This window comes from Nesoenas mayeri (genome assembly GCF_963082525.1).
Source record: "Nesoenas mayeri genome assembly, chromosome: Z".
NCBI lineage: Eukaryota > Metazoa > Chordata > Aves > Columbiformes > Columbidae > Nesoenas > Nesoenas mayeri.
In genome coordinates this window covers 14,090,172-14,162,260 of record NC_137542.1, presented here as the reverse complement: position 1 = coordinate 14,162,260, position 72,089 = coordinate 14,090,172, and the positions used below count along the sequence as shown (strand labels likewise).

At 42.0% G+C, this 72,089-nt stretch overlaps 2 protein-coding genes across 2 annotated transcripts; one reads left to right on the top strand and one right to left on the bottom strand.

Moving 5' to 3' along the window:
* Positions 1 to 19,559: 19,559 nt before the first annotated feature.
* MTAP (methylthioadenosine phosphorylase) lies at positions 19,560 to 48,151 on the top strand (the record flags this gene model as incomplete). The annotated part of the gene is made up of 8 exons (XM_080362495.1): positions 19,560 to 19,583; positions 22,222 to 22,308; positions 28,613 to 28,671; positions 31,018 to 31,185; positions 37,659 to 37,761; positions 40,405 to 40,644; positions 41,206 to 41,328; positions 47,678 to 48,151. 8 exons carry the CDS (start codon positions 19,560 to 19,562, stop codon positions 47,714 to 47,716), a joined length of 843 nt encoding a protein of 280 aa, XP_080218621.1. The 3' UTR covers positions 47,717 to 48,151.
* An 11,442-nt stretch (positions 48,152 to 59,593) lies between these two features.
* On the bottom strand, positions 59,594 to 62,248 carry LOC308052231 (cyclin-dependent kinase 4 inhibitor B-like; the record flags this gene model as incomplete). The annotated part of the gene is made up of 2 exons (XM_080363076.1): positions 59,594 to 59,902; positions 62,105 to 62,248. The coding sequence occupies 2 exons, from the start codon at positions 62,246 to 62,248 to the stop codon at positions 59,594 to 59,596; spliced, it is 453 nt and encodes a 150-aa protein (XP_080219202.1).
* Positions 62,249 to 72,089: the final 9,841 nt, after the last annotated feature.

The following is a 72,089-nucleotide window of genomic DNA, read 5'->3' as shown; positions in this document are numbered from 1 at the left end:
ATATGCTGGTATGTGTACACATGGCCATCAGGTAGTCTTAGGAGGACTATGGAGCAAACTTCCTAGCCAAGTAAAGGTGGGCTCTGTTGCTGTCATCCAGTCTACTTATCTGTAGTCATCATGCTATTAGTACAATTCACTGTAACGTAGTCTTAACACTTCCTCTCAACTGGAAACACACATATCTTCAGGATAAGTAGGATATAGCATTTAAGTCAGTTCCAATCAACAAATCTAATCCAGCTGATAAATACAACTACTGATGCTTTTAATTTATTAGATGCAATCGTCATGAACAGCTACATAAATAAAGATCACAGAAATTTAGACATACATGGAACAAGGCACTTGTCAAAGTGCAGTCATATATTGGGTTTTATGGGATGTACATCTTGTGAAGTAAGAGCAGACTGTCTAAAACTTTCAATATTCAAGAGAGAAACTCTATATCACCAGTTCGTAGACCCTCAGCCATTTCAATTTGAAACTAACCTTTCTACAAATCAAAAGCTCCTTACTGCTGCTTTTAAATACTTCGGCATACCTTCTCTTTACAGTATGCCCTAGCCATTTGTCCTACTCTGGCAGTGCCAAGCACCCCTGAAGTTGATGGTATTGCTGTGCCCTGGCAGTGCTTGCCTGGGTAACTGGGTCATCCCTTGGAAAGACAGACACAGAGAGGTGAAGCCACCCTCTGTTTTGCAGCTGCTGATTGTAATGCCAAGCCTCCTTTCCCTTATTATAGCAGATACAGCTTGGATATGGGTGAGGAGCTGGGCTTTTTCTTAAGGGTGCTGGGGTTCATGATAAAGACTAAATGAGTTCTGAGCATGCAAACATGTTTGCAAGATGGAACAGTAACTATACTTAAAATGTTTGTGGTTTGATTCACTTTATAAATTTGTCTTGCAGGAACAGACATAATATCCAGCTCCAGATGGCTCAGAATCTTCCTCTTTTTTTTTCTTTCTTTTTTTTTTTTTTCCCCCCCGCCTCTGTTGGCTGAGTACTGTTCTGTTGTATATTTTCTAAATTATTATGTATTAGTTTTCAGCTTCCTTTATCTCTGGGTGATAATTCTTCCAGCAGGAATCTGGTGCATTATTATTTTTATCTTAATTTTTGTACTGTTTACAAGAAGAGTAAAAGCCATAAGATGTGGGGAATCCTAAATTAAGCTTACCTGAGTCCTCCAGTGTTCTCAGAGGAAGTGTTAAAAGGACATCTTATGTATCCAGGAGAAGTGCAAATGAGCACTTGCTAAGTCAAGGGTTTTCCATGTTCGCCATGAGACAGACTTTTCTCAAGCACTCAAAACTATCAGGAAATTTTATTTCCTTCTTTTATCATTTAAGGGGAAAGAAGAGCATCCCCAAATGTCAAATCGTTTATTCCCTATGAAAGGCTGAGAACAAAAGGTTATTCATATTTTAAGCAACTCACTACTCTGTTATCATGTTGAAGATGGAGCCAAAATTTCAAGCCAAGTCTCAGAGATTTCATTGTGGAACAATTCAAATTTTTGCCTTACTCTATGAAACAACCTGTGGTTAGCTTTACTAATCCCTTCCTTTCTGATATTTGTCAGTACTGGAAGGGAAATGGTTTCATCCAGGTGTCCTTAGGTTTTAACGTCTCTCAGGCAAGTAGAAAACTCAGTAAAGAGAATTTTGTTGCTGGAGTCAGAACTGTACACTGGTATAAAAAAGTCTCAGTCTACTACACAGTGAGCCATGCTACAAGGCCAAAGTATTAGCCCTCCTAATAGCTATCACAGAAAACAGTTGTGTTAAGAGTCATTTAGTCAAGCCACTGAGATTGTTAAAATTTCTACCTGGCACAGAGAAAATTTTCCATATTATTGCAAATTTTTAAGCTATCTTTGTGCATCAAGAAGCTTTCTTCATAGATTAGAGAAAATGATACACTGGTTCAGAGAAGAGGCTTTTGAACATCACGTTCCTGTCAGTATTTGCAACTCCTCCATCAAAACAGGTTTCTCTAGTTACTCAGAATTAATCGGTATATTTAACATGCCATGAAACAAAACAGTAGATCCATCCCTGGTATATTCACAGAACACCTTATTCTCTTTTTTTTTTTTTTTTTCCTTCATAAATTTAGTTAGTTTTATGGCTTTCCATATCCCTTTTTAGACCTTTTGGGCCATTTTGGAAAGGAAGACCTTGCTAACAAACCCCTTGCCCACTCTGTCATGTTGGAATGTCACTGCGGATGCTGACACAGTAAAGGGGATATAACCTACAGGTGCGTCTAGGGGTGGGTGAAGGTGGCAGAGGAGGCAGAGGCAGATATTTTCAAGCAGCTTGTGCTGGAAATTAACTGTGTTGTAGGAGTAACAGGAGGAACTCTGGTGGCAGGAATGCAGGAGCATGCAGAGATACTACCTAGCAAGAAAAGAAACTGTGACTATGTCATATCTCTATAATGATGTGTGGTATCATACATAAAATAATAATGCAAGCATGAAAATAGCAGTTACAGTTATGATTTAGCAGTATTCAACTGTAAGACAACTATGAGATAACTGTGATAATGGCAGTGGACAGCTACAAGCTTAGCAGCGTGCAGTCATGGAAGAGTTAGCAGTACACTGCTGTGGTTATGATGGCTGCTCCCAAATCCTTGCATTCCTCAGGTGCCACAAGGTCTGCAAGACCCCTCTTTTGTCCCTGAGCATCCACATTGATGGCGTGGGGCCTTGGTGTGTCTCACTTGGTCAGGGTGATCTGGAAAAGAGGACAGCCACCATGGTAGCTGATGGTCATGAGCTGATGTCGTCAATGCTGGCCCCCTTCTGCTGCACTCACCCTTGTAATTCTTGGGTTGTCCATTTAGCTGTTTAGCACACCATGACCCATGGCCCTCTGGGCTTCATTTCCTCTGTTTTCTGGACAGATTCATCATTCTTGAGTTGCTGAGTTGATCAAAAAATGACCATTCACAGCACCCTCCTATAACTATGTCTTTGTCCTGCAGCTCTTCCCCAGGTGAATTCACTCTCTGAAACCGGCTTGGAGGTGACTGCTGCTTTCATTATTGCCTTGGCCATCTTAACCATGCCATTACTGCACTTTTTGTCCTATGTTCTACAAATCACGTTAAATTAGCAGTGTGCCAAATGTCTTCATTACAATGCATGTAAGCAATTTGATTGTGGTCTTATAAACATGCTAAGGCTTTATAGTTAGGCTGGGCCAGTGGTACATTAGGATATTAGTCTTCCACCACAAACAATACTAAACCTATTCGTTGTGTTTGCTTTGTGATAAAAGTGAAGTTATATTAAGGCCTCATGGTGGCTCAGTGGTCTCCTCTCCCTGGCTTTGGACTGAGACTGCTACTGTCATTTGGTTTCCTCTTACAAATTCATACAAGGATTGTTCATTTGCTTTGGTTCTTTGTCTGTATCATTTGCAATTTACAAAGTATGTATTGCCTTGTGTGCTATGTTGCATAGCATGGACCATTTAAAGCGGGCTGAGTTTCTTCTTTCCTGAGTAAGTATTGACAAGGAATCAGACACAGATCTGATTCTCCCTGTGTGATACCCACAGAATTTTGTCTGTACTAGATTCTTTATCACAATGTGGTTTTGCCCCATTACATCTCACAACAAATCCTGAGAATTATTTTTGAGGTGTAAAGAAAAAAGAGGCCCCATCTTGTGACTTTTGAGGAAAAAATATTTTGAATTAATTTTGTTACAGAGTGTTATCCCAGTGATCTGATTTATAAAACACTCAAAGCTTCAGGAGATTTTCAAAACAGCCATAATATTTGCATACATAAATTTACCAGCCAAGGTTGGAAGCATTAAGAGATGACTAAGCAAGTTGCTTCTTCCCTAATGCATGCACAGTGCAGAGTTGGGCACGTGTCCAAGCCACTTATTTGTTCCTGTTGCTCTTACGCAGGCTAACAGCATATTTGCTATAAATTGCCATCAGTTGGGATTTACTGAGTTTTGGCTAAGCAAGGCAAAACATCTACAACAGAGTCATGACTCATCAGCCTGGTTTTGTTATGAGAGTAGACAGATATTGAATGCTACAGGAAAGAGAGCTTGGGGTGAAGGACCTGCATCCCTGTCACCCCTTTAGGACACAGCCTGGTTGAATTCACTGGTGCTTATCTTCCCCCTCATCCTACCTGAACTCAGTTAGGTCCATGGGACTTCAAACTTGATTTCATCTACTTTTAGGTGGTGTTTTGTACACAGTTATTGATGTCCTCTAACAACAAAAAAGTAGCAGTTGACAAAGGAGAGGTGACTTTGTAGTGGGGTCCCTGTTTGTTTGACAATGAACTACCAGTTGCCAAAACATTTTACATGTGCATCACCATGTTTTTGCACTAACCCAGTGAGACTCAAACCACTGACATAAAGTGGTGAAAGGGTCTTTCTGACAGTCTCTCAAGTACTGTGTTTCAGTAAGGAATGTCATTACTTTTGTAAAGTGAGACAGAACTTTTCAAATGCCTTCATCCTTGGCCCACTTCTGCTGCTATGGGGATCAGTCCAATGTAAGAAGAAGCTGATTTCACAGCAAAGCAGCTAAATTAACTGACATATGAACCTTCCTGTCTCCTCAGGGAGACACAGTTGAAGTTTGACCATGGGTGGCCACCTGTGGTGCCTCCCACCTATTCATTTTGTTCAACGACAATTACACTTCAGTGTGGACACCAAATCCTTAACCTAATTAACTCATCATTGAATGCTTGATACACAAATAGCTGAATGGTATTCATCAAAGATACCAGGGTTTATTTTCATTTCAAGCATATTATACTGTTTAGAAGGGGTTTTTTTCCAATTTTGCATGAATATATATTGTTTGAATTATTTGATTCAGCACATAATTTTGAGTTATGCTTAAAGATCAATCTGGATTTAATACTTTTGCTGACTCAGTCACATAAAACAATCTCCTGAAAAAGTAAGTAAAAAATAATTTGATTTGTTCGTTACCAGCCTTATTTCAAAATCCTTCACAGGTGCCAAATATTTCAGAAAAAAAAATAGCCAGTCTAATCTGAATCTTATAGGTGTTCATTACTTCAAAGATTTCATTAAAAGTTTTGGTTTTGCAGTGACTAAGCTTAAAGAAAACTAATGTAAGGCATATGTGTGCAATTTAAACTGCACAAGAGGTCAACGAAGAAATTATTCAGCTTCTAATTTGAAGTAATAACATTCTCATCCACTGCTTATGATATCAAATCAAAGGAACACCCAAATAGTAACACGGCATTACAAAATCAATAATGATGAATGTTTAGCAGATGTAGTGAGTTGAGCTCAGTGCCAAACAGTTGGGAAAGTGAAATATCTGAAGACTTTTTTTTTTTTCCTTTTCTTTTTCTTTTTTTTTTTTTTTTTTTTGAATAAATAAGGCAATTCTTTGTTTTCTGCTTTGAACATGGCAGATTCTTTGGATCCAAGTACTTCCAACCGATGGAAATTGAGGTTTGGAGAAGCCGATCCTGAGTGATTTTTCTAATTGGTCCTCTTGTGACAAGCATTTCTTGAACGTTAGATATCTTCAGTTCAAAAGAGCATTATTCTTCTTTAAACTTTCCCTTCTACAAGCACTCGATGGACTGTGTTCAAAAGGCTTCACATAATGTTGCTGCTCTTTGCCCACAGGAATGTAGTCTATTATTAAGAATGGTCTCTATCTCCATTATACATGCATGACACCAAATTATGTACTAAAGAATCAGACAGTCTGAAGTCTCTTTACCACAAGTCTTTACCATGGCATTTATACTGTATTTATCTGGCCAAAAGCCTGTTTTAAGTTCTTCACACCACCTATTTCCCTTAATACATCATTTAATTCTTTGCCTACGTGCGTTGAACGGCTGATGTCAGTAGTCTAATCATGCTTTATAAATGAATGGTAGTTATGTGGCATGTTTGTCTGAATAGATGAGAAATTATTTGTATTTATTGGGAGGATTTGGGGTTTGTGTCTGTTTGATAAACTGTCATCCTAGCATAAGGAATACAGGCATGTTATCATTACTAAGCAATATTACAGTTAACTCTGAAATTCACTTAAGGTCTCTTAATACTGAACGGTTGTATGTTTAATTTTGCAAAGCCCCAAATATGTCTAACTTCCCTATAACTATCCACCATCTAGGTATGAGTGTTAGGCACCCACTTACCTTTAAATATCTTAGATTTAGCCAGTGGGTAAGTTGTGAGCCAATTAACTGCTGAGGTTTTGTTCTGTGTTATAACCAGGCATTTTTCCCAACAATTGCCTTCAAATTTGCCTGGAATTTTGTCATCTTTCATGTTTAAAGTGAGTCCTTCTCTAGAAGAGTTGCTCTAGTATAGCAAAATAAAAATGATTGAGTTTATTGGTCATATAATAAGAGAATCATTCAACATTTTTCCAACTACTCTATAACAAATATCCTGACTAGAAAAAGCCTCATTTTTAAATGTGAAGCAAAGACATTATTCCTTGGATTATTTTTTTTTTTAGCCTGACGATTGTCTTCCTAGGTCTTGAGTGAAAGAAAAAAAAAAACACTGCAACAACAAAATGCAATATATGAGTCAATTTCCTTTTAAGGAACAGTTTTCCTTAGAAGAGTTTTTCTGCTCATGCACAAAGTAACATGTTGTTATGCACATTTATGAATAATAATAATTTCTTACATTTTACAGACTTTTATCAACAAATACTAATGGATCAGCCACAGAAGCTGCACATTCTGCTTAACATAATATTGTGATATAGCAATACAGCTGGCAGCTGACTGGAGAGACAGACAGCATATTTAAATGGAACGCCAACTCCATTTCTTCAGCCTAGTCAGAAAAGCTGTTGTTTAATAACAAGAAGCATTTCCCAGATTAGAAAGCCAGTCAAATGATGCAAGATAAGTTGGCTGAAAGCTTGCCAGGCAGTCAGTTATTTATTTAGATTCAATATGACCAAATACCAACACAGTATTAACACAGAATGATGAAGTTATTGGTAATTGTTCCCGTGAACAATACAAGCTAAAACTTATTCCAGTATATAGTTTCTTGGTGAAAATTGCTGCACATATGTATTTACCACTGCAATAGAAGTAGAGCAAGGTACAGTGACATCAAACAGTTATAAGAAGACTTGGGTTTTCCTAAGTTTCTTGGGCTTTTACTTTTTGTTTTGGTTTGGTTTGTTTTCCCCAGAAACCTCTAAATAAAGATGGAAGAATTCATCATGCAAGTTGGGAAGACAGAATGAGATGGAAAAAGCAGAAGCCTAGAAACAAAGGAGAATGAGAATAATATAGGAATATATTATCTAAGCTTTGCAATGAAAGAGAAAGAAAAAAGTACAAAAAGGAATAAAACATGCTATTAAAAAAATTAAAAAGTAATGTCATAAATCTGCACGCCTGTGCCCAAGGATAATTTTTTTTCTTCACGTGTCTCTCAGCCTGTGGTTTAAATCAATAAGAAACGAGTTTTCCAGACTTTCCATTTCCTTTCATGTTGTCCAGTCATTACACCCTGCAGAGATGAAAAAGATTACCACTGTCAAGAAAGGGTAAAGAGAATTTGTATGGGAAGCATCTCTCTAAAATTGAACTTGACCGAACAGGTCCATCTGCTCAGAGCATTTATGCCAATTCTTAATGAGACCATGCACGTACTGCTGCTGACTTCAGCTTAACGTGTTTTATTTCAGTTGCACACTTATAAGTGAATTATAAAAATATGTCTTGGTACCCAGTTGCTTCTTTGACTGGAATGTAACTAACTAAAAAAATAAATATAGCCATCTGAGTAGCAGAAACACTGAAGCCTGGTTTCCAGTATATTTCAGAAGAATTTTCTCTTTGACAATAAAACGACAGGTTTTTAGCTTTTCATTTGAAAGAAGGGGTAGGAAGGAGACAATTATTTACTGGCTCTTTTCTGCCCAGACACATGTTTTCATGTATCTTAAAGGAACCAGGATCTTTGAGACTTCTCTCCCTCCTGGATTATACTGAGATTGGACAGTGATGTCAGAAGTTAACAGAAGAGGGTGAGAAAAGAGTGTGTAGGTACACACAAGACAGACTGGTCAAATATGTCAAATTCTCTCTAGGAAAATCCTCTAAAATAAGTATGTGAAGCTTAAGCATTATTTAAATTTTTTCTATCCTCATCTCCCTCCTTGTTCTTCTTTGTAGAGGAATGTCAAGGCTGAAAGCTATTAAATGGCTATATTTGTCTACAAGGATCACAAGCTTCTTTCTTTTCCTCCCCTGTGCGTGGTGCAAAGACCCTTTCATGGGGAACCAGGATGCACTCTGCTTCCACAGGCCTTGTCATCTTCTACTGTGGGCCAGGACATCAGAGTGCATACAATGCAGAAGATCAACTCATGTCAAGAATATTTTGTTTGCTTTCTTTACAGTTACCTACTGACTAATACAGACAACTAAATTGAAATTCCCCTGACAAGAATATCAGTTGAAAAATAAATCAGATAATCAAGACAAAGCATCTAGACAGAGTATCTGTGTATTCTAGTTTGTTGGTATTTTCTCTTCTATAGCCATTATTTTCTGTGTCTTAGATAAAAAGGTATCATCACAATGCTAACTTCACCCAGAAGTCCAAGACACAGCTGTTACTAATACTGAAGTTATAGGAACACTTACTGCTGCCTTTCAGATGGGCTTGAAGTTGTTCTGCTCCCACTGAGCCAGCAGCTCTTTGCCAAGACCTTTTGAAAGCCCCCACTTCTCTCCTGCCATTTTTTTGAACTAGCACCTTTTTCACAACAATAGTAGGCAGCACATTCAGACCACATGTATGTACACCCACAAAGGATAGCACTGTGCCCTTCCTGCTCACATATTGATTTATATTTATTTTGTTATTCTGCCAATCTTTCTTTATTTTCCCAGTCAGCTTTCTGCAGTTCAAATGAGTCATGGGATCATGCGATCTGTTGTAGTGTAAGCAGTTTTCCTATACACTTGTTGAAAATGGTTTTCTTAGAGCCCCACCAAAGGCAGTGACTTTAAGTACTTTCTAAATAGGGCATTAAGGATTACTTCTTTAGATGTTTCCTCATCTAGCAGCTGAAGTACCCCAGCTCTATAATGCGCCCTCCAGCAATATTTCGTCTTTTAGCTTCTACGTAAATCCATAAAATGTGGTATGTCCTGTTTCAGGACTGCCAAGAAATGCTCATCAACCGTGTGGTCCTTCCTTAATTTTGCACAAATCCCAATCACAGGCCCCTTAGAACATCCTTACAGGGGTCTACATAGTATCTGTGCAGTGCACTTTTTCCTCTAGCCCCCTGCTTTTTCCTTATGGCAGAACAACCAACACAGGAAGCTTCCTTATGGCTCCAAGGTTTTACACTGCTGACAGCTTTTGACAGTTTTCTAAAGCTTATTCAAACTGAAATTATTTTGATAATGCATGATAGTAACAAGACAAACCAGTTACCTCAGCATAACCCTTCCCACTACTTCATCCAAGGATTTATATTAATTGCTTAGAAAAATATGATCTTGTTAAATAAATATACTCTTCTTAAATCAGAAAACCGGAAAAAATACATTTTCAGAAGATATTCTTTTATTCACAGACAAAATTTCAGCTTCTGAAAACTCCTTCTGTCACCTGAGCATGTGATGGATATTCCCTGTCACAATCAATTATTTATTTTCCTTGTGTCTGAGTCTGGGTAAGAATTAGATGCCTGGGCAGTGATGTCTCAGGATGCACCTCTGTGTTCACTTAAGACCCAGAGAATTCTCCTGGAAAAGGCTTTTTTGGGAAATGCTTTCCCTTCTCTTTGCAGACGTGAACACGGCAGAACTCACGACTATTGCACTGCCCTCCTGCTCAGGTTTCCCAAATGACTCAGCCTGTAGCGGGGACAACACAGAAGTTACTCTGCAAGCTCTGGGTCATGTCTCTCTTGGCATCTGGAATACTCTGATGTCATTATGAGTTCTGCAGCTCTCCCCATCAATGGATCACCTACATAGAGACCTGAGCACCAGCTGAGGTCTTAAGTACTCCAACACCCTGACCTCTATCTTTACCAAGACTTTAGCCTATCATCTGTAAGTAATTTTCCCGTCTCATTTGTGTGTTTTTAGGAGAAATACTTTTAAAATATTGCATGTTTCTCTACTACAATAAGATTAATGCCATACACATAATGGATACCAGCAGACATGAAGTCTTTGTTCAAAGCATTGTCATTTTACTAAGCTGCATAGTAATATGTCCTTCAATTTAAGGATTTTATTTTACTCCTCTTACTACATTGTGTTAGTCACCCTATAATGAAACCAACTAAAGTATTAGGTATAAACTTTCAAATACCTCTTTAGCTTCACTCCAAATATTTTACAATAGTTACTGAATTAAACTTTTTAAAGTCACCATCTTCTTAGCTCAAGCTTCTTTCATTACTTTGGAAGACGGCAAGATGGCAACAAGACATATAAAACTTCTCTTTTACAGGTAACATACATGGACCTAATTTTAAATTTCTGTTTAAAACTGGATTATGAACTAGAAAGTGACATATACATCAAGGCTTAACTAGTGTTGTTGCACAGGCTCCATTAGCGAAGAAGCTGCTCATACAAGGAAAAGGAATTATTCCACTACTAAAATTAAATCACATTGTTGAAGCACGTAAGCTGTACCTGCAATGGACTCACAGTAAAGAGCAGTATGAGCTTGATTTGACACGTGTAGCCAGATGTAAGCCAGAAGGACCAGCTTAGAATGAAGCATTAAATGCCCACATGCCCATTCACCTCTGCCAGGGACCTGCCAGACCAGGGGTTTAACTGCAGAGAAATGGGACTGCAAGCCCACTTAATGGGAGCAGGCAGAGGCACGAAGGAGGTGAAGCTCTGGCCCCACTCCCATTACTCACCGTCCACAGCAGGACTGCGTGGGATGGGCATGTACCAACTGCAGGATGCGCCGGGCCAGCAGTGAGAACCGGCCCGCCTGCGGCCAGGAGGAAGCGGGGAGGCAATCTGCGTCAGAGCCTCTGAGTCACCCTGCTCCCGGGACAGGCCCCTGCGGAGCAGCTCACATTCACCCGGACATAACTCTTAGTCATCAAAGTCATACAGGAGTGATGCCTGAGCAGAGCCAAGGAAGGCACCTGAAGTGAAGAAGCAGTCAGAGTGAATTCCTGGCTAAACAAAATGCGGCTGGGGTTTGAAAAACTACACCTCAACATAAACCAGAGGAAAATTTAAGCCAGTCCTTTTCATTCTTCCTTTTTTAATATTTGTCTGATGGATGTAGAGGTAAGTTAATGTGCTTTGTTAAAAAAAATGCTGGAAGTAGAAGCATGTGGTAGGTAAGCAAGTTCCAGCAGAGCCGCAAGAAGAGGTACCTTGTACTATAGCTACCTAGATTAATTGTATAAGCACTTCTATGCACAGGTGATACAGATGCACTCATGTACTTCATACACAAAAACTAACTGGTATGGGGGCAGTATTAGGGAGACGCACACACTTCTAATTCTAGCAGACCAGTGCAGATGTTAATTCATATAATGTTCATCTTTTGTAATCATTTCCTACACAATCTGAGGTTGCCTTTCCTCTGTGGCCTCAGTGAAGATAATGGGGACTTTGAGGACATATAATGCTTAATTGCAGTATGGATTTTATTTCCTGAAGTAACTTGTGCCAGTAATATCAAATGTCAAGGTCCTGGACCTGACTATCTTACCTTCACAGTATCACAGTATCACAGTGTGTTAGGGATTGGAAGGGACCTCAAAAGATCATCTAGTCCAATCCCCCTGCTGGAGCAGGAACGCCCAGGTGAGGTCGCACAGGAACATGTCCAGGTGGGTCTTGAATGTCTCCAGAGAAGGAGACTCCACAACTTCCCTGGGCAGCCTGTTCCAGTGCTCTGTCACCCTTACTGAGAAGAAGTTTTTTCTCAAATTTAACTGGAACCTCTTGTGTTCCAGCTTGATTCCATTACCCCTTGTCCTATCATTGTTTGCCACCGAGAAGAGCCTGGCTCCATCCTCGTGGCACTCACCCTTTATATATTTATAAACATTAATAAGGTCACCTCTCAGTCTCCTCTTCTCCAAACTAAAGAGACCCAGCTCCCTCAGCTTTTCTTCATAAGGGGGGTGCTCCACTCCCTTAATCATCTTTGTTGCCCTACGCGGGACCCTCTCCAGCAGTTCCCTGTCCTTCTTGAAGTGAGGGGCCCAGAACTGGACACAATATTCCAGATGTGGTCTCACCAGGGCAGAGTGGAGGGGAAGGAGAACCTCTCTTGATCTACTAACCACCCCTCTTCTAATACACCCCAGGATGCCATTGGCCTTCCTGGCCACAAGGGCACAGTGCTGGCTCATGGTCATCCTGCTGTCCACCAGGACCCCCAGGTCCCTTTTCCCTACACTGCTCTCTAATATGTAATTTCCCAACCTATACTAGAACCTGGGGTTGTTCCTGCCCAGATGCAGGACTCTACACTTTCCCTTGTTAAATTTCATCAGGTTATTCCCCGCCCAACTCTCCAGCCTGTCCAGGTCTCGCTGGATGGCAGCACAGCCTTCTGGCGTGTCAGCCACTCCTCCCAGCTTAGTGTCATCAGCAAACTTGCTGATAGTACACTCTATTCCCTCGTCTAAATCGTTAATGAATATATTGAATAATACTGGCCCCAGTACTGACCCCTGAGGCATTCTGCTAGATACTGGCCTCCAACTAGACTCCGCACCATTGACTACCACTCTCTGGCTTCTCTCCTTAAGCCAGTTTGTAACCCACCTCACTACTCTATTGTCTAGACCACATCTCCTCAACTTAGCTGTGAGGATGCTGTGGGAGACTGTGTCAAAGGCTTTACTGAAGTCAAGGTAGACCACATCCACTGCTCTGCCACCATCCGTCCACCTTGTTACATTCTCATAAAAGGCTATGAGGTTGGTCAAGCATGACTTCCCCTTGGTGAAGCCATGCTGACTGCCCCTAATAACCCTCTTATCCTTGATATGCCTTGAGATGGCACCAAGGAGAAGCTGTTCCATTACTTTCCCAGGGACGGAGGTGAGGCTGACCGGTCTATAGTTACCCGGGTCCTCCTTCTTGCCCTTTTTGAAGACTGGAGTGACATTTGCTTTCCTCCAATCCTCGGGCACCTCTCCCATTTCGCAAGACTTGGCAAAGATGATGGAGAGCGGTCCAGCAATGACTTCAGCCAGCTCCATCAGCACCCGCGGATGCATCCCATCTGGATCCATGGATTTATGGATGTCCAGACTGTTTAATTGCTCCCTAACTCAGTCCTCATCAACTAAAGCTAACTCCTCCATTGACCTGGCTTCATCTGGGGTCTCAGGGGTACAGGGCTCCCCAGGACAGCCTCCGGCAGAGTAGACAGAGACAAAGAAGGCATTCAGTAATTCTGACTTCTCTGTATCTTCTGCCACCAGGGCACCCACCCCATTCATCAGTGGGCCTACATTGCCTCTGGTGTTAGTTTTATCCGCTATGTATTTGAAAAAGTTCTTTTTGCAGTCCTTGACCCCTCTCGCCAGCTGTAATTCTAATGACGTCTTGGCTATCCTAGCTGCCTTCCTACGTCCTCTAACAGCAGCCTTATATTCTTCCCAAGTGGCCAGCCCCTGCCTCCATGACCTGCAAACTCTCCTCTTCTGCTTGAGCATACCCAACAGATCCCTATTCAACCACGCAGGCCTTCTGGCTCCCTTCACTTGACTTCCTACGTGTGGGGATGCTCTGATCCTGAGCGTGGAAGAAGCAATCTCTGAATGCAATCCAGCTATCTTGGGCCCCTTTTCCTTCAAGCAGTCTTGCCCATGGGATTTCCCCCAGCAATTGCTTGAAAAGGCCAAAGTTAGCCCTGATAAAGTCCAGGGTTGCAATTCTACTCACTATTCTGTTCCTGCCACACAAGATGCTGAACCTTATCTTGTAGTAGTTTATATACCTGATCTCATACAGTGTGCGTTTCTTTGCATGAAAGCTTTCTAAAATACTGCATCGGTTAATTATCTGTAAGCTGAAAAATTCTCCTCTTCTCATCTGCATTTGGCAGAGTTCCTCTTTCTGTGTACTGTGCAATCTTTACCTCATTAAGGCTATTTAGTGCTCAAGGAACACATCACAGCTTTGAAACTGATGTGGTTGGCTTCTTGATGGTTCCTCCTCGAGAAAAAGGGAAGGGATTTTCTGGTGCTTTTGTGTTGCTAAAATGGTCCCTTGAAGATACTTCCACCTATTGCAAATGTTGGAAAAGCCAACTGTTCGTTTTGCAAATGAGTGGACCAATGTAAAGTGTTACAGTTCCGTAGCAGTGTTGATGTAAAGAGAGACATCTTCGCTTTAGCTGTTGATAAGGGTTGCTTGAACTTCACCAGTTAGCCTTTTTGCTGGCATGCTTTTGAGAGTTCACAGATCTTTCTGCTCCACAAGAGAGCTGTAGAAGCACTAAACTCTACGTGGTGGATTGTAATAAACAGTTGGAAACTTAGGCTTCCAAATATTCCCAAACATGACGTTTGGATGTTTCCATGAAGTAGTCTCGCAGTTTATACTTAAAATATATTTGTCTGCACACCAAACACAGATATTCATTTTTCTCTGAAGTCAGCTGAAACCTTAAATTACTACTTTGGAGACAGGATCCAACAAATTGTTTCCAGTTTACAGGAGAATACATAAAATTTACATGGAATGTGCAAGAGAAAGCTATTTTCATGGTATGATCATATGGTAAATATAGGCTTCCTCTTTGGGTCAAGTCTTGGCTGATACAGAAGGACACAGAGGACACTCTTCCTTGACCTCCATCACTATTGAAATTTATTTTGTGAATTTGTAGGACAGAAATAACAAAGTCTACAAGCAGTACAGTGTAATGGGAGCTCTGGACACCGAGTTCTGCACGAACAAATGCAGAAGGTAAATTTGACATGACTGAGCCTTTATTTTCCCCTCTTTTCAATCCCAATGTTGTTTCTTTGAAGTAACATTAGCTAAAGCAACTCAAAGCTCAGCTACGTGTACACAGCACTTTTATTTCTTTACAGTAACTTTTCTTGCAATAAAAAAATAATAAGACCTTTTACCTTGATACAGTGCTTTTCATCTTCAAAGCACTTTCACAAAAACAATGTAGCTAATCTGAGCACCCCTTTAAACATAGTTGAGGTTGATTATCATTAGGATCGTGACATTACAGGAGGGACAGAATTTAAATTACTTCAATACACAAAAGTAACTGATGTCAGAAAAGGGATTAAAACTCAAAGGTCACTATGTCCTAATTATCTGACCACATTAGACTGTCTTCTCCCAACCCTGATTTACACCGTGAAGAATTACCGTCTTACATGTAGACTGTTTTCTATATTTAACTAAATAATATACTCTTCGTGTAATTAAGGTGCTTCTTATACAAGCAAGAACATTTCAGTTCATTTGGCCAGAATTTCAGAACGCTGCCGGGCACATAATCAAAACTGTTAGATAGCTGTGGGGACCCTGAATTTTCTGACCTTCCCATCAGTACTTCTAAGGACAGGGTCTTCACCTATCGACTACATAAGGACTTTTCAGAAAGAGTGTCTTGACACATAAAAAAATTACACTTTACATTCAAGTTTGAAGAGCTTTAATCTGGTGCATAAGTTATTTATTTTCATTTTAAGGTTCTTCTGTATTTTTGAGTAGTGCAAGGTGTAAATGAAACTTAGTTCTTGTGCATTATTTAACTTACACCAAGGACACACTGCCCATGAGACACCTGAAATACTAAGAAATCAAAGCAGGAAAACTCCAAGTCACTGTGCATTTATTTTATTTTCAAAATAGTGAAATGAAACTCCACTAAATGACTCCTTTTTATTCAGGTAAATGGATCTACATTCCACTCTTTAGAATACGAAGTACAAAGTGACCGTCTGGGAAAACACAAAGGTACCATTTTATTTCAAGGTTTTCTATAATGTCATAAATGGGATTGTGAGCTGAAATTGCAGCCTCTCTAGTAATTGTGTAACTTGTGCCTTTTTAATAGTGTACAAAGTGAAAATGTGAAAATCCATGTTCAGGATGTTTTCCTGAATATTATGGCGGTGGTTTTGGTGGGGTGGTGTTTGATTGCCTGCTTCCAATTACAAATGGCTGCTATAGAAAGCTGGCTGCTCACAATGATAGATGCCGTGTTAAGAATTTCTAGATTACAGTTTCCTGTTGAATAGTCACTAAACCAGATTCCATCTCTCAGACCTATAACAGGATTTTAATTTTGAGCTACTCAAAATTGAGTTACCAAAAGCATATTGTCTACATAAATGAAATAATTTTAAAATGTGTATCTAACTAAGCACTATTTCTTACTTGTTACTGAATAGTTACATTCTCTTGAAGGTTTAAATCCATGTATGGCTTGACCTAACTTATATGCCGGTGGGAGTAATCAGAATTCACTAGCTGTTGATGTACAATGAGCTCACTCACTTAAGTGCAAAATTTCATATTGATACAGGTTTTCCTTACTAGTTAGCTGCTAAATTGAAATTAGCATGGTATTAAATTTCAAAAGGTATTTAGTTTGTCTGCAAGAATACAATTTCTCAGATCTTTTTTCTGATTCTGAATATAAACTGTCCACCCACTGTCTGAAACGTGCCAAAACAGTGGCTCAGACTAAACTTCAGAAACTACATCTAATGAAGCTTCTTTTGAGCTTCCAGCTCAACATTTCTTGAGGTATCTATGTCATTAACAATTCACTATGAACAGGCTTTTCTGCTTGCTGTGTTCAGATTTATCCTGGACATATATAGAGCTTTATATAGAGTAATACTCCTACAAAATACATACAGTATAGAAAGTCCACAAGCGTGAAGCTGGAAAGCTGGCTCCTCTCTGGACAGCTACAGTTTCAAACTCTCAAGGGAACAGCCTGTCCAGGAACAGCTAGCACAGGTTTTAAATGGGAGTAAGAAAGGACTCTTTTAACTCCTGGCCACTGAGAGTTCAAATACTGAATATTTTCAATGAGCTCTCATATTAAAAAAGAAGCAAAAAGTAGAACCAGAAAAGCAAACAGATTACACATGATTGTGGTAAAAGATGAATACTGCAACAGAACTGTCACAGCTTTTTATAAGCAATTCAACGGAGGAAAATCATAGTAGAATTAAACAGAGGGAATTGGCAAAAATTATTTACTCTAAGATTCTATGCACTGGAAGTGGAACATATACCTTCAACAGAAAGGCCAACCTAGAACAAGAAAAGTAAGGTAAATTTCAGCCTTCATCTGGTATTACGGCTACACTGCACCACACTGGAGAAGTTAACACATAACTTCACCCATGTCCTTCTTTCTCCTTTTATTAAACCATGGTTTTCCAAAATGCATGTTTCATCAGTATAGTCTCACATTTTGAACTGCAGTAAGTCTTCAGCCCCTGTTACAAACATTCCAGCTTTGTATGAAGATTTCTCACATGCACTGAAGACAAGAGGACAAAGTGTTTAAAACTGCACAGAGAGTAAATTCCAGCTGAAATACAAGTTGCACATTAGCTGCTACTGCCTTGTCAGGAATATCCTTTTTCTGGTATAGAATGAACTGCCACACAGATCTCAGCAGATTTCTCAGCTGCAACAAAATGTAGGACATGCGTTCAGTGAGGAATCGGGGTCTGCATTTACTAGCAGGTATGTGACATTTTTAACAGAGAGGTAGCACCAAGTGGCACGTGAGAATGGCATGTCTGCATGGCTGAGGTCTCTCCAATACATAAAGTTGCTTTAAAGAAAAGCTACTACAAATATTTTTGAAAATAAGTAGTTCCAATTAACTAAATACTGGCTATTTTGGAAAGCTCTACAGCTGATATTAATATCTATAGTAATAAATACATAAATATATCAAAACTATTCATGTTTCTCAACATGTTAGATGTTATTATGTTAAAACAAGTGTTCTAATTAAATGTATGGGATGTAGCAACAAGAGAAATATCATTAAGAGGAAAACTGTAATTATTAATACATGATGATACAGCATTTACCTTTTCATATCACTTAAAGCTATATTTAGTTTCAGGAGCTAAATATATGCACTTTCTATATATGTGTACTTCAAAAAGAAAATGAACTCTTCTCTTTTTTTTGTAAAACATGCTCCAGTTTGTTCTTAGAATAATTTTTGAATATTGACAAGAACACATGTAATTTAAAACACATTAAAACTCTTCTTGTTAGATACAAATACTATAAATTGGAAACTTTCACATAGGTTAGAGCTGGAATTTTTGTCTCGTTTTGCCATTTCTTGCAATTCAGGACTAAGCACTTTCTGCGTCACGTCACTATTCTATAGGGTGATCCAGGGATTCTGCCGTGTTTAGTTCCACCCTGTGTTGAAAAACTGATGAATTCGGGGGGATAAGTAAACCACAGCATCTCCACAAATACAGTAGGTGGTCTGGCTGAAATATGGACCATCTGAAAGTTACTTTTCAGAGAGACCAAGCCAATACTTGGCACTAGCACATGCTTACACATTTAAGTAGGCAAATAATTTGTATTATACCACAACATTTGTGGAATACTTTATTCCGGAACTGCAGCGTGACTAAGAAAATGACTTACATGCCACCAGCTGCAGTATCACTGTTGCACACAGCCAGCGAAGAGTCCTGGAAAGTCACATGTAAACACGCAGATCAGAAGTATTAAAAATAAAGCAGGATGGGTACCCTGGCTGTGATTTCAAAAGGTATTTCAACATAGCAGCATTCTCATTGATTTAACAAACGTACTTCCAAGACGAAAGGTTTTGAAAAAGTATCAAAACCTTCACTGGGGATACAGTTCAAGCACGTAAAAACATTTCAGGGCTTACGGACCAGATGACAGGGATGTTCCAAAATCATGCTGGAGATGTTCCGATGAAGCCACTGGTGACATGCAGGAACAGCCTATTAACAGAAATACTCAGAAATAACGGGGTGGCAATATCCACTTCGGGAGAGGAGGTGTCCTGCGGGGGAGAAAAAAAAAAAGTGGAAAAAAAAAAAAGCAGTTTTCTGTATGCTGTGACACAAAATCGCGATAAACCAGGTTCTGTTCCAAGAAGCTGTTCGGCATCGTGTGTTTCTACCCGCCTCCTGAAGAACCCCCGCCGTGTGACAAAACAGCTGCCGCCGGGCTCGCACCTGCACACGGGTCTCTCAGGCCCGGCGAGCGGAGTCCTCGGGCACCCCGGCCTCTCCCGCCGGGACCGCAGAGCCGCCGCGCTGCCGGGCCCGCCCTGCGCGTCCTCGGGCCGGTCGCGGCGGAGAGACCCGCTCAGCGCGGGCGGGCGCTGCCCCCTAGCGAGCGGCGCCAGACGAGGCCCGGCCGGGCCCCGCTCTGCGGTGCCGGCGAGCGGGAGCGGGCGGGGCCGGGCGACGCCGGGCGACACGCGGCCCCAGTGGGCTGGCCCAGTGCCGCTTCCTCCAGCCAACATGGCCGCCGCCGCCGCCGTGAAGGTAAGCGCGGGCGCGCGCCGCCAAGGGTTGGGAAGGAGCCGGCGGTAGCGGCGGGAGGCGGCACCCACCACCGCCAACCTCAGTCCATTCCCTGCCTGTCGCCTCCCCCCGTCCCGGGCCGCCTGCGGGCGGGCGGGCGTGCGGAGCGGGAGCGGGGTGTGCGTGCCACGCCGCTGCTTCCCTGGCGCCCGCCGAGCGCCCGGCGTGTGCTCCCCCGTTCCCTTCCCGCCTCGCCTCGGCCCCGCCCTCCCGCCGGGAGCTGCCCCGGCAGTCCGGCGGCCCTCAGCGGTGCCAGGCGGGACAGGGGCAACATGGCGGGCTGCGCCGGACCGAGTGTTCACCCCGGACGCCGCCTCACCCGCTCGGGGTCTCTCTCCCGCCCGGCGGGCACCATTGTTGCACACTTCTTACATTACTATTAAGGCGAAAAATTATTCATCCTAAAATTTATGTAATTTTCAGGATTTTCATGAACAATCATAATCTGAATGTTCGTGATGAATAAGCAACATGAGTAACACGGGAATAGACCCATTGATACTAGTGCGAACAATTTACTATCAACTTACATATGTATAGATTTATACAGCCCGAAAATTACATTCAGCGCTTTGGAGGCAACCGCGAGGCTGATGTGGCCCCCGGCGAAGATCGGTTTGCCGCCACTGATCTGGGTCTTGGCTGAGGCTGGAGTCTGTTCGGGGTTGCGGTTAGGGGATTTTTACTGGTATTTCTCCTTGCACCGCCACTCGTGCTCCACGCGGGGGCAGCAAAAGGAAATGTGAGGTCTGTTAAAACTACAGCGCTTACAGCATCTCTTATGGAAACCTTTCTCAGATAAGCATTTCATGTGTATTGAAGACCACAGAGCCTCTACTTTTTGAAACAAAATGCTTGATGAGCCAGTTGATATAGTGGTTGAACAAGTGAGGTCTCTATGGATGTGAAAATTGAGAAAAAGCTACAGTAAGAGACAGTCTGGTGTGTATTATGCAAGAGGGCTGTTGTACATTGGAGTCTGGAGCTTTTACTTGAGAAATTTTCTGTCTTTAAAAATACTAAAAAATGGTGAAACTGTGCAGTAATAAGTCATGCCAGAATGGTTCCCGGTATTTTTTTCGGTAATAAACAGCTTAGCCATGATATGAATTCTTCAACTGAAAAGCTAGACAAACTTTGCAACAACTGGTTGCACTGGAGAAAAAAAGAAAAGCAGTAGCATTTTCTCTCTGTGTGATAAATGGTGACATTATTTATAAACACCATTACTAAGCCTGAGGTTGTGAAGGGCCTGACATTACCCATTTCATCCAAAACACTGAAGTGTTCTGGACTCAAAAGAAAACTTGTCTTGATTGAAAATGGAATTATCACTAGAAAAACAAAACCGAGAGAGTTTTCAATGATGAACTAGAACCAAGAAAATTCAGATGCACTTTTCTTTAGCTGGAATATGAAATCAGAGGTGAGTTTAGTCTCAGTGAGAATATATGTTTCCAATTACATTTTTCTTCCCCCTTTTTTTACAAAAGAGCTAGAACAGATGAGCAATGAGCAAGAACAAGAAAATGGTGATTACTAAAGCATGACAGGTGGTAATTGTGAGTCACTTCATGCTGCTTCATTGTAAGTTGTATCAAAACATAACATAGGACTTTTAGCCTGATTTCCTAAGGAAATACAATATATTTTATTTAAGTGGCCATTTGCTTTGCTCTCTCTTCTCCATTTCCATTATGCTTTGAAACTGTTAGTCAATTCAATAAAAAACTGGAGGAAAAGTACCTGAAAAAGACTTCATTAAAAAAGTAGGAGGAGCAAGAGTCTGTTAAGTTTCTACTTAGGGAAAGGTTGCGAGTTGAATAACACTTGACACCAGTGTGGCTGCACAGGAGATGATTAGTGACCCAGCTCAAATGAAGTTTGAATGAGCACTTACATCTTCTTAGGTACAGATGACCTAATTGTAAATATGTGAAGAAACCCAGCAGCGCTCACAGCAGATGAAATTGTCAGCAGATTCTTTTTATTTCGCTTGTGAAAATGATGTTGAGCTGTCTCCCTTTTCAGAAGCTGTACAGAGATTACTTTCAGAAACAAGGAAGTTCCTAGATCTTGGCAAGTTAGTACAAAAATGTTCTCTTTTTTTTTTTTTTTTTGCAAAAGACATTGTTTTGTATGTATAATACTACGTAGTAATACCTGGTATTCAGTATGGCAATTATGTGTAGGACTGTTTTTCCCCATAGAAAGAAAAAGCTTTTGTTATAATGTGCTTTATACAGGTATTTCTCACTCATTAGCAGCTTTCCCAAATAACAGCCTTCATTTTTCTACTGGGAATAAGTGATGAATCAGCACATCTTTGTGCATTTTCCACAGTTTTTTTCATTTGGTATCTTTAAAGGGGAGAATCATAGTGTAAGAAATGGGCAAGTTAAATACACTTGTTTAAATTATTAGTCATTTGAAATTTCCTTTCTGGGAAGCTGTGCTGAGCATATTAGGTTTTGTTGATCTATAGTCTAGCCCCGTCTGAAGTAGAAAATATATTTTGTAACTGCCTATCAAGTTTTTCAGACATGCTGTTAAATGAAGTGTAATCTCAAGAAGACTAATATTTACTTTTCTATGTAAGATTGGAATTATTGGTGGAACTGGCCTGGATGATCCGGATATCTTGGAAGGAAGAACAGAAAAATATGTTGATACTCCCTATGGCAAGGTCTGTATAACCTATGTTTTTTTATTACTGAGACTTTCTGTTGTTTTTAAATATGTTTGTGAGCTTTAAGTATTTTCAGACTGTTAATGCATAAAGGAGGTACTGTCACAAGACTATTTCCTTTTAGTTGCTATGTAGTGTGTGATTCTTACTTTGTAGAAATAAGGTGTTACAAAGATGATGTGTTAAGGGGACTATACCTCTTCCCATTTGTAGACTGGTTGAATTTACAAACTTAGTTCTGAATCTGCAGTCAGGAGGGATAAACCCTCTTCTTCAAATTTGTGTTGTTGTATGATCTGTAGTGTATGTCAGATCACTTCAGGAACTTTATGAACTGCAAAATATTGTCCTTTGAGGTATATGGGCCACCGTTTTCCATCTAACCACTGAATTATGCTTTACGTACCAATCACCATTGATATAAGCATGACACCACAGTCGTGCTTCTAACCACATAATTTGAAACTGATTTGAAAATGAACCTCTGAAACTCTTTTTGTGGCACAGGTAGTCTTGGCCTACTCTCCTTCACATTGCTTCAACTCTTTTCCCTCAGCAAAAGGGAGTGGAGGGTAGAGGTGTTGCTCTGTACACAGTGCCAAGTGTGTTGTGGAGGATAATGCCCCAAGCAAGGACAGTAGGAACAGGCAAGACAAAGGGTAAGAGAGAGTTTTATAGGCAGAAAATCAAGAGGGAAAGAGCTTCTAGTTGACACAGGAAGTTTACAGAAGAACTGGATCTTAGTAATTCTGTAATGTCATAAGACCAGGAAAGTCTGGTGACTTTATAATAGCAATCAGAATTATATCTTATTAATTTTACCTATGTAAGGTAGTGTACACACAAGAAAATATCTGGCATGTAGTAGCAAGAACCATTTTATGGGTAAAAGCTTGCCAGAAAGCTCAGCACTGTGGTGTGTGATTAAAAATCTGAATCTGTGCCTCCATTGAAAATGGTTTGAGGAGTTTAAAAATGGCTTAAGAGTATAAAGAGCAAGCAGAGTTTCTGTGCACACCATTCAAGAAGGGGAAGGAGACAAAGATTACGGCAGGATAAAACGAACAGGAAAATACGTTTGACTTTACCACCATCCTTCAAAATCTGTTAATAAACTGCAAGAGAATGAAGGGAACTTGCCCCCTGCATTTTCTGTACCCCACTCTCCAAACAGTAGCCAGCATTGGTCTGAAGTAGAATCCATTGGCTAAACCAAACCAATTGCCACTGCATTCCCTACTTTTTGAGCGTTGGAGCGGACTGACTCTCACATGGATGGTCACAGCCTAGCTGTGTCTGGAGACTGCTCACAAAGCAAAAACAGCAGAATGCCTGTAGCAGATAGTAACTGAAGCATTTCTATCCAGGAAGGATGAAAAGTTCTTCACCTCCCTCAGACGGGTCTGTTCAGTTCAGAGTTAAGGGCACAGTGGCAGCACAGCATTTGTGGGGCTGCTCTGTCACAGTGCTGGGATGCAACAGATTTGGGTGGCTCAGATTCTAAAGTACGGTAGGTGGCCTACAGGAGGATTTAGTATTACTAAGAAGAGTAGGAGAATCTGCAGGATGGCTTCTGCACAAGGGGAGTTGAAAAATCTTCTACCATCCCTTGGTCAGTGTGGAAGGCTTTTAAAATTTCATTTAAGAAGCATTTTAGCTACTGACTTTTTTCCTGTGTCCTTCACAGAATACAACATGAATAGGGGAAAATAAACCTCCGTTACATGGTGTGGTTTGTGGGAAACCTTGATCAATGGATTGACTGTGACTAAGCTTCGTATTATGCATTCAGCTTAGTCTCAACTTAAAGACAAAGTTGTGAATATTCTGTATCTGTGTATGGGGGCACGAGATATATCTGAGATGTCACGGTAGGAAGGCAAGCATGGATTCTAGATAGTGTGTTGAGCTGAACCAGCGCTATTAAGCTGACCTGGATGGAAAACTGCAATTTTGTGGAGCTTCTGTGTCTGTGAAAGGGAGCACAGCCAAACAGTGAGCTTTTGTCCTTACCACTGCTGGCCTGTCTTTCTTCTCTCTGCCTGTAGCTCTAAAGTTCTAAGAACTCTGTCTGATGCTTGTTTCATGTAGATTCACTCCTGAATAGAATTGTTTTCACTTCAGTGTTTGAAATGCAGTTTTTGTCCTCATGGACCAACTTTGTAAGGCTTAGACCACAAGTTAAAGTGGCATAAAGTGCATTGAGTGGATCAAGTTGATAGACTTCAATTGAAGCAGAAACAAACGTTGTAAATTTAATGGGTATCATTAGATGAATCAGTGTTTGCTTATTTTGCTGCTGAGACTTAGCATTTAGGAAGGTGTTACATAGCTTGCCTCTCTCATTGTGGAACAATGGATATGAGAGATATTCAGCTATTGCCAAATAGGAAAGGGCAAATGAGAAGTTTTTTTTAAGTGTACTTGGAAAAGTTTAGAAGTTTGTGGTTTATGTTACTATTTTTTTCTGAAGGTGGGTCATGTTCTTGATTGTTACTGAAATAAAACCAAATAGGGCATTTTCTTCCATAAAGAGGCTTTTTCATAGAGCTGTGATATCAATGGAGAGAGAATCTGCCTCAAAGTTTAAGAGGTAAAGGGCTCAATCTAAATAAACTGTTCAGAACTTTGTGGTCTTTTAATTGCTGAGAGAATTAGAGAAGCAACAGGAAGCCTATTTAGTTCAAGCAAAACTAAGAAGAATGAAAATTAATGTCTGAATGAAAAAAAAAAAGGGCATAGTTAAAAAATGTACATCCATTTTATTCTATACTGCAAAAATGCAAAGTGTACAATTCTGCTTTCTCTAAATTTTGTTTTTTAATTCTTGAGTTTCTTGGCAAGGACAAAGCTTTTAGCTAAAAACCTTTCTGGTGATGTTCCTTGACACATACGACATTTGACAACAGCAAAATAGATGTTTCCGTAATGTTGTTTCTGTACTTTTGGAAGCAGAATAATAACATAGGTTTTGTTCTTACAGAGTCCTTTATCTGTCTTCTGTTTTGGCCTTTTTTAATCCTAACAATCATTTAATACCGAATCTTAGATCATATGGGAATGTGGGCATTTTTTTTTTCAGGTGAAATATGGGAAAGTTTAAAGGAAACTAATATGAGAATTTTTGCAATTCTCTATACTGGCATTTATCCTCCCATGAGTTTTCAAGTAATACAAGCGAAAATGCAGCAGATTAGTTTTTTAAAAAATAAATATGCTTAAAGCTGTTAATATTCCAGCCTCCTTTTCTTCCTTGTCTGTTTCCTCCATTTTCATTGCATCAAACATTTGGTATTCCACGGAAAACACCCTAAAACCTTTTGGCATTCCATCTCCAGATATGGAAAATATTGTTTTCTTATAGGATGAGGAGATGGCTTGCAACAGCATTTGTCCTTATAATTGAATTTTGAACCTACTAGTAAAACTTTATTCAGTAAATACTTTCAGTTGGATTGTTTTCTTTCTGGATGACAGAACTTGGTTCTGAATCACTTTTTCCCGAATCAGCAAAATAACTTCCCCTTCTAGAAAATTATTTTAGATGCTCCTCTTTTTTTGGTCATGTATATATTTGGCACACAAAGTGGGGCAGGGGGATTCCACCTTGCAAAGGAGCTTTATATGCTTGCATCAGGAAAACCATGTGACATAACACTCAAGCTCCTCTTCTGCCTCCTCAAAGTGATTTACATATTTTGGTTCCTAAACAAGATTACAGGTTAAATGAAGGCTTGGGGAACCATACTATTCAATCTCAGGTTTTCCTTATATTTTAATTTTGCTTGTTCAGGGTATTTTCTGTTCCAGCTTGCTTCTGAGGAAAGGAAAGACCAAGGAAAAACTGAGTTCTGTAAGCATCACATGAACAATACTTCATGAATATTTATGTTGCAGACAAAGGGGATTTATTTCAGTTGTTTGTTACTGTCATCATTTAGGGTTAATTGCCCAGGGTTCTTTGCTTCCTTTTCTGTTTTGCAACACTGAGTAATATATATATCTGACCTGGATTTTGTGGAAGGGGGAAGTAGATAAATATGTGTATGAACTGTTAATGTTTGAGAACTTTTTCTTGGTCCTTTTATTAAATTCTGCTTTAAAATACTGTATTAAAGCTTTACATTCAGATTGCTCCGTTGGCTGTTTATATTATTTTATCAGCATTTCAAAGCTCCCAACTACAACTACAGTAACAGTACAGAGGTATAGCACTGGAAAGAACTTGTGGGAGAAAGAGAGTGGAAGAGAAACATATGCTGGCTCTGTTACATGGTTAACACAGTTTGAAATTTCTGTTATCTTTCGCTTACTTATAACTTTGCACATACTGATTTATCCTTGTTTCCTCTCTTTTAATGACTCATGATGCAGTATCTGCAAATTCTTAAGCTGTCAGCTCATCATTTAGCAGTCCATTTTTTGTTCCAGATCTTTTTCTCTGCCATGTTTCTAGCAAGAAAGTCATTCAAGCTTGGAAGGCGCCCTAAATGTGTTTTGTAGAGAACTCTAAAAAAAAAAAACAAAAACAAAAACAAACTCTGAATGCTAATTACTGTGGAACGTCATTCTTATGTGATGTTGCAACACCAAAATGCCTTGGCAACTAGATAGCAAGGCTTTTGCTGTGTGTGAAATTTCATTCTTAAAGCCATGTCTGGTTCAGAAGAGTATACATAAAGTAAGGTGAATAAATTAAACATTTAAATGTCAATAGGTTAATATTAAATGGGGACTTCTTTTAAAAGAAGTCAGAATACGCTGCAGTTCTAAAAATAAATTTTCTGGAACATTCCCTTTATTTTAAAAAATGATGAATCTGTGTCTGTCAGAATTTAAACCTAGGTGATTCAGTAAATTACGTTGCTTTAAAGATATTTCACATTAAAAATGACCAAAAAGAGCTGTGCAATAGGGAATAAGAAGTGGTAGTTTTATTAGATCTTAGTATTTCTAAGATTCAGCTGTGTTACTTTATTCTAGATCTCTGCAGATTTTCATGTGTGTCATAGAATTAACAGCTATAAAACTGAATGAAAATTGAAATCTTGCAGCTAGCATTAAAATACAAATAAAATTATATCAAGTAGCAGACAACAGAACAATTCTAAATCCAAACGTGTGAGTCTAGACACTAACAAACTTGTGATCAGTAAATAAATTGTAATTTTGTTAATACCTATTTCAGCTTTAAATCCTAGGGCAGAGAAAGGGAGATTGGCACAGAGTGGCTTCCAGCTTATTTACAGTTTCTTCTACACTGTAGTAAAAATAGTGAAATGCATGCAGTTCTGAGCAGCACAAATGCTGTTCAGCATCTAAACAGAGACATTTTTTAAGAAAAAGGGAAGCTGGAAGCATTGTGTATTTCAGATCCCTGATGCATTTGTCCCAGGTGCAGAACACAGCCCACAGCACAGTTAATTTGTTGTGGTAGCATTTGGTGACCTGGGGGCTGCCCCACATGGGCAGTGTGACTGTCTACAGGGCATGGCACGTGTCCCAGCTGGGCAGCTAAAACCAAAATGCTCTGGCTGGCTGGTTAGTCAGGAAGAACGCACATTCTCATCATGTAACTGCGAGAGGAGAGCGTGTGCTGTCTCCCGGTCCCTGGGCTGACTAAATACAATGCTGCTTCTGCCACCAGTGTACCTGAAGTTCTCTCTCATATCACGCCTCACTGTCCGAAAGCGGGACTCGCAGCAGCAGGGAAGAGGGAGCTTGTCAGGATGCTGCAGAGGAGCGAAGGGTGGGTTGGAGGAGCCTAGAACATGAAGTGAGAGCTAGAGGTCATGGTAGACAGGGGACAGAGAAGAGAATAGGGAGTGTTACGGAAAGGAACAGATTAAATGTGATTTCTGTTGGGAGGGGGCTTCTAGTAGGGAATGGCACCTGTTTAGCAAAAAGCAACCAAAGTTTACAGGAAAGAGTGAGATGTGCTAAGCAATTTAAAGGCAACATTTACATCCTGCTGCTTTCATGTATGTATAACACTGTTTCAAATCCTGTTTCAAAGTATTTGAAAATATTACTGTTTCAAAACCTAACATAAAGAGGGCAATATTGAGGTATGAACACAGAAAAATTGTGATAATCCTGGTGTCAAGTTTGATCTTCCAATTCTAGACTGTTACAAATCAGCCATATCAAACTACTGGTTTATTCTGAGCTGAAGAAAATGTGAGACTACAGTGGTAACCAGCATTTCCTTTCATAACTATCCTGCTTATTTTTAAGTAGCAAATAAGGTTTCTAATGTGATTATCAGGTTATCATTCATTCTTATTTGCTTGTTTTGCAGCCATCGGATGCCTTGATATTGGGAAAGATAAAAAATGTGGACTGTGTGCTACTGGCAAGGTAAATGAGCATTTTAAGCGGCTTTGCATTATGTGTCTTAAAGTTTTCTCACAAGTTTTTTTCCTTTTACATTTGATTAACTGAATTTTTACTGTGATTTCATCTTGCTCTATGGAGTTGCTAGCAAAGTCCAGCAGAAGTCTGGATTTTTTCCTGAAGAAATTTAGTACTGCATGGACTGAGAGTCGTAAAAATACAATTTAAGTTAGGAAAGAGAAATCCAGTTGGGGTGCTGCCCTGGTAAGAACTGACTGTTCTGGTGGGTAGGTAGGTAGGTGTTGTCTGGTAACCTCAGTAACCCATCTGCTCCCTGTTTCTGCAAATTTCCTTTGTGAAAGTTGGAAATTGCCTGTTTACAGATGAACTATATCTCTCGTAGCACTGTAGACTCTTTCAAATAATTCCCTTTAATTATTGAGTCCTCTGGCTGTTACCTTTATTGCTTAGGAGGCTGCATCCCACGTAGTTCACTCTCTCTGAGTTATTTTTATTCAGATATCTCTTACCTACTCAGAAGAGACTCTGGAAGCAAGATCTGCAGATGAGTGCATGGCAATTCCACTCTAACTGGATGTCTAGGACAAGTGTACCACAAGACTAAACGTAAGACTGCTAACACAGTGCTCGGCATCTGGGCAGCACAGGCAGAGCCTGGTGCTGATAACAGGGTCCATCAGCAGTCCCAGAAAGTCAAGGTGATGAATCAAGTCCAGGATCCATTCAGGGAGTCCAGGCAGGAGCAGTAGGGGACAGGGCCAGAGACAGGGTTGGAGGCAATGCTGCAGCATGAGTCCAAAGTCCACCCAGAGAACAGGTCTGGAGATAAACTACAGCTTAGGTCTGAAGGCCATCCAGGAGGCAGGGCTGGGGACAGGCACACCTGTGACATAGCTCAAGGCCAGGAGCAAGGGCTGGGGCCTGAGCTTGGAGGTGAGAGCACCTGGGCTGACGGGCACCGGGTATTTGGGTGGAGGCCCAGGGTGAGACTGACCAGGGCAACTGCAATCCAGTGGTACGCTCAGGGCCCTGATTCTTTTCATGCCAGTATTTTTCCATTAAGCTGCTGAATATTGCCATCTCTGCAACCACTCTACTGTCTGTGGTTTCACTTATCTTGCATGGACTTTGCTCATGTTTTCTGTTACACATGGACAACATTTTTCTCATTTTCTCAAATGAATGCTAAGCCAAATCTCATAGCTGTGTTTTATCAAAGTAGGCCTTGGGCTACAGATGGCTGAATAACTCAGCTGTGGTTTATGTCCTCACTGGGACTTATGACCATTCACGTACGACCCCTGTGAGTTTACTTTCAGGGCTAAGGTATGTGCAACTTCACTTTGTGTTTTGGGAAAAATAACAGAGTTTCTTGTCAATGACCAATTAAAAAAAACAAAAAGCCTGTATACTCTAGAAGAGGAATATGACAACAACCGCAACATTAAACAACAGATCTGTGTGCCTTGTAGCATATTAGAATTGCTAGTGACAACATGGGAATCCTCCCTGACAGTGCTTGATCATGTCATGTGCAACTCCCAGTTCCCAGTTGATCAAGTTCTTAAGACCTTTTGGTCTCTGTGAAAGAATCAATTGGGAAATTAAGTTCCTCCTTTCCTCTTATGTGGTTGAAAATAATTTTCAAATATGTTTAATCATTATGAGAGTGAGGTACCTCTGTAGTGATGACAGAGATAACATGAAAGTATGTGCTTGTAAGACTAACTATTTCCTGTCTTGGTGAAGAAATATACTGTAACAGTGTAATGTCATCCTTTTGATTTATGAAAGCTGTCAGATCATTTTAAGAGCAAAGAGAAAAATGTGTTGATTCTGGTGTTTTCTTCAGAAACATGACAACTTCTTTCTGTTTTTAATTTCCTGTGATGTGCCACTCTTTTCTGGGTGAGAGGATACAAACAGCACTTTTGAGCATAAAGTTTGTAGAGGTGTATATAAATCTTAAAAATTTGTTGTAGTATATGGAAGATTTAATTTGATACACCTGGGTTTTCAGAATCAATGGAACTGAGTTAAAAAATTGGGAGAAGAGTGCTTTTTTGTACTCTTGAAGATGCTAAAATATATTTGGATTGTGTTTTCAAGATTCTTTCACTATAGTCTTGAACATAAAAAAATTGCATTTCAAAACAAAACTACACCAGTACTTCTTAAATAGTGAGAGAACCTTAATACATTTAGGAAAAGAAGGTACACTGGAGATAGCTGAAATGGTGAGTTCTACTTCCAATGTTTTTAAGTTTTTCTGGAAGTCTCATTATCTGGGAAAAGGAAGGGAATTTCAGTCTGATTTATTTTACTCTCTTGCAACATGTATCTTTGCAGACATGGAAGACATCATACAATTATGCCATCGAATGTCAATTACCGTGCCAATATCTGGGCATTAAAAGAAGAAAATTGTTCGCACATTTTAGTGACTACTGCCTGTGGTTCATTACGAGAGGAAATACAACCTGGTGATCTTGTCATAATTGACCAATTCATTGACAGGTGAGTAACATTTGTTTTTAATTGTGCTCTTAGTTTTGGGGGGAAAAAAGGGGCAAGTGGGGTTAAACCATATAATAATAAGTTAATGTTAAATTAAGTTTTTGTGGAATGAGTTGATAGCGTCAGTTCTTACAGCAAACAGTGAGATTCATACAAGAAGACATTATAGGAAACAGGGATGATGTTACAAGAAGTTCAGGTCTGACAGACTTAGAAGTACCTAGGTTTGAAGAATTCCCTCAAATAATGGAAAGTATAGCTCCTTGGGAAGAGTCTGAAGAGAAAAGAGGTCCTGTTCTCAGATGTGGGGGAGGAACACAAGCTCAAATTACAAGCTCAAATAGTATTTTCTGAGAACTCTGTTCAGCTGCATATCCCACAAGAAAACACTTGAAAGGCGCAGATCTGCTTCCTGCAATCAGAACAGCAGAGTGACTGTCCTGAGTTGGAAGGGACTCATTAGGATCATCGAGTCCAACTCCTGTCCATGTATATGACAACCCCACAGTTCACACCATGTGTCTGAGAACATTGTCCAATTTCTTCTTGAATGCTGTCAGGCTTGGAGCTGTGACACCTCCCTGGGGAGCCTGTTCCAGTGCTCCAGCACCCTCTGGGTGAAGAACCTTTTCCTAATGTCCAACCTAAACCTCCCCTGAAACATCTTCCTGCCATCCCCTTGCGTTCTGTCATTGGTCACTAAAGAGAAGAGAGCAGCTTGGAGAGCAGCTGTATTGTTGATAATGGCTTGCTTTTTGGTGTTTGTTTGGTTGGTTGGATTTTGGGTTGTTTTGTTTTGTTTGTTTATTTTGTTTTTTTCCCTCAGGTCTGAAAGTATTTAGGCTGATGGCTTTGTTTATACAGATTAAATCATAATCACTCTTATTCTGCTAGTGATATTTGGAAATGAGTAATCTTAGCATCAATATTGATTTATCTAGGAAAGACGTTAAACATACTTGGGTACACCAGTTGGATAATTGTGAGTAAAGCACCAGCTATTGCAACAGCATCATCATGTAGCAGACTCCTAGATAGGTGAGAGGAGCCTAATGGTGCTAATCTGTGGATTGCTTGTGTGGTAAGGAGTAGCCTCTGGCCCTGAGACCCTGCAGTTTTAAACATGAAACAGTTTGATTGCAGAGTTGTTATCTGCTACCGATGAGGCTTGGAAGTATGGAGAAACTAACACTTGCAGAGGCCAGGCAGAAAAACATTAACAGAGACAGGAAATTAACCCAGATATGAAATCTGAGACCATCTTTCATCCAAAATGTCATTATCAAAATTAACAATTCATTTTGAAGCTACCTAATCTCTTCCCACAGCTTTAAATTTCCCAGGACTTAGTGGTCTGCATCATATCTCTTGAGATGGAAAGGAAATAATCATATTGGTTAAGTTTGGGTTTTAAGAACATGTCCCCTTCCAGAAGAAAAAAACCCAGTTGTTCTAGAACATATTTATCTGATGTGACAAGGAGTGAAAGGACAGGGATTATTTATATTGCAGCAAAGAAGGAAAGTAGTATCTTGGGCTGCATTAGTAGGGCTGTTGCCAGGCTGAGGGAGGTGATCCTTCTTCCCCTCTACTCGGCACTCATGAGGTCACACCTGGAATACTGTGTCCAGTGCTGGGTTCTCCAGTACAAGAGGGACATGGACATACTGAAAGAGTCCAGCAAAGGGCCATGAAGATGCTGAAGGGACTGGAACATGTCTGCTGCGAGGAAGGGCTGAGAAAGCTGAGACTGTTCAGCCTGGAGAAGAGAAGGCTCAGGGAGGATCTCACCAATGTATGTGAATATCTGAAGGGAGCGTGCAAAGAAGATGGAGCCAGGCTTTTCCCAATGGTTCCCAGGGACAGGACCAGAGGCCATGGACACAGACTGAACCACAGGAGGTTCCCTCGGAACTTCAGGAAGCACTGGTTCACTGTGAGAGTGACTAAGCACTGAACAGGTTGCCCAGAGAAGTGGTGGAGTCTCCCTATTTGGATGTGCTCAAGAGATGCCTGGATGGGGTCCTGGGCACCCAGCTCTAGGTGGCCCTGCTTGAGCAGGAGGTTGGACCTTCTAACCTCAACCATTCTCTGATCTGTGTTTTCATTTAGAGTTTAGTCAGATGGTCACACAGCATATCCTATATATGAGCAGTGTTTCTTCAGGCAAGTAAGTTTTCATGTTGATGTAGAAGAATGTGACTTGACAGGGACTTGTTTCATGGCTTCAGGAAACCAAAAAGCTTTTCTGAAAAGTAAATTAGAAGGTTTCCATGTGGAAAACAATATGTGTAATATTAATGTAAAAATCATTACTAGCTTGCCCTTTTAATTCAGGAAACTGACCAGTCATAATGGTCTGTTTCATTTGACAATTTGATTTCTGTGGTAAGTCTTTGTCCCTGATGATCTTTGCCAGTGGGTATTAGACTGCTGGTTCTTTGCAGGTAGGGTCTGCATTTTTGCTTTTCACAGAGGTAGATGGTCTCTGTGAGTGATTGCATTATATATCATAAATTATTATGAAAACAATGCTCCTGATAGGAAGGTATTTTAATGGAACAAAATCAGTTGTTCACCAATCTCTGAAAAGATACAGTTTTTCTAAAATACCTTCTAATGAAAGATCAGGGTCCTGCAAACAAACTGTGTCAACAGTGTTGGAAAGAAGGTACTGGCTAAACCTGCAAAAACGGTTGGTTGTTTTTCCTGAAAGGTACCTTGGCTTGTAGTGATTACCCCATGCCAGGCACTACATAAGAAAGAGGCTTGAGTCTAGGTTGGAAGGATTTACTCAAGCTGCCATTAAAATCTTCTAGGTGTCCAGGTGCGTTTTAGTATCTGGGCTCTAGTTCTCATGAGGGAGCACATCGTAATTCTCCTTTCAGGTAGGAAGCAGGAAGACAGAATGCTGAGTGCAAGAAGAGCAAGAATTAAGCAGAAAGCTGTAGGCAGCAAGTGTAATTTGCCCCCTTTGGGCATTCACACGGTGACACTGATGACAGGATCTCAATATATGGAGTTGTGTAGGACTTATGTCTCATTTAGGGCACAGGTTTGACTTACAGTGGGGAACCCTGAATAGGTGCAATTAGAACAGTATAGTATTTCCAGGCTTTTGACAGCTCAATTCTGCAGATCATTAGCATTCCTAGTAAGTGTTTGATTTCATACATAGAGTCTGCTTTCTTCACACTTACCTATTAGTGTGTGTCTTTAAACAATAAAAGATACATTTTGTTGAGTAAGTACCAAAATATTTACATGGTATTCTCCCCACTTCCAAATAAAAAAATAACCACAGGAACTAGTATGGGCTCTCAATGGTTGGTCACTTCTTTGAAACAAGTAACTAAAAAACTATGGAATTTTTTCTTTGCCTTTGGCTCCTGTTAGTTTATTACAGCATTTTCACCTGGCTGGACTAGAGTAATTAGGAGCTTTTTAATACTTTGGTTCACTGCTGATGGTTGCTAGGAAATGAAGAATAAGAAAGTAGGTAACTACTTACTTTAGATGACTCAGCTCAGTCAGAAGATGTGGAAAGCAGCTTCATAAAAGAAGTCCTGTAACAGCTGCCAACTTTATTGTTTGAATTCTTTGTGTCACATGCGCCACTACAATTATTACAGTGTTGTTACATTCTGTAGAATTTTTCATGTGAGAATTTTCTGTCAGTGTGCCTGAAGAAGCAGAGCATACTGAAACTGCCTTTTATACAGTAGATGCCAGTGTGAATTTTCATTTTGTTCTTTAATTATGAATAGCTTGTTGATAACTCAGCATTACTGGAAGAAGGGGGAAGGTAATGATGCAAGTGGAAGAGGACCAGTTGTCACAGATGGAAATGGTTGGTTGGTTCGTTCACTTATTTGCTTCCAGTCATAGCCAACATTGCCAGAAAATCTTATGTTACTGTGAGAAAATGAAGGGGGCAAAAGCCACTTTACTGTCTGATTAAAAGGGTGGCTTTTGCTACAGAGTGAGGAATACAAACTCTTGGCACACCTTCAAAACTGCAGTACACACAACTTTGAATTTGAAAAAGCAGTAAGAGCAGGGCAGACACACCAAAACTGTGCAGCAATTCAAGGATTTGCTTGTGCTGTAAGCACCGCTGCCTTCTTGAGCTTGATAAACCAGTAGCTGTCCATGAAAATGTACATGTTGCATTCCCAGGGAAGTAATTCCCTTTTCTCTGGTACCACCATCCACTGTTTGGCACAGAGGCGGCATGAGGGTCTGGTGGTTCTCCATAGGACCCTACATAGCCCCTGCTCTTAACTGCTTGCCTGTAGCTATCAACCCAGTGCTTTCAAGTGCTGCTTCTGATCTCTCCTGTTTGGGGCATCCCCATACCTTCACTTCATGCTATCTTTGATCAGTCTGGATTGTGCACTCCTAGTCCGAGTAGTATGGCCAGTTTCTGGGCAGGCACTTGGGAATCAGGAGAACATGCGGACTTCTCCACATTTAAAACTGTGAGATCTAAGGAGCAGGTTGTCTCTGAACAGTGGCTGTAGAGTGAGGAAAGTTCTCAAACTTGTGTAAAGAGAAGAGCCTTAGGCAGATACTGTCCTTTGCTCTCTGGCTCTTGGTCTCAGTGAGAGCAGGGCAAGGAAAGCGTCTGTGATTCTGTACCTTCATTCTATCTACAAGAGACACACAGAAGGATTATTACAGTGGTGAAAATTATGTGCTGCTGCACTGTACCTTGCAGACAAGTGAGTGGAACAGGTCAGGATGGCCAACTCCTGGCTTGAGTAGCCAGGCTACAGAAAGGAGTAGAGGCTAAAAGGCATTCCTCTCTGCCAGCCATTACTTCAGAGGTAGCAAAAATCAGAGATTAGTTCAAATCTGCCTTTATTATCACCCTAAGCCTAGCAATTTACAGACACATCAGCTGGCCCCATATCAAATAGCTATGGGCTTTGCAGAGTCGCAGGCTTCCATGCAGAAGAGCAGTTATTGCACTGAGTGCAAACAAATTGTCCATTACTCAGAGCAGTTGTAGGTCTTACCGCTGTTACTTATTCCCATGCATGTTGCTAACCATAATGGGATTTCTTTATTAGACCATGTAGTGATGTGGATCTTCTGTCCAAAGACTACAAGGTATCTGAAAGTCAGAGATGAGTATTTCTACAAATGCAGTCTTTCCTCAGGGCTTTTCTAAGTGAAAGGGCCTGACTAACAACGTCTCAAATACTAGAATGGAGGAAATGGATTATGAATTTTCCCATTTTCTCCAATTGTAAATAATTAATTAGCATACACTGAAAAAAGTATGTACAATCAGGTACATTCTGTTTGCAAGTCTTCAGTGACCCATGAAGGAAAAATTAATATTAGTGTTTCAACCAATTTGAAAAGCTGTACCCCATTTTGCAGACAGTTTTAATTTGCTATTCTCTTTTCCTGTTTTATAATGTCATCCTTAAGGCTACCCTATTGGTTCTTTTTTGTTATTCGTTGTTGTGTTGGTTGGTTAGTTGGTTTTTTTGGGAACTTGTTTGTTTTTGTTCCAAATCTACATTCTAACAAGTCACTTGTATTTAAAACCTTCAAAATATTTGCTGGTGACTTGTGTGGAGAACTGTTGTGAGCAGTATTACCAGGAGAAATTTTGTATTTTAACTGTGGCTTGAATTTGTTGCCTTACAATACAATACAATACGTGACACAGTGGGAGGAAGAGGGGAATGTCTCAAAGAATTCTGAGGGTTTTTGCCATCCAGTTGGCAGAATTAACTTGAGGCAGTGCATTTGAAGGTGAAGTAATGGTTCCGGTAGTTGTCAAAGTGACGTGCTGGGTGGTAATTTCTGCAGCATATTGGACTATTACCATGCAAGAAAACAGTTCCTCAGTTGAAGGGAGTAAAAGGATTCTTCTACTTGCAAGCTGCCCATGCACGTGTGTAATCTTTCTGAGAATATGAAGACATCCTATTCCAGAATTGTTCTGGTTGAATTCACACCTTTCTTGTTAAGGAGATTATTCATATGAATTCCCATCATTTCAATGTAGGGATCCAATGATATGAACAAGCTCTATCTTGAATAGCTGTATGGTAATTCAGACTTGATTCCTTCCCTTCCTGAAAGCTTACTGTGCTCCTTTTTTCAGGGATTAATTGCCTGACTTAAATTCAGCTGGTTTCTTTTGGGTAGAGGCACAGCATAATATGGCTGTTTGTCTCATTTAGGAACAAACCAGTACTTCACGGTCTTGTTAGCAATAGATTTTTCTGTAATTAATTTACAGTGCAGTACTGGAGTAATAATTTTATACTCAAGTTCAATTCTGAAAGGTTTGTACAGAGACAAAACAAGATTACAGGTGGTCATTAATATCATGCTGGTATTTTTCTTCCCTCACAGGAATGCTGTGTTTTCAGATTTGTATACATTTCTTGCTTTCTCATCTATTTTCTCCCTGTTCTTCTCCCTGAGCATGTTTTCTGCTTTTCTAGGACAACTAAAAGACATTGTACTTTATATGATGGACAGCATTCCACGCTTCCAGGAGTATGTCATATTCCAATGGCAGAGCCGTTCTGCACCAAAACCAGAGAGGTCAGTGAACTCTGTAATAGTATTTAGAAATGTTATTTTTATGGCAGTTATTCACGGTACAGTAGTGTAGTTATTCATTCTTAGAATACAGAGACATTCTGCACCTCTTTATTCCTGTTTCTCAGATATGTCATGATTTTAAGGAAAAATGTAACATTTGAAAGGCGTGGGAGGTAAAAGATCCTATGTCTATAGTAGCTGGTTTCCTAAGGGAGTTATGCAGAAGATGTCAGTTAGCGACATAGATTCCCCCATTGTCTTAATCACACAACAGAAGGTCTTTATCAGGTAACAAGCCAAGAGAGCAATAAAGTGGACAAAGCAGGAAGAAAGAATTAGGAATTAGTTCCTTTTTGTCCTGAATAAAACTGCACCTATGTTGTTGCCTGTGCAATAGGTTATTACACTGAGCAGGACAAAGCTGAATTGTGAAGCAGGTGGCTCAATCTGTACTCAGAGCTTGTACAAATATTTGTACTCCTGAGCTATTCTGCTCTTGTCACCAGTTCACTTCAGTGTCGTTATAGGCTGTTTTTGTTAACTGGCCAGACACAGTGTGGTTTCGATATACCCACCAGGAGGTCCACAGCACTGCAAGTAGAACAGAGCTTCAGTGCACTTAGAGTCAAGTTGTTTTGCAATGAAGTAAAGACATTTGAAGTCTTGTTAGGAAACACACCACTACATATTATACGTATGAATGCTTTTGCCCTTCTTCCATTGAGCAGCAAAATCATGCAAAATACTTTGCATTTTTCACGCAACAAGAGCCTAGCCACATGCTCTTAGTTGGCATATAGTTGCTTGCTGACTTGGAGCCTGATATCATGTCACAACAGACACAAGAAGTATATTGAGAACTAATTGTGCACTTTCTGAAATGAATTAAAAACAGTGTTGTTACTGAAGTGATTGTCAGTACTTCACACCATGTCTCTTTCTCATTTTTTAAAAAGGTAAGTAGATATGCATAAGCTGTTTCCTGAGGTTGCAGGAAACATACACCAAGGCTGGTTTTCATTTGATTGTTAGGTAAGTAGAGACAATGTTCTTTGAGTATTACATTTTTTTAAGCCAACAGAGAAATGCTCCTTTTGAAACAGAGAAAAAAAATTTAGGTACTTCCCAGTCTCACATGTGATCATTAAGTCATTAGCCTATGCATTCTAATCAACCTAACAGGTGTTTTAAAGAGCATGTGGTTTTGAGCTCTTAGCAAGGCTGAAAAAGGGATGCTTCCACTTGATTTGAAAATAACAGATAGAAATGATTTTTTTTTTCCTGGAACTCTACCTGAAGATCATTGGGATTGTTTCAGCTTAGTTTATCCTAATTCAGGGGAATTTTATAATAAATGCAATAATAACAAAGCCAAAACTAATACTGAAATAGACTAATTAAGGAATTTTGCATGAAAACATCTGAAAACTTTATATTAATTTCCATTTGTGCAAATATGTGAAAATACTCTGTTTTATTTGGTTCAGCACTGTAAATCTGAAAGGAGTTTTTCTTTTCTATGACTGCAAACTTTTGAATAACATAGAGCACTTTGGTTATTACTGCTTTCAGAAACTGCGGGTCACTGCAATATCTTATAAGGGAATAAAGCTAGAACCTTGTAAAGATATTCAGGGAAATACTGCTGAACTGTGGTTTAAGTCAAATCACAATTGAAGTTATCTATTGATTAATTAACAAACTGTAATTAACTGGCAATCGGTGAATTATACATTAAGAATTAATATCAGTAATAAACCACAGTATTAGGTGTGATTAATATTAGAAGCTGCTCCACCTGGCCTGTGTGAAGTTCAAGATGCTGACAAGGCAGCCTCTGGCAGTGTCAGAATACTTTTTCACTGGTGTTGTGTTAGAAAGGTCTCTCCTGTTCTGTCACAGTCTTCATACGGCTTTTATACATCTTTTCAAGCTTTTCTGTTGGTAATTATAAACAGATGCCATCGTAGTTACTTTCCCATTCCTACTCAGGACAGTTAATGAGTGTCCCAGTCCCATTTACACTTGCTGGTACACTGCTGTTCCTGCTGTATCAACTGGTGTTAGCCAGGCCATTCATCAAGAAAGACAGTTGTGATGATTCTGCCATATACAAAAGCCTAGCTGGAACTGTAAAGACTAATGTTAAGTACATGGTATATGTGAAGTGTACAGCTAAGTCACTGGCATGGGATAATGTTGTAATAATTTCTCTAAAGATTCCTAGGGTACTCTTTGAAGTACATGCTTGTGGAGTTTTACTTTCAAAAAGTAAATTTCCTATTACTGTTCTCAACAGCTCAGCTCCACCCTGTGGTAATGTAGTGCTCAGTGGAGTGTTTTCACCACTGTGTTCTCAATATGAGCACAGCCTAAATACTGTGCAAAAATTTCTGTTTTCCAGTCTTCTTGGTCTGCACTGTAAACAGTAATCCAGCTGATATTAACAAGTAGTAAGACTATTAATTTCTCTTGCTGGATAAGGAAAGTGAAATTAATCCATGATTTGGACAGCTGTAGCCGTATGAAGCATGACAGCTTTGTATAAAGCAGATTTCTTTTGTATGTAAGTTTTCTGATGTGATGCAAATGTAGCGCACCAGGGGAATTATTTCCTTTTCATGATATTGGCATGTTTTGCAGGTTCTTATTGAGACTGCCAAGAAGCTGGGCCTGCAGTGTCATTCCAAAGGGACGATGATCACCATTGAAGGCCCACGTTTCAGTTCTCAAGCAGAAAGTTTGATGTTCCGCAGCTGGGGAGCTGATGTCATCAATATGACTACAGTGCCTGAAGTGATTCTTGCAAAAGAAGCTGGAATGAGTTATGCTAGTATTGCCATGGCAACAGATTATGACTGCTGGAAGGAACATGAAGAAGCAGTGAGTGAAACTTTTTCTTCTCTGGGTTGTACCCTGGGGGATCTACTGAGAACCTGTAGGGTTTGATACGAGATCACATACTGAACTAAATCTGTTCTTATTTACATCAGTATCACTGAGTTACTCTGGATGAGTAATTGTGAAAGTAAGAACAGAATCAATTGTTGCTACCTCATTCATTTTCATAAACTCACCTCACAACTAGCAAACCTTTTGTCTCCTCGTGTCTGCTTCAGGGGCTCTCTGTGTATGAAGCTTGTGAGCTTTGTGTATGAGCTTGTCTTCCTCTAACTGGTTTGGTATTTTTTCCTTTGCAGCTCTATGCAAAATTATGTATCTGCTGTAATTCTCCTATTTGTGTAAAATACAATCAGACATATACCTACAGAGTAAAGAGGTTTTTACTGGCTAAAACAATTGTGGCATTTTACTTAGAGATGTATGAGTTAAATGAAGTGATTTGAGTATTTAGAGGTATGTGAGTTAAAGGAATTTATTTGGTTATTTAAAATGTGTGCCATTGAAACTGAGAAACACCAGTCAGTTTTATTGTATTTCTAGGTTTCAGTGGATAAAGTTTTGAAGACACTGAAAGGAAATGCAAATAAGGCTACTAGCATACTCCTTTCTGCTATACCTCAGATAGGTTCCATGGAATGGACCGACACCCTACAGACCCTGAAAGTAAGTACACATGTGGGGCTGATCAGTACTTGCGACAATCTATGCATATATACACATAATATCGGTATATGTTCCAAGATGTTTCTGCTTAAATCGTAGCTTCTTGGAGCAGATGCTTCAACAGACCAAATCCATTCAAGATGAGCAAACAAATTCATTAAGACTCTCACAACCTTTATTGCAAAGACCTTGCTTCAATTTTACAAGTAGTAGTGTTACAAAAGGTAAAATAATTAAGGGCATCTATATATGGTTGATGAAGTGTTATCTTTCAAAGCACAGGTAAGATACAAATCTATGTCAGTATCCAACTGAAAACGTACTTCTGCTCAGCTTTAGCTTAGATCTTACAACAGAGGAGAGCCAAGCGGAAAGACTGAATCAAACCAAAACCATTGTGCTCTTTAATATGTCGGAGAGGAGTTTGTTACAAGATATGGATAATAACAAGTCTGAAATTATTAGAACTGCGCTCTCCCACAGGTTTCAAATCCATAGACCATGAAAAAAAAAAAGTGGAAAAGAAAAACATTTCAAAATATATTTATGAGAGAATTTTTAGGCAGAATTTTTCTTAAAGAAGAGTTTACTTACAAGTTTTACATCACTGCTATTTCACAGACATCCTTCAGATTCATTTCTGGCAATAGCATAGAGGGAAATAACAATGTTAAAATAGTTTGGATGTTTATCCAACTTCTTGACAAGCTTTTTGCAATTAATAGCCACTCCCAAGAGTATGAGAGTGTGAAGCAAAAGAGCAACTGAAGATTGCCATGAAATGGTATGGCAGACAGGGAAAGAAAATTAGAATATGAAAGACAGAGCAGACAAGTTGGCCACAAGGATCTCAGTTAGGGGAAGCAGCAGCAGTCTGAAAAGGAGGAATCCTGTTGAGGAAACTTTTGAAAGAGGCCAGTCTCTTATAACTCTCTCCTCTCTTAGGTTATTTCTTTCTCTTTTCTCACTGTGGTGACTGAAATTTGAATGGGTAAGAAAAACAGACACAGACATAAGTCATGTCTTCATATAAATGAAAATGTGTTCCTGAAATGCAATTATCAATAGAACTGTATGTGCTGTAAAAACCTTTTTTGTCTTCTGATTAGGATCAAATTTTCAGTTTTGTTTCCAATATGGTTCTCACATCAGTGACTGTCATCTCTAGCTTAGTCAGTGTCCTAAAGGAAAGATGTTTCAAGCAAAATTCACCCCAGACACTTTTGAGCATACTTGACCAAGTCAGGATTGTGGAGGTCCAAACCAAATCTTTCAAATCAGTCTTTTGCTATTTTTTCACTAGAAAACCTACTTTCTATTTGGAGGCCTTGGGTTATGTTTATGACCCTTCCTCACCTGACTATCTGAAGCAGTTCTTTTAATGTCCCTTCTATACATTTGTGAGAGGTAACTGACTTTTCCATTTCCCCTTTGTGGAAGTATCATAGATGGATAAGGGAGACAGCAGAATCAGTATTCCTTTTCCCTCTAATCCACAGAAAACATTTTCAGAGGACTGGGCCATGCTTTTTGTTTAATACAGATGCCTGGCTATAAAAAAAACAAACAAAACACACACAAAACACCAAACACCACACACACACCAAAAAAAAAAAAAAAAAGAAAAACACCAAAACACACAGAATTTGAACAAATAATGTACAAGATATTCCTTAGCTGCTTTGGTCATGGTGATGTATATAGCACTGCTTAGGTACTGATCTGCCTCCAAATCTGGCAGATGTACTTCATTAAGCAATGTCCTGTTGCTTTCAATTGCGTAATTGTCTTGATTCTTCATTGAGAGTGGAAGAACGGGTGACTGGAAACAGCTGGCATTGAGTCTGCAAGATTCTCCTTTAATGAACGCTAACCATTCCTTCAGTGCATTATCAGTTGTTCAAAACATGGATTCACATGCATTCTCCAGCTCAGTCCCTGAAGTGCTATTTGCTGAAAGAAGAAAATATGATCCACAAGAGGGAAGGGTCACTCCATCCTAATGTAGCTTGTTTTAAGCACATGCTAGTGCCTGCTGTCAGTGGTTAATATTGGTGTAGCTTTGCTTTGGCTTGGCAATCATTATGTGTTGATGCTCTTTGCTAGTAGTGGCTTGCTTTCAGTGATAGTTTTCTGAGGCATTAGAAGAACTGGAAACAGGAACTAGGTATTGCCAAGTGGGGCCTGAGTTTTTGTCAGGAGAGTAGGAGTCACAAGTGTTTCTCATTTAACATAACCAAGTACTCTGGAAAAGTGACAGGAGAGTCTGAGGCTTTGGGGGGTTCATTTGATTTTACATAGGCAAAGCAGGAAAGACTAAAAATCTTGCTGTTTGAGGCATTAAATGTTGGTAAAGTAGATGAAGGATTTGCCCTTCATAGGTTTCTATGTTAGTGAATAAAAGGAGAGGCAATTCTGCAACACGGCAAAGAGAAATACGTGTCTATGTGCCTCTGTACAAGTGTGTAGCTGAACCATAAAGAGTTCTAGAACACTGTTTTCATTGTAGATGTGAAGTGTTCCTATGTATATTTTACTCTGGGAATTTCAAAGGTCAGATGATGGATGTTTTTGAACTGATCTTTTTCGGAGACACCTCTTCCTAGACCTGAAAGGCAGCCCTTCTTGCACTACACTGATGTGGTAAGGAATGCAGAGAAGGAAGGAGCTGAGCAAGACTGCAGCTGGGATTCTTGTGATTAATGATGATGCAAAGCCATGCCAGCCTATATCCAGGCCACAGCTGGGCATCTCAAATGGGCATCTGCCAGTTACCTGGCTTTAGTGTTTGAGGAAGCATAAAGCTCTACATGGACACAAGTTTTCCTTTCTGAGCTCTGTAATCTGGCTGCTATGACTGGAGAAACCTCAGGCAGGAGAAAATATGCTGCCAATCTCTTTGCACAGCTACATTTATCTGTCTCCTCCCATCCAGCGCAACCAGACACATGCAGTGGTGTCACCTCTGGATCTCACAGTAGACTTGAGGAAACCCTGGAGTATTGAAGCAAAAATGTCCACAGGCTGTTTTTCTGCTGAAGGGTAGACTGCCTGCCATCTCTCCTTTTATGTGTCATCTGTTACTATTTTTCAACTGCCTAAGATATCTTTAGGCCAGTATTTTCTGGCTCCATTGCTATAAAAAGAGATCATTCTCCAGGCTCAGGTTACATGACCTTGAAAAAAGTTTGGAGCAAACTTTTCTGCAGGCATAGCATCTTCCTGCAGCCTGTCTCTTTGCAGTGTAACCAGGTTACAAAGCCCTTCCTCTTTGAGAATGGGGCATTACCACATTGTATTTGTGTAATGGATCAGGAAACAGAGGTGATGCTATTTATCACAGTGGTCCAAGTGATTTCTGGCTGGCATCAGGGAAATTTTGGGATAGAATGGGTCAACCATAGGCGATGTACAGCTGGATCTTCTGTTCACTGAAAAGAGTTATTTAGGGAGGTGATAACCACTGGCAGTTATTACTGTAATGCTCCTGAAATAGTCATGTTCCATGTACTCTACGGAGAGAGGAAGGCAAGCAGCAGAGCACAGGTGCTGGAGCTCAGGTGAGCATACTTGGGTTTAACCAGTGAACTAGTAAGTATCATCTCGCAGGGGGAGGCAGCTTGGAAGGGGCAAGGAGCCCCAGAAAGCTGGAAGTTCTTTAAGGGCAGCATCCTTCAAACACGGGAGTGACACATGGAAAGACTAATTGGGAGACTGACTTGGCTAAACAGGAAACAGAGCTCCAGTGCAAAAATGCACCATTCAAGGGTTGCAAGCGGGAACAAGCTGCAAAGAAGGAATCCAGAAGCAAGAGCAGGCACGTAGGGATGGTTTCAGGAAAACTAAACCTTACCTATAGTTGACACTTGGAAGGGACATCAAAGGCAACCAGAACTTCATCCACACCATCAAAAGCTGATTGAGTAAAACATGGGCTCATTTCCAAATTAAGTAAACAAATCAGTGACAGCAGAGAATTTCAAAAGGGAACCAATGTAATATATTTTTTTTAATCTTTGTTAGGAAAAGTATTGGTAAAAGAGGAAAAACTGTCTTGTTGAAAAGAATTTTGACTCATGACAATGGAAAATTTAGCTCTGTACCTTTATTGTGGTAAGGTTCAACCCCATGGGGATCAGGAGAGAATCTCTGTTGGGATGATAAAAGGAATGTCATGTTAGAACTTATTTTGCTCACAGCATAAGTGTAAGAAAATTAGCCTGTGGTAGGGTGTCAGAACTTCTGTGAATGCTCCTCAGATAAACTTCTGGCCTCTCTGAGGGGACCTGCTGATATTGCCTGTCCTTTTTGAACTTCTGCACTAGCCTGTGTGAAATGGTATTTGTCAGATCTCTGATACAAGGAGTAATGTACTTTGATAAGAGAGCTGTGGTGAGTGAATACTGTGGGATAGTTTAGATTATGTAAGGTAACCGTAGGTGTTTCAGCACACTTCATCATTGACATACTTGGACTTTAATACGTTTGGTAGTTTACAAGTTCAAGGGCATTTTTCAGTCATTTTTTCTAGTCACAGACTGAAACTTACATTCATCATTTATGTGTGTAGAGCTCTGATCTTGTAAATATTGCTGAGTAATTTTCTTCTTCAAAAAATATCTCAGTGAAATGGGTGAACATAGTTGTGTGACTGGAACAAATTGGCTCGGGTGAATAAGGTGGAGGTGGAAAGTTCATCAAGGTTTCATTCAACTGTAGTTGCATGAGTCTGCATACTGCAGTCCTTGCAGGCTAAGGGCCTTGCCATAAAGCTGAAAACAAACTGTTTTTCAGGTCTTACCCTTGAATGTGGCTAATGTCAAGGTTGCTTGTTCCTGTATAACATGAGTATTTAGTTCATTACCAGTGAGTGCACCTTTAGAGAAAGGTTTCTGTTCTTGATAGCTGTTCTTCAAAATTGATGAAGAAACTTGTAGAAATCACTTTTTTGAAGGAACTTTGTTTTCGAGAGTATTCTGATTGTATTTGTGAAGAGCTTTCTGTGTATATTATGCATGTAAGCCAGTATGGTAGCCTTAAAAATGAAAAGCAAGTTGCACAATTTTTCCTTTGTAGCTTCTGAGCCTAAACTCTTAATTAAGTGTTTCTGCAGTATGATTGTGTCATATGTTGACCTTGGCTACCAGGCCACTCCAACATTCCCCTCCTCAGCTGAAACAGGGAAGAAAAATAAAACTAAAAGCTTATGGGTTAAGATAGGGAGAGATCACTTACCAATTACTGTCATGTTCAAAACATACTTGGCTTGGGAAAATTAGTGTAATTTATTACCAATCAAATCAGAGTAGGTTAATGAGACAAAGCCAAATCTTAAACCACCTTCCCCCTGCCCCTTCCTTCTTCTCAGGCTCAACTTCATTCCCAGTTTTCTCTGCCTCCTTCCTCCAAGGAGCATGGGGGGACATAGAATGGGAGTTGTGTTCAGTACATCAGGTCTATGCTGCTTCTTCCTCCCCATACTCTTCCCCTGCTCCAGTGTGGGGTCTGTCCCACAGGAGACAGTCCTCCATGAACTTCTCCAGCATGAGTCCTTCCCACAGGCCTTCCTGCCCTCACAACGGGGCCACTGGTGCTGCCAGGAGCCTGCTCAGGTGTGGGCTCTCCATGGGGTCACAGCCTCCTTCGGATATCTACCTGCTCTGGCGTGGGATCTTCCCTGAGCTGCAGGTGAATCTCTGCTCCACCATGGACCTCCCTGGGCTACCGGGAAACAGCTGGCCTCACCATGGACTGCAGGGGAATTTCTGCTCCAGTGCGTGGAGCACATCCTGCCTCTCCTTCTTCACTGACCTGGGTGTCTGCAGAGTTGTTTCACATTTTCTAACTTCTCTCCTCTGGCACCTGTTGTTCAGCAGTTTTTTTCCCCGCTTCTTAAATATTCTATGTTATCCCAGAGGCACCGCCACCATTGATGATGGGCTCAGCCTTGGCCAGCAGTGGCCTGTCTTGGAACTGGCTGGCATTGTCTCTGTCAGACATGGGGGAAGTTTCTAGCAGCTTCTCACAGAAGCCACCCTTTAGCCCCAGCCCACTACCAAAACCTTGCCACACAAACCCAATACAGATTGTTTTTCTCAATACCAGTAAGCCTGTTAGACAGGTTTAAAAAGTTGTAATGACAAGTTGTTGAACTGTTGTAGGGTATGCCCTCCCTGTAATTCTTGTAACTTTTGTGGTGTTGGAAGAGGTTTGAGATACCATGCATGTGGAAAGAGTTACACATGTTTGTAATCCAAATGGAAGCTACGTAATCTGCTTTTATGTCAAAAAGTAATTCTGCTCTGCATTGACAGAGAAAGCATTCATCTACTTTGACTTTGTATTTCAGACAACAGTGCAGTGTTCGGTCATCCTGCCAAAGCAGTAACAATGTGGATGGACCTTGAAGTTTGGGTGCTCACAAGGTAGAGTGAACCACTTCTGAACTTCCAGAGGTTATAATATCTTCAAAAATTGTTAGAAGCATAAAAGAATTGGAGTAAACCTTGATCGATGATAATGTATAAGACAGGTGTTATAATCTTTGTCATGCTTGATAATGTGTAAGATGGCTAAAGTTAGATTTTGAGTGTGTTCTAAGCTTAGGATAGCTTTGCTATCAAGCTGGATGAGACAGTGGTCAAAGAAAAAATTCAGTAGCGAGTGGTCATCCTCTTTTCAATGACACCTGCTAGTTAATATAAGAAAGGAAAGGCTAGATGGTACTCTGCAGTTTCATAAAATAAGATCTAAGAAAGCAGATTTCACATACGCTATTTGCTTTGCTGTTTCTGCCTTTCATTTTTTCACTTAACGAGGCAAATGGTTACAGTTCACTTCAGAAACATGCCAGAAAAACTGAAGAGATAATTTCAAAATAAAATTATACTATTTTTATACATTATCCATATTTTTTAATTTCAGTTATTTTTTTAAAAGTAGTGGGTTTTGTTTGTGTGCTAGAATATGTGGTGTTTAACATTTGTGGTGTTTCTTTCCCAGCATCAGTTGTGTAATGAATCAGTGTTCTCATTCCAAAAAAATAAGTAATGCCTAAGTCAAATATGTGCCTGGGGATGTACTTAAGTGACTTACAGAACTGCACAGAAAAGTGCTTTGCTGTCAGCATCCTGAACACTGTGCTGGCCTTTTGCTGCTTCATTGATCTGAACAACTGTGGGTTTCGTTTCTGTTTTAAGTGATGAATGTGCTTGAGTGCTTTGAATGTATGCATTCCATTTTTTTAATACAATTTGACTTCAATAAAATCTGCTGCTTCTTGTCTAGTAAATAAAATAAATTAAAACTATGCTTCTCCTAATTGTGTGGAAATCATTTGTTTGGTTTGTTGGTTTTTTTTTAATTTATTTCTAGTCATTAGTGTAGTGAGTGAGTTTTGGTTGCCTGACAGTGACTTTTGCCATTCATGGAACGGGTTAGTGGTGATACCTTGTAAACACCACTTTTAATAAGATCACTTTTACAAAAATTGTGCAGCTAAGAACTTAAGGTTCAAAGTCCATGAAACAGGAATTGTTGAGACAGAAGGGGATAAGAATGCTAGACAAGGCAAGCAAGATAAAAACCAGAAACATGAAAGGTATTCATTCTCACGGTAATGTAACATTAAAAACAAACAAATAAACAACAAAAAAACCCACCTTAATCCAAAGGAAATTTTTTTAAAGCAGGTACAGAAGCTTTTTAGCTTGCTAGTCTCGTGCTGTTAGGCACCCACTCTCCTGCTGTGAAAGCCTTTGGATTTGGACATATTGTCCCTAGCAAAACCAGTACAGGTGCTTTTCAGATACTGGATGAAATAGCTTAACCAACTTTCCATATGTCCTAGTGTTTTTTTAAAGAGCTAAGGTTGCAGGAGCCAAAGTGTGAAGACCGACCAGAAGGCAGCTACAGATATTATGTGCTTTTACTACCTTTAATATCTAGCCAAATCAGATGACTAGCCTTAAATACAGTTTTCATTGTTGTTATCTTTGCCCCTAGACAGTTTCACTGAAATGGATTGAAGCCATAAAGTTCATATTCGGATGTTTTAAGATAAAGTTGTTTCTGGGTTTCCATTTTCAGTCCCCCTTGGTTTTTAGTTTGGGTTTGTTTCTTGGTTGGGTTGGGTTAGGTTTTTTTTACATTCCATAGTGACACATAAAGATAATTGTGTTAACTTTCTTGTTTTATAGGCAGAGTACTTACAGTTTCACAGGACAGTATGGTGCAGAGCTGTGTTTTTTCTTATACATTTCTGCTATAAATTCTTAATATAACGCTAGGTAAGGACAGGGAATTGGCTGCATGACCATGTCCAAAGAGTGACAGTCAGTAGCTCAGTGTCCAAGTGGAAACCAGTAACAAGTGGTGTCCCTCAGCAGTGTGTACTGGGACTGATACTATGTATTATCTTCATCAATGACCTAAGATAGCGGAATTGAGTTTGCAGGTGACACGAAGGTGCATGGTGCAGTTGACATGCCTGAGGGATGGGATGCCATCCAGAGGGACAGGGACAAGTTTAAGAAATGGGCCCGTGTGAACCTTCAACAAGGCCAAGTGAAAGTCCTGCACATCGACTGGGGCAACCCCTGCTACCAATACAGGCTGGAGGATGAAGGGATTGAGAGCAGCCCTGCCAAGAAGGACTTGGGGGTACTGGTGGATGAAAAGCTGGACACGAGTTGGCAATGTGCGCTTGCAGCCCAGAAGGCCACTCATATCCTGGGCTGCATCAAAAGCACCATGACCAGCAGGTTGAGGGAGGTGATTCTGTCCCTCTGCTCTGCTCTGGTGACACCCCACCTGAAGTTCTGTGTCCAGCTCTGGAGCCCTTAGTACAGGAAAGACATGGACCAGTTGGAGAGTTTCAGGAGGCCACTATGATGATCAGAGGGATGGAACGGCTCTGCTGTGAGGACAGGCTGAGAGTGCTGGGCTTGTTCAGACTAGAGAAGGCTCTGAGTAGACCTTATTGCAGCCTGTCAGGGGCAGACTTTTCACCAGGGTCTGTAGTGACAGGAAGGGGACAACAGTTTTAAACTGAAAGAGGGCAGAGTTAGGTTGAGCATAAGAATTATTTTCCAATGGGGTTGGTGAGGCACTGGAACAGGTTGCTCAGAGATGTTGTGGATGCCCCATCACTGGAAGTGTCGAAGGTCAGGTTAGACTGGGGTTTGATCAACCTGATCCAGTTGAAGATGTCCTTGCCCAAGGCAGGGCATTGGAGACAGATGACCTCTGAAGGTCCCTTCCAACCCAAACTATTCTGTGATTCTATGATACCTATATGCTCTGTCATTAGAGGCTTGTTATTTGAAGGTGTCTCATGCAGAATTAATATAAAGTCAGTAACACAGTGGTAGTGTGTAGTGTGTTTTTGCAAAGTTTAGCATATATTTTATACTCTTTTAAATGTATTCTGAGATATTTATCCAGCAGACTATACCAGGAAGATGGTATCTGGGAAGAAAAGCATAGGTAATGTTTAGTTGCTTAGAGACAGGCCAAATAATTGGTTTTCATTGTCTTTCTAAACAGTCCTAAGAAAGCTATCAGATTTATTGTAGGAAGTACTGCAAGTACAGTAGAGAACAAGATACAAATGTAATGTACTGCTTTATTAAAACCGAGTTAACATTATAGCAGAGTACACTGGTGGTTCTTAGACTCAGTATGTCTCTGATTTGACAAGAGTGAGACAACGGCATGCAGAGGACTTCATTGATGGAAATTGCCTCTCCTGATTGACTGTCTCTCCATGACAATTTCAGTTTTTTTAATTAACATTATTCAGGCCATTTGCTGTGGTGGATTTGGAGTGCCTTCTTCTGGTACATAGTGCTGACAATGCTCCTGTATCATAACATCAAAATCAGTGTTAATAAATACTAGCTTGAGGCTCTTGCAAAGTCACACCTTAGCCTGGTGAACAGCTTACCAGAGTATAGGGTGCTAAACAGTTGGTGTTGCCTGGTTTTCAAATGTGTCAGACTCTACAGTAAATGCCTTTCAAGGTCGACTGATGCCATTGCTCCTCTTACAGAAATTTTGTGTTTTCTGTGTATTAAACATAACCTGTTATCCACTTATCACTATAGTTTTACACTGACATCTCTTGTACTAAATACTGTCTCTATTTCAGCAGGACCTTTCAGAATCTGAATGGTTTCTATATATATGTTTCCCAAACCCTTACATTTTCAAGTCTCATTAAAACAGTTGCTACTTCAACTCAGGTACCAAAGTAGTGAGCACTGAAGCAATCAAAGCAGCTTATCTGTTAGTAAATTGTGTGACTCATGCAAAAGGGATTTGGACCATGAAAGCCTAGTGAAGTTATTCACCAATGAAATTTAATGTTTTTCAAGCCTTCTTCTCATTCTCCAGTGAAATTGTCCTAAACTAACTCATTGACTTATACGGCCTAAATGCTCCCAAGGCTTTTGGGGGAAAGAGACCACCCCTAGAGCTAGCAGGAGCTGTTGAGGAACAGGTCAGGTTTCGTGCTTCTGTGTGGGATTTGCCTTGTTGAAATAGAGAAATGCACCTGGGCAACAGTGGGTATATTAGAAATAAATGCTGAAAGCCTAATTTTTTTACACATATACACAGCGCAGAGACTGAATGGAAGTGAGCGATTGTGAATAGCACACGTGCACAAAGCAGGAGGCATGCTGTTATTAGCCAAGAACTGGGAAATACAGAATCAGTAGCACACTTATTGCTTGTAAAATTTTCCACGGGGCTCCAAAGGAAATGTCAGCACTTGGAACCACATGAAATGTCCGGATCCACACAGACCACAAGCAGAAGTGTCACTGCAGAGAAAGTTCAACATGCAAATGACAAACGCAAGAGGAAGACTCACACCCACTCACAGGAGCTTTTGTCCGACTGCCCTTCCAGTGGCATTCGTCAGGAGTTCTGCTTCATCGTGGCGCCTGTGTCACAGGCCACAGATCTCCTTCCGGTCTGACTGAAGAGGCTTCCACATCTGGACACGGGAGCATTCAGACCCAAACAGAACCTTGTCTGTATTCCGAGCTTGCATCCAGAGCACTTGCTCTCTCTAACTGTGGAGTTGCTGTTGTGCCCTACCCTGCTTCTCACTGATTGTCTGGATGTTGTATTTTGCTTGCCCCAGCTATCCAAGGCTTCTAAAGTCCTTTTCTCTTGGAGTTCTCAGTTTATTTTGCTTGGAACATCCTCTCATGTGTGTGTCAACAGTGTAATGTACTGATGCCAATACAATACAGCAGGTTCAAATATGGTACAAACGAGACCTTGAGGCAGACCATTAGATTTACTCTTTTTCTCTCTTTTCATTTTGCTCTAAACCATTCTGTGCAGCCTAACTTTGATCTGTGTTGCTAATGTTAAAAGATTGCCCACTCATATCTCATTTTCACTTCACGCTGTTTCATGCTAACAACATTGAAAGCCTCTCTCAGCATCAGTAGAGGGGCATGTGACATCAGAATTTAGTTTTTGTATTACTATTCAAAACAGACCCGAGAGCAGTTGGGGTTCCCAGAAGTGTAACCAGCAGGAAAGTGTTTTGTTTCTCAAAACCAGCTGAGTGTCAGTAAGGGGAGAAATTAATTCAGGAGGTGCTCAGTACTGGGCGGGATCAGCTCTCTGAAATGGAAACTTTGGCTTAACTGTTTTAACGACTGCTTCCTCTCCCCACTGTCATTGCAGTACTGACTGAAGCAGGATAGTGCAAGAGAACTGAAATTAACATTTAATCATGTTTTCGCAAAAATTTGAAATGGTTTATTTAAATAATTGTCAAGTTTTTTACCACCTTTGCTATGAATTGGCTTGGGCCATTTGTGGTGCAAAGCCATGCATGACTAGGCATATTTGGAAATATGTTTTCTGTCTGATCACCAGGGTGTCATTGAGCAGGTTCAGCTGCATTGCAGAGATTACGAAGATTCACATCTAAAATTATTCACAAGTATTGGTGGGACTTTTTAACTCCGTACAGTGTTATAGGACTGCTGTTCTTCATCTCTCCTCCCGCTCCCTGCTGCTTATTTTTGTTCTGGTTCCGATGCACATCAAACTCCTCTTTAGCTTTCATCAGTTCACAGAACCAAGAAAACAACAACAACAAAAAAAAGTAGATTCCCCAAAATAGAACATATTCCACCATATTAGCAAGTTAAAGCATGTTGTGAAAGGGCATCAACACAGTGGGGCTGCATGACCAAGTGGCAGGAGGAAAGGTATTTTCATTGCAAGTCTGGAACTGCACTCCAACAGAAAAGTGATTTAGTTTTCAGCACTCTTGAACTGATTCTGAAATTAATGCTGTTTCTATGGGAAAAACTTTAGGCTGAAAAAAAATCAAATTTGGACCATCTGTTTCCTACTAATCCTTGTAAATGAACAAGTAATTGTTCAGTAGTCTAGTTCCTAGCATACAACTGGGCATCTGGATCTCCTGATCTTTGTTAAACTGTATGGGAGAAAGTAACACTAATTTGGTGGTTTTTACTGAAAGGGAGTAAAAAGATTGCTTTAAGAAAGCTCACAGTTAATTCTATATGTGTAGTTTCCATTGTCTTTCCATTTTATTCTCAGTTAAGCAAGCAGTAAGGAATAACACTATCACTCTTGCGATTATTGCTTCCTGAAACTGTAGGCAGGTATGAATGACACTATGAGTCTTCTGACTCAGTTTTCTACTCAGGGCAGAGCAAAATAAATGCCTTATGGTCTCAGTAGCGATACTAGAAAACAAAATGTTTTTAATTCATGTACAATAAATCATGCGGAATCCAGATGTTTCTCGATTTTTTAATTAATATCATCTGTTTTTTCCATGGGTGCATAGACTGGGATTTTTCTAGGAATTGTTGACTGACAGGAAATGCAAAAGTAACTCTGCATATAATTTTTGTGAACCAGCTTGCTGGAATAGTCTGTTTGCAAGATATCCTTTCCAGATGCATATACCTCTCTGTATTTTCAAACGTCCTGCCTTAGGGCAGGCATTCCTCATGGAATCAAGTTTCTTCCGTACATTAATTAGCATGAAATTATTTAGCTCGACATTTGCTGAAACAATTTGTCTTTCTGCCAGTGAACAGAAGTGCATGAGCTTTTACTGAAAGCAACCACAGAAGAAGCATATCTACAAATGAAGTGCATTCATAAATCGTCGTATAATACCTTGTGTGCTTCTGTACAGCTGTAGAAAATAAACAGATGATGCAAAACTGTAGAATATCCCAATGTCTGCTGTGTTGAATAGCATTGCTTAAGGGAACAATACAAGTTAAAAATACAGTGATTTCTATGTGCACCTTGAAAGGAGAAGAGGGAAAAGAAAAATAAAAAAAGTTTGGCCACAATATTTCATCCCCAGATTTAGCAACATATGGAACCAAAAATAATGCCTGTAGTAAGTGAAACATATCATAGAGGGCACATGAAAGCTGTCTAGTTGTTTGGATTCCTGCAGTGTGGTTCATCTAGCAGAAGGAGGGAGACATTTGATCTCATGGAAATCTTTAAATTTGACCTTAGAATCTGTGTATTATTAATTAATGCTTTATAGGGAGCAGCTTTTTAATGGGCTTTTATCCACTGTGTAAGCATGTTCCGAAATAATGTTTTGCTTGTTGTCATACCACAGTCAGACATTTAAAAGAATTCTTTCCCATGTTGGTATTGCTTTCCCATTGAAGTGCATGTGAGGAGGACAGTGGAATCAGTTCAGTCCTCAGAACTGATCAATATTTGATACAAGTTCTCCACTCCGTGGTGTTATTAGTACCTTGGATTGACTCTCAATTCCTTCTCTGGCCCTTAGGCTGCTTGGGACCTCAGGTGAAATCAGTAAACAAACAGTAAAGCTTGCAAATGCGTGGCCTCTGGAGGCAAGGGATGCCCTCTCTCACGTGATTTCCACTGAAGAGTGTCTGCTGTCTAATTGTAAGTGCCGCTGCTCATCAGCCATGTGCATTGGATGTCTGCAGGGATGCGCTTTGTTTTAGAAGCCAAACAAAACCATTGACCCAGGTTGGCATGGGGTGGAGTAGAAGTAAATGTCTGGTGTGCACCCTCTCAGACTTGGGCAGACTCTGCTGTGTTTGTTTCATCTTTCTCCAGGCACATCTTCCCTCAGCTGGATCTGTTTCTTTACCCCTATTCTGGAAACCCTGTGCCTCTGCCCCATCTTCCCAGCTCTCAACATGCGTGTTTTCTTATCTTTTTATCCAGTCCCTGCTGTTGACCACGAGCACCATGTAGAGAAAAAAAATGCTTATCTTGGGACATTCCCCACCTGGAAAGTCTAGATCACCTCTCTCACCTCCTCAAGTAGCAATGTGTTTGTTCAGAAACAGCATATAGGAGGCTGCTTCCTGAGAACAGTGACTGCATCAATGGCAGCATGAGCTGCCTAGTTCAGTCATAGGAAGTCAGGTATTGCGAATGACCTCTGCTGACAGCATGAGCTGGATTCTAAATGCCTGGCCCCCTTGGTCGTTTGTGGAAACCCCTTCCCTGGTTGCACAGCCTCTGGCTGCAGCAATAGGTGCAAACAGAGCCCATCCTCAGTCCTGAGTTTACAGTCATTACCAAGAACGATGTTTGGTGTAGTGACAAATGTCTGTCTGCCTTTCTGTGAGGCAACCTGAAGCCTCTTGTTGCAAGGTTCTTGGTTTTCAGCTCTTAAGGACTAACTCTCATTTTGCTTCCCTTTCTTGTGCTCTCTCCAGCGCAGAAACACTTTCTTAGCAAGTGTTTCTACCAAAAGCATGGTCTCTTTTCCACAAAGTGTTATGTCTTGACTTCTGCTCATACAGTATCTGTAAACAATTTCTACCTCTTTTTCCTGTAAGTCTGGGGGAAAAAAAAAAAAAAAAAAAAAAAAAAAAAAAAAAAAAAAAGATGGTGAATTACTTCAGTGAGTGTCAGATTAGGATTGAATGAGACTTGATTAAAAAATAATAGATCTAGAAGCCCTATGTAGATTGTCCCACTAGAGCTCTTGTAGGATATGAATGTCTTCAGAGGCCTCTCTCAACCTGTGGCTTACCTGTGCCGTCTTCAAGTTCCTCACTTCCTTCTAGAAGGGCTCTGTTTCCATTTTACTCCTGTTACTCATACTGTTTGAGGCTTATTTCCTATGTAAGTAGGCACTGAGGTTCATGTATTTCCATGCCTTTAGCCTGGGCAAAGTCAGTTTATTAATTTCTTTCCTAAAATGCTTTTTATTTTCCACTTGCATTAAGCTTTCAAAGACTGTGAACACAATATTCAAAGCCTATGAACCCTTAAACACCATACATTTTGTTAAATGTACGTGAATTTAAAGAGGATAGTACCCGTTGTAAAGCTTGGGAGTCATATTCTCAAGGACTTAATTTCCAGAATGTGTAATAGAAAACACTTTGTTTTTCTAAGTGCCATTGCACCTGAAGATGTTTTTATGTTTAAAAAAGTAATAAAAAAAAAAATAATAAAAGCTTCATAGAGGACACCACAATGGGAAATATGAGTCAAATTATTCAGATGCTGACATCTGCACACAATGGAAGGGTGCTTTGTAACACAGTGGTGCTGGCTTCTTGTCCAAAGAGTGGACATTAACGACAGAAAGGAAAGCAGCACAGTGCTGCCACCTCAATGTGACGAAAGTTATCTTTTTAAACACTTCTTACAGAGACAAAAAAGTTGAGATTATTTTTTCACAGAGGTTGGGCTGGACACTTGGCAGGAAAACCTTTTTCTATACTGCCCCAAGCAATGTGAATTTTCCCTTTCCTTCCCTGCACGGTGGCAGCAGTACGTGGAAGCCTTGTCCGGTCACACCTCGCACTTAGAACATATCTGAAGTCACCGTGCGTGACTCCGTCCCATCCGTCTTCATCCTCTTCAGATGGCCTCGCAATGAAGTCTGAAGTTTCGGCAGGTCCGAAGCCAAAGCCCGGGGGACAGTCTGTCTGCAATGCCTTCCCGGGAGGGGAGAGGCTGCGTGGAAACCCCCCGGCCATCCCCGTGTGAACGCCGCTTCACCGGCCGTATTTCTGAAGGGGTCCTCCGAGGCTCTGGCCCTCTTTTCCACGGGAAAGGGGGGCTCCTTAGGCGGGCAGCAGGGGCAGCGGGGAGCCGAGAAGCCGGGGGGATACTCCGTTCTCCGTCGCGCCGGCCGGGGCCGCCGGCAGCTGGAACGGGTGGAACCGTCACCTGACCCCAGGATCATGGCAAATCTGAGCGGGGCTCCTGTCTGCATGCTAGCCGGGGGAGTCCGGGGAGAGAGCCCTGCCCCCGCCCCAGACCGATTTGCTGACCCCCTCCCGCCACCGCCAAACGCCCTCGCGGGGGTAGGAGGAAACGGGGCTCACCCTCGATTTGTCCCCCTGAGAGTTAGGAAATAACTTTTTTTTTGAGAGAGAGGTGAGTGATTTTTTCTTCCCCATTCTATTTTAAAGCAATGAGCGGCAGAAAGCTGCTCCTTTTAGTAGGAGCTTAGAAATTAGAGGCGAAACGATGAGTGATCGGAGCGCCTGTCAGCTTCGCGGTGTGTGTCCTGAGCAAAGTGCAGGCTCCCACGCGCGGGCAACAAAAATGCCAACGTATCTGGGAAATGGGAAAAAATAGCCTTCAGGTGTAGTGTGTGCCCATGGTGCCTTATTCTGCAGTGTGTGCTTGCCACTGTTTATTTTAGCAGGAAAACGGAAAAACAAACAAACAAACCAAACAAAACCAAAACAAACCAAAAAAACACAACACAAAACTTTGGTTTTTAAAAAGATCGTAAATTCGTGCAAAGATACGAAGTGCGATTGGACTTTGTTGTTGCTCTGTTAGAGTTGTTATAAATAGGGAAAATATCGATTTTCGTGTATGTTTTCCTCTCGAGTACTTGTGTGCGTGAATAATACACATCTGCGCATAAGCCCTGTTTATTCGACCTGCGTGAATGCGATGTGTGTATGCATACGTGTATGCACAGACATAAGCGACGAACAAAGTAAAAATAGATGACACCGTCCAACACTGAAAAGTGCTGCGGGCAGAACCATTTAATAGTTGAACACAATACTTTTTTTTCTTAAGCCAAATCCTTCGATATCTTACAGTTGAATAACAACAACAGGTGTTTCATCACACGTAAGCAGTGCGAGCATTGGGTAGACAATGGAAATCACATGGTGGGGGGGGGGAAAGAGAGAGAAGAAGTAATGGACGTGAATAGACTCACATTTTTAACCAACCGCAGTCATTTGTTTTTATTTCCAAATTTCTGGTTTAGAGACCCGGAAAGCTGTCTTAAAAATACCGAGCTCGTTTTTCAGATATTCTGGATGAACGGGCTATCTCCAGGTGTTAAAGCTAACAGTAGCTAAACGATTACTAATTGTTTTCTCATGTGAATGGCCTTCTTTGAATATATCTGTACAAAATATCTATAGTAGTTCCCAAACTCCAACCTCGATCAGCGTTCAGTACTTTAAGACTTTCCAAGTTGAACGAGGTGATCAGGGGAGAAGATTCGAAGATGAGTTAAATTTGTAAACGGGATGGCTAGAGCGTTCACTGTTTCGGTGCGCTATATAAAAGCATCTCAAGGTATCACTAAAATGCAAAGCACTCCAGGGTTGTGCGATTATGGATAAAATCAGTACCATCGTAAGACAAATATCTGATGGAGCTCAAGACAGTGTCTTGCCGGGCAGTGAGAAAGCCGCTACGGGAAGCGGAGCGTTCTCACTTTTTAAAACTGCATCAATTTAACAACCTATAGAGACGGGGAAATGGTGATTTATTTATTTGTTTAATTGTTTATTTATTCATTTCCCTGGAGCACCGGAGAACGGTTTGCTGATTCTCATCCACCCGTCGGCAAGCCTGCGGAGGAGGAGGACCTGGCACTCTCCCCGCGGCCGTATTTTGGTTCTTTCCGCATTTTCTTAGAAAATTCAGCAGCGTGCAGCGCCTCGCGGGAGCAGGACGCGGAATGCCCGGGGTGTGCGGGAGAAGCTCTGGGGAAGAGGGGCAGAGGAAGACCCCTTCCAGCCGTCGTGCTGCCGGGAGCACCGCCAGCCGTGAGCGCTCGCTGGTGCTCCGGTGGCGGGGACACCCTGCGCGCCACCTGCCGCAAAGATGCGCGCAGACGACAAGGAGAGAGGGGTCCGGCGCGGGGAGGCGGAGGACGGCTGCCTCCGGGGCTTCGAGAGCGGCGGCGTGGAGGCATGGCGGGCAGCGGGCGAGTCAGAGGGACGGCCGGGGCGGGTCAGCGCGCAGCCCCTTCCACGGCCGGCCCGGCTCCCGGTGAGGCGGCGGGAAGTGGCGGCGGGTGGCGCAGGTAGCGGCCCACCACTCCGTGTGGGCCCCCCGCCGCCACGTCGACGGGAAGGCGGCCGCGGCCGTCGGGCAGGTCGAGGCGCGCTCCGGCGCGGTGCAGCGCCGCCAGTGTCTCCAGGAAGCCGGCGCGGGCCGCGTCGTGCGCCGGGAAGCAGCCGGTGCGGGGGTCGGGGCGGTTGGGGTCCGCTCCGCGCTGCAGCAGCAGCTCGGCCACCCGCGGGCTGCCCAGCATCATCACCTGCGGGGAGAGACAGCGTCAGCCCCGCGGAGCACCGCGAGTGCGAATACCCGCGGGGCGGTGGCTGGGGGTAAGGGGCTGTGAGTCGGGGTCACTTTTGGGTGCAATTTTCCCACGTCAGCTATTTGTGAGTTGCATAAATGCACACGGCCGTACTCGATGATCTCCATGGGTTCCTTCCAGCTTGCGATGTTCTATACTACGATGAGGTGTCTATATAACAAGTTTGATGAGGAGCCGCTTAGGGAACTGGAGCTGTTTAGCCTGAAGAAAACGAGGCTGAGGGGAGACCTTATCGTTGTCTCCAACTACCTGAAAGGAAGTCGTAGTGAGCAGGGTGTTTGTCTCTTCTCCCAAGTAACAAGCAATAGGACGAGAAGAAATGGCCTTAAATTATGCCAGGGAAGGTTCAGATCGGATCTTAAGAAAAATTTCTTCACAAAAAGGGTTGTGAAGCATTGGAACAGGCTGCCCAGGGAAGTGGTTGAGTCACCATCCCTGAGGGTGTTTAAAAGCCGTGTAGATGTGGTCCTCAGGGATGTGCCTTACTGCCAGAGTTGTGTTATGGTGGTTCTAAATATAGCCTGCCACTGGGGACGCGTTACTTCTCTGTCAATGAACAGCACGGCGCGGCCGGGCAGGGTCCTGTCAAAGGTTCGGCTCTTTTCGGTGCCCAGTGTGGATTCCACCCACCCTCACACGAGTTCTGGATCGAGCCATTTCTCTCGCTCTCAGCTCTGGCTAAACCGGCACTACTTCACACAGGAGCAGGGAAAGGTGTTCAGCGCCCACGGGTAACGCACAAAATTCTCTGCTGAACCCCAGTGCCACTTCGCAACTGAAGCAAAAGCAAAAACTCCTGCCAAGGTCTGATCCTGCACGATTGAACAAAACTAAACCAAACCAAACCCAAAGAAAATCGACCAAACAAACTCCAACAAACAAATGAAAAAAAGAAAGTTACACTTGCGGTTTTGCTTCCCGCATTTACATAGTCATTTTCAATGGAATTTTAACCTCCATAAATTTAATCTTAACACTATAGAAAATACCTTGAAATTCTAGGGTTTTTCTCTCTCTATTTCCTTTTCCTTTATCATGTGCATTTGGCTATAGACTACACATATTTTATTTTATTTAGAATATAAATGTGAAAATGCTTATAAATTAAATAACTTATAAATTCCTATAGAGGTTAAGTTTTTCAGATAGAGTCCACAAGTCAGAGTGGCAGCCATTTTGCAAAGTGCTGGTAAGGGAAACAGAACTTAGTCTCACTCTGAAATGGGGGCATGAAAGAGAAAATTTGTAACAATTTGGAGATCTTTTTAATCTGGAATTTGAATGTACAACAGAAACAAAACGAATAACTTTCTCAGTGCCTTGCTCAGTAACTTCAGAAAAATATTTCCTTTTCCATATAAAGTGCAAGGACTAAAATGGCTGTCCAGCTTAGCTGGTGAACCATTCAATATATCACTTCAAATGACAACACACTAAAACCTTTTCATGAAATACACAACTCCAGTTTAAATCGCAGTATATTAATTGTTCAGTGAGCATTTTAAAGTTTTCATCTTAAATATGTTGATTAATATAACACACTTTTAGCTCTAAAAATGCCTGTAAAGCAAATCCACTCACACTGGTATTACAGTATGTATAAATTAATACTACCAATATTGATGAATAATGAATATTTAAAATACTACTACTAATAGTGACGACTACTAATGAATAACTAGTTTCAATTTACTATTTCTACTCAGTGACAATTTCCACCCCGTCTTCTGTGCCGTTCTTTCAAGCGAAAATACTAGCAAGGGACCCCACTTCCATTTCCTCGGGGAAGAACACCCGTTAAGGCTATATTTAAAACAAACAAACAAACAAGAAAAGTCGATCGAAGCGCAGTTAACTTCCTGAACCCATCTGGAAGCCGATTTTGTAGTCCTGCTTCTCCTTTTAATTACTTTCTAGCATAATTCGTTTGCTGCCTGCGGTGCCCCTCTACACTCCATCTAGTATTTGCAGGAGGGCAAGGGTTCAAAAAAGCGCCGCATTGTACTCAGGCAGCTACGTCTGGAATCCAGATCCGATAATAACAATAAAAATTCTTTCAAAACCTGATATCCGCCCCCTATCAGCGTGGCAGAGGACAGCTCTCCCGTACCCGTCACCCCCACCCCCAATGCTCCGTACCTGGAGCGGGGTCCTCCCGAAGGAGTTGATCCCGTTGGGATCCGCGCCCGCGTCCAGGAGCTTCCGCACCTCCTCGCAGTCCCCGCGGGCGGCGGCGCTGCACAGCCGATCGCCGAAGCCGTCGCCCCGGGGAGACCCCTCCATCGCCCCCGGCGGCCCGACCCGCACGGCCATCCCTGCCTTTAAGTCTCTCCTGCACGGGAGTTCTCCCGCCGCGCCGACGCAGCTCCTCCTCCCCGAGGGCAGCGGCCGCCCCCTCGCCCCCCCGGGACAGGCGGCCCCCAGCCCTTGGGCACGGCCGCGCGTAGCCCCCTGCGCACACCTCGGGCGGGGCAGGGCGCTGCAATCTCCCCCCGTCTCCGGCTCCAAGCGAGGAGGGGAGCCCCGTGCTGACGGCTGCGGTAAAATCAGCGCACCCTCTTTAGGGGCTCCTGGGGGCGGCGAAGGACCGCGAGGTGCCGGCAGAGAGCTCCGCAAGCTGAAAGCCGGGGGCAGCTCCGCACCCCCGCTGGGGAGCGCGATTTCACAACCCCCGAGAGCGCGGAGAGTGTCCTGCGGGCACTGCTTCCCTCCGGAGGCGCCGTCGGTGCGGGAGAAAGAAGGAGAAGGGGCTGCGGCCCTGCGCCTCCCGTGCCTCCCCACATGGGGGAGGTGGGGTGTTGAGGCAGGGCAGAAGGACGCATCCCGCCGACAAACGGCTTCTCCCGGCTGCCCAGGCTGGACGTAGCCGCTCCGGCCTGGGCAGGTGGGAACGCGCCCCGCCATTGTCTTGTGTGGGGCAGGCGGGACGCGGGGGAACCATAGGCTCCCCGGGGCAGAGAGAGACTCTGTGGAAGGGATGGATTTGGCTTATGCCTCCAGAGAGGGGGGGTCTGCTCTGCCCCGAGCCCCTCCGAGCGGTGAGTCTGGGGGTCCGACCCTCCATCCCGCCGCCGGACGGGAGCTGGCGGCCCGGATGAGGAAGGGAGGCGTGCCCGCAGGAAGTCTGCGATCCACCTAATGGCACCCGGCAGAAGAGGACAGCTTCACCCCGGCCCCTGCGGGAGCCTCTCGCGGGCAGGAAAGCCGCAGCGAGACACAGCCGGGACAAGGTACGGCAGCCCGGCAGCCAGAGCCGAGCAGGGCCTCGCCTTGACGCTGTAAAAGTCCCCAAAAAGCAAGCACCTGACTCCTCCTCCTCCTCCTCTTGTTTTCCGCGCCCCCTCCCTCTACCCCCCCCCCCCCCCCAGTTTCCCCCTGACAAAGCGGCTCCCCGCTGCGGGACGCGTGATACACCCCCCCGCACACATAGCGACCCCCCGTCCATGGGACGGGGCATCAGGCGAGCGCCCACGGGGCTGCGCGGCACCCACGATCCGCGGACTTGAAGGTTTTACTTCGCCACATGGAAGCTACGGGCAGACCCAGGTTAGAGACAAGGCGAAGGAGGGGGTCTAAGGCTCCCGCAGGCAACGCGGACAGCGGGTCGTTTCTGAGGCACCGCCGAGGTGGGATGGTGAAGTGGGCAAATACAGAAGATAGATTAAGGAAGTTTTTTAGGACTTTTTTTTTTTTTTTTTTTCCCTCTCCTCCCGCTCCCCCCATGTCAGTTCCCTAATATCCTCTTTTATTTGCAGAAAAACGGTGGAATTGCTACAGAAGCAGTATCTGCCGTGGAGATGCACCTTTATTCCCCTTCGTCTCTAACCTCCTCCTCGCCGCTCGGGCGTACGAGCAGCCCTGCATGACGAAGGGGAAAACTGGCGATTTTCTGTCTACATGTACCGACGGCCGAAAGGCAGAAGCATCTTTGGATGAGGAGAAATTAATACAAATTTGTCCCTGCGTAGGCAAGTCAGAAGTTCACTGAAATTTCCTCATCTGAGGAATTTCTGGGCTTCCCTTGGGAAGTTTCCGGGGAAAGTGTCGTTGTAAGAGAAGGAAAGGGACTTGGATGGAGTGAGACACCCTCTTGGCAGGGACCTGTGGCGGGCTCCCAGACACCGTGTTTTTGCTGCAGCGTATGGTACAGAGCAGATCCCAGGGGCTGTCAGGTGATTAAATGAACAAATCAATAGACAAAAAATGTAAAAGTAATCTTTTTGTAAGTCCATAAGCTGTGAAAAATTAAGAGGAAATGATCCCCCACCCACCAGGCAAAATATCCTTCAGTCCTTCGTGTGCTACCTGCCTTTAATCACAGCGGTGTAGAGATAAATCCAAGGAGAAAAACTCCGTGGTTGCGTGTGTCAGGTGTCTTAAAATTCCAAATCAATAGTGAGGCGCCGCAGCATTGCATATTGCCACTGGCTATTCTTGCTTTCTCTGAAACAGTGTTGATAGTGGATTTTGTGTGTCTGTGTATGTACAAATATCTGCATACGCGTCTTTTTTTTTTTATATGTAAGTATAAAAAAAACCGGTACACCCACACTTCAACATATTTGTAAAAGAAGACGTTAGTAGAGAAGTCAGAGGGCCTGTCTGCATCTCCATCCTTGCTAAAAATCTGTTAAAAGCTACGAAATCTCAGAATGGTGTAGAGCAACAGATACGGCCGCGTGCTAACTGACTCTCCAAAAGCACTTGTCAAGGTACTGGACCATTAAAATACACAATTTTGAGCTATATTATTGAACTTATACGAATTGTTCCTCCACAAATGCAAATCCTATTTTGCACAATTTTGGTACCAACAGGCGACCTCAATTTAATCGAAACATAAAAACACACTGTCATATCTGAGATTAGGGAAATAACAGACGACCCCGTGGTAATATGTTTTGAAAATTACCCTCGTATCACACTTGTATCATGGAGGAAGGGAGGAGAAACCACCTTACCTCCCCAACAAACCTTATAGGAAAGGTATTTTGTCAAAAAAACAAAAAATCGATCCAAGTTAAGCAGTCTCCCTGTTTTACATTTCTGCTCCTTTTTTTTTTTTTTTTTTTTTAATTTAAGTCACTCTTCAAAAATAGAGATCTTTGATACTAAAAACAGATCCATTTTAATACCACAGTACAGCAATCCTGTAAATTGTTCTGGGATGTTTTAGTAATAGCATACCGGACAGAAAAGGTAATTTTTCAGTTACCAAAAGCAGCCATCTTATGCCGTGTTTAAGTCTTAGCTATTACTACCCTTTGAACGGTAAAAACAAACCAAACCAAACCAAACATGAGTTATATTATCATATAAGAAATATTTCGGAAATAAGGCCAGGGGTTGATTAAATACAACAAAAAGACAAACTCTAGGGAACATAATATTGGGATTTCCTCGCCTGAAAATCGTCGAAAAGGTGGACGAGGGGCAGGGGTGTGGGATACAATGGAGAGATTACACAGAAGTAATCTGATTTACAATTACAGGGTAAAAAACCCCAGTTGTTTGCAGTTACGCTAAAACTGAAGCAAAACCTATGAATAAAACAGTTTACAGTATCCTTCTACTCTCCAGCTTAAAATGTTAGTGTATTTGCAAAGACAATTATCCTCATTACACATATTGGGTAAGAACTGGAAAATCTATGACCTTAATTTTAGACCTTTAGAAGTTGTGCCACAGAGGTTTCTTTTGAACAAAACAAAACAACACACCCCAAACAAACAAAACAACCAAACCATCACTACAACAACCTACAATAATAAAGAATAAATACTTGTTTCTGTTTTCTGAGTCGCGTGATAAAAACTTGCAAATAATGCATTTCCGAATGTAATATGCTGCCCTAAATAGCTGTGAAAATATCCCTAGATATTTTTACTTTTTTCTTAGAAATCCTACAGAAAATTTTACATGCACATTATTTTGCTCCCTCATTTTGGGCTAAGGAGTCATCGGAAAGTAAAACGACATGGTGGCTTTAGATAATCACCTTACATTTTACAAAAAGTACTTAAGCATTCATCAGGAAAAATGTTCCCTTCCTTTAAAAAACAAAACAAAACAAAACAAACAAAACAAACAAACAAACAACCAAAAACAACAACAACAACAAAAAATAAAAATAAAAATAAAAATAGAGAGGGGAAAAAAAAGACAAATAAAAAATACACACGGAAGGCAAAAGAAATAAAATCTCTCCCATAGTCTTAAGAAATAAAGAGATGTAGATTTTGGAATAAAAATATGCCCGCGCTCGGCCAGTGCTCTGCTTGGGTGTGCAACTGTCGTACTGTCTCTATCAAACAGTTTTTGAGTGTCGGTCCCACCTCGGACCCACTCGGGGTTCAGCAGCAGCTTCCTGGACGCCGTTTCAGCGAAAGACACACTCTCTAACACTGGTCGAGTCTTCTTTGTTCCATCTATTTAATTAAGTAATTTCATTTTGAACAAAGCTTGAAAACAGGATCCATCTATTTACATGGGAAAATGAGGCCAAAAAGAGCTGTTTTCTCTTTATTTCCATCCATTCCCACTCCCGAAATAAACTTCCATTTAATCTGAACATGAAGCCACCCTCTTGCTGAAACGTGTGGCCCGAAATACTATGAGTTCGGGATCTGTTGTTTCCGAGCTGCCAAAATATTTATACATTACTTTTGTGATTGTAATGTTGTTACATGTGATTATGGAAGAAGTACGATTAAGCAAAAGGGAAAATCTAATCCTTTTTTTTTTTTTTTTTTTCCCCTGGATTAAACACACATACCCTTGTCTCATCTCTCCAGGTTCCTTCAGGATCAGATTTTCAGCACATTTCAGTGACTATTTTAGACCTAATCAGCATTTTAGTAGAACTCAATCTACTCCATGAAAAGCTTGGGGTAAAGAAAGGAAAAAAAAACATGCAGCAGTATTTACAGCAAGTGTGGAAACAGAGAGGAAAAAAAGTCACAGTCTCATTCATTAAAGGGTTTTGTCCTTGCTACAGCGAATTTACTTCGACATAATCAGCATCTTCATATTTATGTTTTATATTCGACATTCATGCATTTCGATTCAGCCAGAGTTTATAGTTTCTTTTTCCCCCATTTACTGTAAAATGTAGAAATTAGGCCTACAAATTCAAAAAACAAGGGATTTGAAGGTAACCAGGAAAACCGAGTATTTGTTCTGATTTATATATATATATATAAATACATATATATATATATAAATACACACAACACACATATGTGAGTCTCACCACACTTGACGTTCAAAAAGTTCTGAAAGTGATCTAACCAGACATCAGAGCAGGCAAACTGTGAATTGCTTTATCTCAAGACCCAGATCTTGAAGGGTTAATTTATATATATATATATAATCTCAATTTTTGCACAGATTTCTAGGGAAATATTTGTACCTTCCCTCTCTTCTGTTTCTGTTCTTCTCTGATCTGTGCTTTGGAATAGGGGAGGTTGTGGACTCCTGTAATGACCCCCTATGAGGATTTCGCAGAACAATCCTCAAACACTCATCAAAATTAATATTCGCTTTATCATTCATTATGAGTCTAATTATGTGTAATGATCGAGGCCTAAACTATGCCACGCAGATCCACAACGATCCGATTTTGCATTCTGCAATCAGGAAAAAGTCTCAAAAAAAACCACCTGAACCCCAGGTGTCCCTCAAATCCTTTATACGTGTGTATTTTAATTACTCTTTCTGACGCTGCTTAGCTGCTGTGACCCTTATTATGCATATTTATATAAGAGCAAGGGAAGGCAAAGTAAGCCACTGTATTTCACTGCCATTTACAGCAGTAGAAAGTAATAGACGCATGGAAAACAGTGGCCATTTTCTCTTTTCAGAGCAGAAGTTATGTTCCTTGTTCGCAAGGAACCGTCTGCAACCATTGGTGAGGGGTGGTGGGTTTATTGTTTTCTAAAATAGCAATAAAGAAAAAGAAAATAAAGCTTTTAAACGGGGTGGGGGAAAGGCATAAATAAGACATTATAACTTTTCAAGAATCTGTAGTTTTCCTACTGCGTTTGAAAAAAAAAAAAAGAAAAAAACGAGAGAGAGAGAGAAAGACAGAGGAAAAAAAGAACCCTCACGTGTCCCGGTGCAATCTGAATATATGGTGCGGAGAGGGCTCCGGGGCGCTGCGCGACCGGGGCCGGATTGCCGGGGGCAGCGGGCCTCCCGCCGGCCCCGGGACGGCCGCCACCACCTCCCTCTCCCGCTGCCCCGTCGAGCCATCCACGGCAACAGTCCCTCTCCCCCGGGGCCCTACCTGTGCCGGGGCCTCCCGCGGCGCCTTCTCCGCAGGATCAGCAGCCGAGCGAGGCGCGGCGGCCAGCGCCAACCCAGCGCCCCGACGACGCCGCGGAGGATGCGCCAGCGCAGCGCCCGGGTGCGGAGCCGGCTGCCGGCGCGCCGAAAGCGGACAGTGCACCTTATCCGGCGGATCATGGGTGCGGGGGGAACCGCTGGTGTGCCGCGCTACAAATACCTCCCTGGCAGGGCCCCATGGGGGAATCGGCCCTCTCACCCTCCATTCATTGGAGAGGATTTTATTTTCCTTTTCTTTTTTTTTTCTTTTTTTTTTTTTTTTTTTATTTTCCGTTTGACTAATTTCTACTCCCCATTTTGCTTTACCTCTCTCCCCTCCCCCCCCCCCCCCCCCCTTCCTCTGCACTTAAACGCCTCCCAATGGTGATGGCTCCCGCCTCGAAAGCAGGCGAAGGAGGACCGGCGGCGGGGGATGGGACCGGGGGAGGCCGGCGGCTCCTCTCCCCTCCCACAGGAGCACCACCACCAAACGGGCGTGGAGGCCGGCCAATCGCAGGGCGCTCCTCTGCTTTCAAATAAAGCCTTGACGACATGTCCTTGCCCTCCCCCACCACGTCTGTCCCCTCCAAACATGCCGCCTCCCGTTCCGTTTGGAGTGGGGGAGGGTATTATTTCTTTATTTTATTTTATTTTTGTTTTCTTCTAATTTGGTTGGGTTTGGACCCCTCTCCCTCTGGGACTCTCTCGGTGGGACTGGGGTTGCGGGGGCCCGGCGCACCGCGATCCCAGCCCGCCTCGCCTGAGGCCGCGGTAGTGCCCCGCAGGGACGGCTAGCGGATCCCTGCCTCTTTAAAAGCACAGGCCAGTATTGCCCCGGGCGAACAGCTATTTCCTTGTCACATGGTCATTTGAACGCGACGCGGGGCCGTTGCGTAGCGGAGCGAAGGAAAAAAAAAAAAAGCGGATCTCGTCTCCCGCCGCCGGTAACAGAAACGGATAATTAACTGTTTAATCTCCCCCGAGCTTCTCGCCGGCCGTGCTCCAGGGTGCCGGACCGCTTTGTTCTCTGCTCGAAGGGTGAGATTTTGTAGCGGGGGGCGGGGAGGAAGCACCGAAAAGCCTGGAGCAACCTGCCGGCCCTCCCCTCCCGAGCCGGCTCCAGGCGCTACCACAGGGACGGCTGTGGGGGTTCTGAGCCCCCTGACAGCTGGTGCGGAGCACAGCCCGCCGCCCGGCAAAGGATCTCTAGGAGGCGAGGGCTCGGGGTCCTGCTGCCCCCGTCTCACCCTCTCCCTGGGAGCCCCTCTACCTGCGCATCCTTCCTCCTAGGGTGCGGGTACCTCTACGAGAGGCACGGGGAAAGAGTGATGAGCACGAAGGGTGCGAGTCCTGCGGGCACATCTTCGCCTTGCCCGGGGGCGGCGGGGCCGTGCTCGGCACGGCACGGCACGGGTGGACGCGGCTCGGCGCGGAGCTGGAGCTGCGCAGGGGCTACAGGGAGCCGACGGGGAAGGCTCCGGACAGGGGAGGCAGTCCGACTATCCCGGGGAGGGCCAGCGAATGTACACGTGTACGACATCCTCCTCTCCCATAACGAACACGTCCTTCTCTCGGCTGGACAAACAGCAATAATACCCATGTCAATAGAAGGTCCCTTCTTCTGCCTCAGAATGGAGTGACCCTAACAGCAATGCTAATGAAGAAGAGCCTGTATTGGTTTCTCCTGGACCTAGTCAATTTCGCAATGAAAGTAGCTCTGCGAGATATTTTTATTTTATTTTATTTGTATTTTATTTGTATTTTATTTGTATTTTTATTTTATTTTATTTTATTTTATTTTATTTTTAAAATAATTTAATTTCATTTCTTCATTTCACTTAATTTCATTTTTTTCCCACTCCTGTGGGGACCCCTCTCCGACAGGCAAGGCAAAACTAAGAGAAAAGTATGCCTACCTGGGTGCATGATACGGGTGCTGGAGTGGTGGTGGGAGGATGAACTGACAGTTTTGGCAATAAAAACCAAATACCCACCAACTCTGAATGCATGGCCGACCCGGGCCCAAGGAGCATCTCACCCATGCACAGGACGCAAACCGTGCTGCAGAGGGTTGCCTGTGTGTGCGTGTGTCTCCACATGTATTCAGTTACAGCTGCGATATTAAAAATAAAAGGCGCGAGTCATCTGCGACTTTAAACGCAATGCTTCAGGGCTTTCTCGAAATGTGTATTGCTGCTGCTGTTTGTTGTTGACAATCACTATTCGTCTTTTCAGGCAGGAGCCGACGCTGCCACCAGAATAAAAGGTGCCTGTGAAAGTTTCCGCGGTTGGGCGGGATTGTGTCGGGAACCGACATCCTCCCACGTTGTAAGTAGACCCCGCGTGGGCCTGGCCAGGGCAGGGACTCTGCACCCGCGGCTCGAGGCAAATTTATAGCTACCGGGCATTTAGTCCTGCTGGCTTTTGAGGGCATATTCTGCTCGTTTGGTGCGATCAGTCTAGGAAAATCTGCAATTTCGCTGATGATTTTGTGCATCATTGTTGTCGTTATTATGATTATGATTATTATTATTATTGATGTTGTTGTTGTTGTTTCATAATCTGTAATGGAAATATCCCAAATTTTAAATGGAATTATAGTTCTTGGAAAAAAAGGCTTTTTAAAATAGGAATACTGGTCTAACTAAGATTGGAAGTGCAGTTTATTAGACCCTTACTTTTCTGTAAAGAGAGTAGTCAGGCTCTAACCTAGCCCTATCTCCACATCTGGTCCTGGCTCCATCCCAGTTCCCTCAGGCATGGGATGCAGGTTCTTGAATGCTGTGTCCCCATTATTGTCCTTGAGTCGCATATGGCTATGCCATGTACTGAGGCAGAGTACAGTACAATATCACACGGTATTATCTTGGCACATTATAATCTTATGTATTTTCTGTTTAAATATATGCATAAAATATATATTCTAGACATTAAAATAAACAAGTATGAATATAGACTAAACATAATGTGATTTCTTTCGTAAGTATTTTGTATACATACGAAGTGGTTAAAATTAAACATAAGCATATTAAATCTAAAATAATTGATAAGCAAATACGTGGGCTTGATACATAATCATAATGTTTTTTATATCTACACACATTTTAATGCAGGTATTACATAGATGTACTATGTACATAAACAGCATAACTACGTATTTATAGTGTGCTAATTTGAACGAAGTAATTCTAAAGCATGCGTTGTATGAAATTATGTTGCAATAAATTACATAATCAAATACGTTATATAAAAGCATATATATTATTTTTAATGTTTACGTATTAAATATCTAGGAGTTGGACACTCAGTCGGAATGTGAAATGAAAATACATTTTTCTCCCCTTTAATTTGCTACCGCTAGCTCTGCGAAGTGCCGGAGATTTGCACTCAGGGAAGAAGACCAGCCCTTTCCTGCTGCTCTGCCTTGCGATTCTTTTCTCTGTCCCCAACCCGCGGGATGTGCGAGCACAGCCCCGCGTTGCAGAGGCAAGGTCTCCCATTCGTGTCGCAGGAGTGGCGACAGCCGCACGGGTTGGAAGCGCCGTCCTCGCAGCCTTCATCACCGCCCTGCCCTGCTGCCCGGCCCCTCCCGCTGCTGCCCGGCCCCTCCCGCAGCACACCCGTGCGGGTCTGGGACCCGCCGCGGCGGTCAGTGAAATACGGATCGGCTCACGGACAATTAATTAATCTACCCCCCGCCCCGCTCCTACTCCAGCAGCACAGGTGTTACAACCACTTGTTACAACGAGTTGTTGTCTTTTTACCAAAGGTGCCACCTTCGAACAGCTTGGGGAACCCT